The 72,089-nt window shown below is 37.5% G+C and overlaps 1 pseudogene; it reads left to right on the plus strand.

Moving 5' to 3' along the window:
* Positions 1-23,379: 23,379 nt before the first annotated feature.
* On the plus strand, positions 23,380-38,994 carry LOC149187993 (N(6)-adenosine-methyltransferase MT-A70-like; annotated as a pseudogene).
* Positions 38,995-72,089: the final 33,095 nt, after the last annotated feature.

Genomic DNA, 72,089 nt, shown 5'->3' on the forward strand with positions numbered 1-72,089 from the left:
CCTATTATTGTTGATCTGGTTACTACAGTTGATTGGGTGATTCTCTTATACTTGATGATCATTTGATGCTTATGGATCCAATTTGAAAATTTATGAAAAGTGGTCCTTGTAAGAAAAGAAGTAGGGGGTTGTAGCTCCCTTCCAGGAGAGACTGGAAAACGAGAGAGAGAGTTGTAGCTCTCTGCAGGTTGTAGCCTGCGTACTAGTAAAGGACTGCACCAGTACAAAACCATTGTAAAAGGAGTTTCTAATTTGAAAGAAGATGGAGACATATTGCAGTAGGTGGTTTTCACCCACATTGGGTTTCCACCTTACATCTTGTGTTCTTTGGTGTGACTATCTATTTTCTTTTGTTCATGCTCATTATTTTATGGTACTGACATGCAAAAATAATTCAAAGAAAAAATAAAGAAGATTTATTAAAAGAATTAGATAATACTGATTCACCCCCCGTCTCAGTATTATTTCCAACAATTGGTATCAGAGCCAGGTCCTTCAGAGAAGCTTGATCGCTTGAAGGTAGATCGTTCATCATGAGCAACTACGAGAGAGAAGCATCAATCAGGCCACCGGTTTTTGATGGGACAAACTTCAATTATTGGAAGGTAAGAGTTACTGCCTATCTTCAATCTCTTGGTACAGAAGTTTGGGACGTTGTAGAGACAGGCTACGCTTTTCCTTCAGCTACTCCTACAGATGCAGCCGAGAAAAAGAAGTATGAAACAAATGCGAAAGCAGTCAGTACTCTATTAGGATGTATATCTCAATCAGAATTCATGAAGGTAATGCACTATAAATCCGCAAAAGAGATATGGGACAAAATTGTCACGAGCTATGAAGGAGATGAACAGGTAAAGCGTGCTAAACTTCAAACTCTCAGAATTCAGTATGAGACTCTCAAAATGTATAATGATGAAAGTGTGGCTAACTATTTTCTTCGGGTAGATGAGGTTGTTAACTGTATGAAAAATTTGGGTGAAGAAATAAAAGAGGCTATTGTAGTTGAAAAGGTTCTAAGATCATTGTCCCCCAAGTTTGAATCTAAAGTATCTGCAATAGAAGAAAAGGAAAATCTACGAATTCTTACTATGTCTCAGCTACATGGAATTCTAACTGCTTATGAAATGAGAAAGGGAGGTCCATCAGACAGAAGAGAAGCTTCTTTCAAGGCATCAAGCAAAGGAGATTATTATGAAGCAAGCCACGTCCCAGAAGAAGAGGAAGAAGAATCAAATTTTGTCAGAAATCTTCAAAGGGGTTCTGGAAGGTTCAGAGGTAAGTTACCTTTTAAATGCTTTGCTTGTGGAAGAGTAGGTCATTATGCTGCAAAATGTCCTTATAAGGATAAAGGAAAGGAACCTGCTAGATGGAACAAGAAACAGAATGCAAATAAGAAAAGCTACTACACTCATGAAGATAGTGATGGTCTATCAAACAGTGATGAAGATGAACAAGGTAATGAATATAAGTTGTTAATGGCATTTGAAGATGATGATTATATGGATGCTATAAATTTGGATAACCTTTATGATGAAATTACTAGACTCAAGAGATGTGTAGAAGAAAAGAACATGATCATTGATACTCTACAATTTCAAATTGATGAAAAGGAAAAACATCTTGAAAAATTAGAAGGTGAAATTGTTGGTCTTAGAAAAGAGATTGATAAAGCAAAAGCTATTAATCTCAAGTTTGTCAAAGGATCTGAAACTTTGGATGAGATTATCAATGTGCAGCGGTCTCCACTAAACAAGACAGATCTGGGCTATAATGGAGAAACTTCTCAAGCATCCACCTCAAAAAGTTATCTTGATGCAGCAAGAAGAAATGAGCAAAAGCACAATGAAGATCACCAGGTAAAGCAGGGACGAATTACAAACAGAAACTATCAGGGGCAATCCATCTTAAGGGTAAACAAAAGCTACAACCAGCCACAGGTAAAATCTTCCCAATTTGGTTCAAGAATAGATGACAATAGAAATTACAATCAATTGGCTGGTAGATTCGATAACCGCAAACGTTTCTTCAATGGACAATGCTTTTCTTGCCATAACTTTGGTCACAAAGCAGCTCAATGTGTTGCATATAAAACGATCATGACTAGGGAAGCTCAAAAACAAAGAAGTATGACAGGGATTACAAAAAGGACCTATAACAACTTTTCGGTTCTTGAAAATGAAGTTGAATGTTCTATTTGCAATAACTTTGGTCATGAAGACTCTGAATGCAGGAGCAGGTTTCAGCAGAAAAAGGAATAAGCCTCAAGCACCAAAACATGGAGAATAAAGGAACCTCAAACAGAAAGATGTGGGATAGCATTTTATGCAGAAGGACAGGAAAATCTATGGTACATTGATAGTGGATGTTCGAAGCATATGACAGGTGATAAAGAAAAACTTGAGTCTTATTCTACTCTAGAAAAGGGAAAGAAAGTCTCTTTTGGAAATGATACTCCTGCAACTATAAAAGGAAAAGGCATTGCTCAGTTAAAAGAAAAGGTCAAGGCTGGAAATGTTTTGTATGTTGATGGATTGAAGCATAATCTTTTAAGTGTCAGCCAGAGTTGTGATCAAAGAACCGAGGTTATATTCAGATCAAATGGATGTCTTGTTCGTGATCTTGATACAGGTAAAACAGTGATCAAAGGCAAAAGAACTCCAAATAATCTGTACATATTTGAAGAAGGACAACAACAATGCTATCTGAGCAAGGATGATGAGCATTGGTTATGGCATCGGAGGTTGGGACATCTAAGCTTTTCACAAATAAGGAAAGCATGCAAATATCAGGCAGTTCGCGATCTTCCAGATATCAAAATTCCTGACAACACCATATGCAAATCATGTCAGTTTGGAAAACAAACCGGAACTAATTTTCCAGAGAAAGACGGTTCAGCTAGCATGCCTCTTGAGCTAGTACATACAGATACATGCGGTCCTTTCAGGAAAAGAACACCTCGAGGAGAAGAATACTTGATATTATTCATTGACGATTTCTCCAGGTTTGTCTGGTTAGGACTTATGAAGCATAAAGATGAAGCATTCGAAAAATTAAAATCCTTCAAAGCCTTGGTTGAAAATGAATCAGGTCACAAAATTAAGTGCCTCAGATCCGACAGAGGTGGGGAATTTACTTCAAATGAATTTTTCGATTTCTGTGAAGAACATGGGATAAGAAGAGAATTCTCTACAGCAAGAACCCCTCAGCAAAATGGAGTTGTGGAAAGAATGAACAGAACAGTCCAACAAATGGCTCGTGCTATGCTTGATGAGTCAGGAACTCTCGCAACTTTCTGGGGTGAAGCTGCACATGCTGCGGTTGTTATTCTCAACAAAACAAATGTCCGGGTGAACAGCACTCAAACTCCTCATGAGCTCTGGAGTGGTAGGACTCCTTCGGTAAAGCACTTCAAAATCTTTGGGAGCAAATGCTATATCAAGAATACTGATGAGCAGCTTGGAAAACTTGAACCTAGAGGAGATGAAGGCATTCTTCTTGGTTACTCTCCACATAGAAAAGCATACAAATGCTACAATAAAAGACTTGGCAGAATTGTTGACAACATTGATGTAGTGGTTGATGAGAAGGGATACATTCCTAGGCAAGTACATCATGAAGACATTGAAGAAGATGAAGGCTACCCCCAACGACAGAATGATGAAGAAGAAGAACCTCAAGAAGAACCAGAAGAGCAAACAAGAATAGAAGAAAAGACTCCATCCAGACATGTTCAGAAGAATCATCCAGAATCTCAGATTATGGGGCAGAAAGAAGCAGGTGTACAAACAAGAAGAACAGTTGCAGAAGCTTCAAGCTATTTGGCATTACTCTCCTCTACTGAACCACAAAATGTGAAAGAGGCATGCAAAGATGAATGTTGGGTGAAAGCAATGGATGAAGAAATTGAGCAGATCGAAAAGAACACCACTTGGGAGCTGGTTCCTAGACCAAAAGATAAGAATGTTATCGGGACAAAATGGGTTTTCAAAAACAAATTGAATGAAAGTGGAGAAGTAATTAGAAACAAAGCCAGACTTGTTTGTAAAGGGTATGCGCAGCAAGAAGGAATAGACTTTGAAGAAACCTTTGCTCCTGTTCCAAGACTTGAGGCCATCCGAATGTTCCTTTCTCTCTCAAGTTTTCAAAACTTCAAAGTATTTCAAATGGACGTGAAATCAGCCTTTCTGAATGGAGACTTGGAAAGAGAAGTGTACATTGAACAGCCAGATGGGTTCATTCTTGGAAATGATCCAAATCTTGTATGCAGATTGAAAAAGGCTCTCTATGGTCTCAAACAAGCTCCAAGGGCTTGGTACTACCGTTTGGACAAATATCTTCATCAACAAGGCTTTTCAAAAGGATCGACAGATAACAATCTTTATATAAAAGTTGAAAATGACAAATTGCTAATACTTTTTGTGTATGTAGATGACATTATTTTTGGGAGCAATGAAGAAGCTATGAGTCAAAACTTTGCCTTGGTCATGCAGAAAGAATTTGAAATGTCCTTGCTAGGAGAACTGATATATTTCCTTGGTTTACAAATCCAACAAAAAGAAGGAGGAATCTTTTTATCTCAAACCAAGTATCTCAAACAGATTTTGAAGAAATATGGTATGGAAGATGCAAAACCAGTATGTACACCCATGGTCACAGGATGTAGCCTCAGTGCAAATGATGAATCTGCAGCAGTACATAAACCAACCTACAGATCTATGATTGGAAGTTTACTTTATTTGACAGGTACCCAACCAGACATCATGCATGCAGTTGGAATAGTTGGAAGATTTCAGGCAAATCCGAAGGAGACTCATCTTCAGGCAGTGAAGAGAATTTTCAAATATCTTCAAGGGACACAAAATTATGGCTTATGGTATCCTAGAGATACAGATCTTACACTTCATGCTTATACAGATGCAGATTGGGCCGGAAGCGTGGATGACAGGAAAAGCACAAGTGGTGGTGCGTTCTTTATGGGTTCCAGACTGGTATCTTGGTTCAGTAAGAAACAGAGTTCGATTGCCTTGTCTACAGTTGAAGCGGAATATGTTGCTGCTGCATCTTGTTGCACCCAAATCCTTTGGATGATGCAGAATTTGCAGGATTTTCAAATCACGTGTATACCACCAATCCCCATCTTATGTGATAACACAAGCGCAATCAGCATCTTAAAGAATCCTGTTATGCATTCAAAAACCAAGCGCATACCAATCAAGTATCATTTTCTCCGGGAACAAGTGCTTGAACAGAAGGTCAAGTTGGAGTATGTTCCTTCTAAGGAACAAGTTGCTGATATTCTCACCAAACCATTGCCCAGGGACACTTTTGAATACCTCAGGAAAAAGCTGGGGGTTGTTGATGCATCATCTTATTGCTGAACCTCTTCTGATTGATGGTACAGGTTCAGGGGGAGCATATAATGCATTGTTAGCATTATGGAGGATGTGCAGAAGGAGATCTTGGAAGTAGCTGTAATATGTCTCTATCTCTTTCATGGTGGATTATTCAGGGGGAGCATGTTCCTAGGGGGAGCATAACCCTTTACCCTTGATGTCAAAGGGGGAGAATGAAGCTGAAGATTTGAGGTTGCCATCAAGTCCAAAGGGGGAGATTGTTGGCATTATGGCTAAAGTGTTGTCCTTGATGGCAACCCATTCAGGTGATAGATCACAGTCCTTCAAGTCAGCAGCAGAGATTGATGATCAGCTATCAAATATTGAAGAAAATAAGGGGTACGCAGGTACACCTTGCATAAGGTGCGTACACGCAGGTCAGTGTTACATAAAGTGCGTACATACCCGCAGTTATCCCGTTCAGGAGGTGCGTACCCCTAGTGCACACATTTCAAGGCAAAGAAATTCACATGTGGGGTTTTCTTATGTTTTACTCTTGGTATTTAGCCGACGGTATTGTGTTATTATGGTGTCGGCTCGTGGTATTGATCCATGATTTAAGGAAGAGCTTTCCTATATAAAGCAAAGGAGATCATTTGGCTTAAGCATGGTTTTTGGTTGAATATCTTATGAGGGCTAGATCTGGTCTAGATCTAAATAAGGTGAACCTATTGATGGACTGAGATCTCTTCGGTGCATGTTCAGATCTATAGATCTGACTGTCTGGGTTATTTCTGAAGTCTTGAAATCATCTATGCCTAAAGGTACGTAGGTACAGTGAAAGAAAAGTGCGTATGTACGCAGGAACGAAGCGTTTCAGGTGCACCGGTACGTAGGCACAGAAGGGTTGCAGGTGCGGAGGTACGCATGCACAGAAGGGTTGAAGGTGCAGAGGTACGCAAGCACAGAAGGGCTGCAGGTGCGTACATACGCAGGCACATAAGGGTTGCAGGTGTGTACATACGCAGGCACAAAAGGGTTGCAGGTGCGGAGGTCTGCAGGCAGTTCAATGGACTCAGAGCGAGGTACGCAGGCTAGCAGTTGAGCAGGGTGTGTACATAAGCAGGCTAGCAGTTGAGCAGGGTGCGTACTGTAAGCAGGCAAGCAGTTGAGCAGGGTGAGTACAGTAAGCAGGCCAGCAGTTGAGCAGGGTGCTTACGTAAGCAGGCGAACAGTTGAGCAGGGTGCTTACTTCTCTTAAGATCTTTGTTTATCATTGTTGTGTTCTGGGTTTGGTCCTATTATTGTTGATCTGGTTACTACAGTTGATTGGGTGATTCTCTTATACTTGATGATCATTTGATGCTTATGGATCCAGTTTGAAAATTTATGAAAAGTGGTCCTTGTAAGAAAAGAAGTAGGGGGTTGTAGCTCCCTTCCAGGAGAGATTGGAAAAAGAGAGAGAGAGTTGTAGCTCTCTGCAGGTTGCAGCCTGCGTACTGGTAAAGGACTGCACCAGTACAAAACCATTGTAAAAGGAGTTTCTAATTTGAAAGAAGATAGAGACATATTGCAGCAGGTGGTTTTCACCCACATTGGGTTTCCACCTTACATCTTGTGTTCTTTGGTGTGACTATCTGTTTTATTTTGTTCATGCTCATTATTTTATGGTACTGACATGAAAAAATAATTCAAAGAACAAATAAAGAAGATTTATTAAAAGAATTAGATAATACTGATTCACCCCCCCTCTCAGTATTATTTCCAACAGAGTACCACCGACGGATCTTCGTTAAAGGGAGCTGATGAAGAGAATTGTGCTTTGGCTGCCAAAGCAAAGAAAGGGAAAAGCAAGAAAGCTTCTCAGTCTGGTGCAAAAGGTAAGAAGCAGGATATGTCCAAGGTGAAGTGTTTTCACTGTCACCAACACGGAGACTATTCCAATAATTGTCCGCAGAAGAAGAAGAACAAGCAGGGTGATGGATCTTCAGCAGGAGAGGCTCTAGCCTCACAGTTTGAGCTTGATTTTTCATTGATCGCATGCTTGGTTTCAAGTGTGATGGGATCGGTGTGGTTCTTGGATAGTGGTGCGTCTTTTCACATGACGGGAGATAGAGATTTGTTCTCTGATCTGGAGGACAAAGATCTTGGAGTGCACATCGAGATGGGCGATGATGGTAGATATAGTGCGACTAGTACCGGTACCATTTCCTTTGAGAGGGAGTCTAGTAAACCCTTCGTATTGAAGGAAGTCATGCATGTTCTAGGATTGAAGAAGAATCTCATCTCAGTGGCGATGTTAGAAGACAAGGGGTATGATGTTGTTTTCAGCAAGGGAAAGGATTTCCTGCGTAGCAAGACAACTGGTGAGACCCGGAAGATAGGGGCTCGAGTGAGGAACCTTTATCAGTTGCATGTAGATGGATGCACAACAATGGTAGGCAAGGTAGAAGGATTGGTGAGCTGGGATGATGGCGAGTTGTGGCACATGAGATTGGGTCACCTTCACCATGGGGCCTTCAAGATACTGTAGCAGATCACTACAGGGCTTCCTAAAGGCACACTTGCACAGTCAGATCAGTGCAAGGGGTATACTTTGGGGAAGTTTATGAAAGCCACCTTTCACGAGAAGGATAGTCACGCCACGAAGATCCTTGAGAGAATTCACACAGACGTGTGTGGACCTTACTCAGTTGCTTCGATAACAAAACACAGGTATTATGTGATTTTTGTTGATGATTTCTCTTGTAAGTGTTGGATCTTCTTCATGCAGAAGAAGAGCTAGACATATTCAAAGTTATATGAATTCAAAGCATTGGTCAAGAAGGAGTTGGGGAAGAAGGTGAAGGCTCTTAGGAGCGATAAGGGTGGTGAATACATCTCGGACGAGTTCAAGGATTTCTACAAGGCAGAAGGGATTCGAAGAGAGCTCATAGCTCCCCATAACCCACAGTAGAACGGGGTAGCTGAGCGGAAGAACAGAACGATTGTGGGTGCTGCATGGGCAATGTTGCATGATCAGGGCCCACCCCTTCACTTCTGGGCGGAAGCATGCAATACAACAATTTATGTGCAAAATCGTTGTCCTCATAGGATACTTGGCATGAGTACACCCCAGGAGACTTATTCTGGTAAGAAGCCTGATCTTTCTCATCTAAGGATTTTTGGTGCTAACGTTTACATGCATCTGACGAAGGATGCTAGGAAAAAGTTGGAGCTGACCGCAGAGGTTGGGATATTTTTGGGGTAGACTGATACGCCCCACAACTATCGTGTGTATTTTCCAGACAGTGGTAAAACTGTGGTGCGACGGGATATAAAATTTCAGGAGGAGAAAGCCATGAAGTGTTTGCTTGAGAGGGAGCTACACTTGCATGCAGATGAGGAGCTATTAGTTCCTAAGGATGAGCTTCCAGATGTGGATCAGCCACAAGATGAGGTTCATGGAGTGGAAGAGACCACTCATGCAGCGCCAACCATTAGAGGGCGAAAGCGCTTGACAGAAGCTGAGCGACTAGCTGAAGATGCAGAGAAAGTTGTAGGACCACCTACAGCCCAACGCAGGCAGAGACAGTCACCTGATCGGTACACTGGATACATGGCTCTAATGAGCAAGTGTGTTGTGATTGAGCCATCCTCTTTCGAGGAAGCTGTGGAGGATCCCGCATGGGTAGACGCCATGGTGGAAGAGTATGATTCTATTGTCAGAAACAATGCATGGGAGATTGTTCCTACACTGGAAGGGAAATTAGTGGTGGGTTCGAGATGGATCTACAAGGTCAAGCAGGCAGCTGACGGGAGTGTGGAGAAGTACAAGGCAAGATTTGTTGCCCGAGGCTTTTCACAGATAAAGGGGATCGATTATGAGGAGACCTTTGCACCTGTCGCAAGGTATTGTTCCATACAGACGATTCTTGGTCTCTCAGCGCATATGGGATGGCACATTCATCAGATGGATGTGAAGACTGCGTTCCTGAACGAAGTCATTGAGGAAGAGGTGTACATTGAGCAGCCCGAAGGCTTTGAGGTCTTCAGTAGTGAGTCTCATGTGTGCAGGCTCAAGAGAGCGCTGTATGGGTTGAAGCACGCACCACGTGCTTGGTACACACGGATAGAAAACTCTTTCACAGGACTTGGATTCTCCAGGAGTGAGGCGGATACTAACCTATACCAGATTGTGGTGGAGGGTAAGTTGCTTATCATTGTATTGTATGTTGACGATTTGATTCTAACCGGTGATGAGCTGTTGATATTGTCATGAAAGAAGGATCTTGCTACAGAGTTTGAGATGAAGGACTTGGGCCTCCTTCACTATTTCCTAGGATTGGAAATATGGCAACGCAGTGGTGGACTATTTGTTTCTCAGGGTAAATATTCTCGGGAGATACTGGAGAAGTTCAACATGCATGGCTGCAAGCCTGTTGATACTCCTCTTCCTGGAGGTTGGAGGAAGGAGGATGCCACTTTGGGAGAAGAAATGGATGGCACTGTTTATCGACAGTTGGTGGGGTCGCTGATGTATTTGGTCAATACACGACCCGATATATGCTATGCAGTTAACCAGCTTTCACAAGCTATGGTTAAGCCTACCAAGCTATTCTGGATGGCGGGAAAGCATGTATTGCGCTACTTGAGAGGCACATTGGGATATGGTTTATGGTACAGACAGGAGGATGAGGTGAAGCTATGTGGCTTCACGGATGCAGATTGGGCAGGGAGCCCAATGGACAGAAAGAGCACATCAGGAGGGGTCATAAGTATTGGATTGAAAACAATTTCTTGGTACAGCAGGAAGCAGAGATCTGTGGCACTCAGTTCAGCGGAGGCCGAGTATATGGAAGCAAGTCTGGTTGCATGCGAGGCTATATGGATGAGGAATATCCTGGTTGGTTTGTTTAGTTCTCATTTGGATCCTAATGTGATTTACTGTGATAATCAGAGTTGCATTAAACTCTCGGCTAATCCTGTATTTCATGATATATCTAAGCATATTGACATCAGGTACCATCATATCAGAGATTGTGTGCAGCGGAGGATCATGTTACTTTCATACATTCCAATAGAGGATCAGGATGCTGATATTCTGACGAAGGCTCTCACCAGGAGAAAATTCGAGTACCACCGAGGCAAGATAGGGGTTGCTGATAATCCATATCTCGTCGAGAGGGAGTGTTGAGATTGCAACAAGATGATGGAACTTAGTGAAAAGAGTCGCCTTCACTAAGTGGGCCCGCAGGCAAATTATGGCGCAAGTTCTATTTTTGATCCCAGCAGGGATGATCACAGTATGGGTGATCACAATATGGGTGACCACAGAGTGGGTGACCACAGTGTGGGTGATCACAGTGTGAGTGATCAAAGTCTATTTTTAAACTGGCTGTCAAAAATAGAAAAGTCAAATATTATTGTCTCATAATAATATTTGGACTATAAACTTGATCTTATTCTCTTGGAGCACTTCAGTTTGAGCTACAAATGTGGCTCATGCAGCTATCAGAAGGAAGTATGCTTTTCTTATGAGTTAGTTGAGTTGTTGCATGCATGACTTCAGTTAGAAATCAATCAGTTGAGTTTGGTGGAGTTGATTGTGGAGTTGTGTTCAGTTTGACTTGGTTAAACTAGTTGTAGTTAGTCTAACTGCAAATAAACTAATGATGAGTTGTTAAACTAATTATTAACTCATAATACAACTATAGAATACATCAGTTAACTCAGTTGCATGTCAGTGCATGTTCAGTTTAGTAGGGACATGTGTTAGAGAATCAGATTGCTATCAGTTGTGACTATAGTTGTGCATCAGATCTTGCACAATCAAGGGATTGAATATGCCAATGATTTTGCTCATGTATTTGCCCAGTATTATAACCTCTTCTCACATGTTACACAGTGTGAGTGATTCTTTGGAGGTGAAATACGAGTTTGGTAATCCATTCTCATTCATTCTTGAGCAGGTATTGAGCAGTGGAGGCAGGCAAGCAGTGGAATAGATTTGGAGATCAGGTCTTAGCTGTATTGTGTGTAACAGGTGGAGCTAGTACTGGATTGCTTGTGATAAGCATTGTACTTTGTAATGTTACATGGTCTCAATCATTAATATACAGATAGTGTGGGGTTTTTAGCGAGATGCTTTCCCCGGGTTACATACTGTGTTAATGTGTGAATGCTCTTGATGTTTTATTGTTATTGATGCTGCTATATTGATGATCAATGTAGAGGAGCTTATGTATTGTGTATGTATTCCGCAATAGTACATGATCAGGATAATCTCTGTTGAATATGTGTTAAATTATTCAAAATTTCTACATGGGTCACTTAGACTCAAAGGAGGTAAAGCTAGATATTTTATTTCTGTTTCCACCTCAAAAGGGACAAGAAAGAAAATTTAACTCCCATATATCTCCAATCCTTTAATTTCTACAATGGCACACACTGTACAAGATCTGTATAGAGCCGAATCTAGACTATCAGAATTAAAGGATCTAAAATGTACGCTGAGAATAGAAGAACAACTTAGGCTACCTCAGATCCAGAACAAAATTGGAGATTTAAAGAAAATAATAGATGAAGAATGATGCTTTGAAGAACCTAATTCCTTTTGGCACAGGAAGCAACACACAGTGGAGCTCCCTTACAAGGAAGGATACACTGGAAAGCCTTGTAAAAGCAAAGCCATCCTAATGAACACAAAGTACCGAGATCTTTTCCAGAAAGAGATTCAGCAGCTCCTCAGTAGAAGACTGATCAGAGAATCCAACAGTCCTTGGAACTGTTACGGGTTCTATGTCAACAAAAGAGCTGAATAGATTAGAGGCATTCCCAGATTAGTCATAAACTATAAGCCTCTAAATTCAGTCCTGGCTGATGACACCTATCCAATCCCACACAAAGGAGACTTGATCAGAAGGATAGCAGGTGCCAAGATATTTTCTAAGTTCGACCTGAAAGCAGGATTTTGGCAAGTGGCCATTGCTGAGAAATATAAGTTTAAAACTACCTTCAGCATACCATTAGGACATTATGAATGGAATGTCATGCCTTTTGGACTCAATAATGCTCCATCAAAGTTTCAAAAGGTAATGGATGACATTTTCAAGCCATATTTTGATTGGCTGATTGTATATATTGATGATGTATTAATATTTTCTAAGACAATTCAGGAACATTTTAAACATGTAAATATTTTTAAGAATTTGGTTAAGCACAATGGTTTAGTGCTTAGCAAGAAGAAGATAGAGGTATTTCAAACCACTGTCAAATTTTTGGGCCATACAATATTCAATGGGCAGATTTCTCTGCAAAAGCATGCTTTGGAGTTTGCAGACAAGTTTCCAGATGTTATCACAGATAAGAAACAACTGCAAAGGTTCTTAGGTTGCCTTAATTATGTCAGCAATTTTTATCAAGATTGCGCCAGTGACAGAAAAATCTTAAATAAGAGGCTGACGAAGAATCCTCCTGAATGGACAGAAGTCCATACAAAAGTGGTCAAAGACATCAAGGCCAAGGTAAAATCCTTGCCCATTCTGTATGTTGCTGATGATATTGCATACAAAATAGTTGAATCCGATTCAAGTAATATTGGATGGGGTGGTATTCTAAAGTAAAAGGTTGGAAAAGAAGAGAAAGTTGTTCAATTTGCCTCAGGAGTATGGAATCCAGCCAAACAGAACTACTCGACGATAGAGAAAGAATTCAAGGCAGCATGGAACTGCATCAGTAAGTTTGAAGTTTATCTTATTAATAAACCTTTTCTTCTAAGAATTGATGCATATGCTCTACAAAAGGTGTTAACAAAAGACATCAAGAAGGCCAGAGAAGCCAAGTTTGCCAGATGGCAGGCTTTATTTGCAAACTTTGACTTTCAGGTAGAGCACATCAAAGGCAAAGAGAATAATTTGCCTAATTTTCTTAGCAGAGAATACATTGAAACAAAAGATCATGTCATGATGATCATCACAGAATGGGACCAGAATCAGAAACAAGAAGTCTTGAGAACCGTGCCTGATGACCAATACTGGGAAACCTACAAAAGAAACTAGAAACCCACGTGGCATCTCCCAAATACGAAGGTGCTAGATGCCAATTTGCAGCCGCACACTGACCTCCAACACTTTGTTCCAGAAAGAAAAGTATACCCTAAAGGAGGAAAGTGGATTCATGATATGATATATGATAAAGTAAGATGGGATGGTGACCTTGCAAGACAGGCTTTGGAACAAAATTTTCACGACATTGCCACTATTTGGTGCCCTGGTGGATGCGGCACAGGAATGTATGAAAGGTATGTCTGCATATACAGGACAAGAGATCTCTGTAATGAACCAAGCCATGTTAGAACCCAGCCAGCTTCCAGATGGCCAAGAAATGATCCCAATATCATATTTCTGGATACAGTGTATAACTTTGCAGATTACAAACAACTCTAGTGGGAATTTCTCAACCTCGACGACAAGATCGAAACCTACTACACCAGACTCATGTTCAGTGCAATTGGTCATTTTCAAGGATATCAGCAATGTAAGTGTTTTAGAGACTGGTGGACTGATTATGGAATAAACAGAACTGTCATGGACCCTATAGAACATGAAAAATATTGCAAAAATATTTACAAACCATGTATTGAGCAATGTAGTACATACTGTAATCACCCTGTTTATAACACTGTTAAACAAATGACTAAAGGTGAATGGTCAACTTACAAGTCATCCCCTTATAATAATTCCCTTGAAGAATATATGAGAGAAAACATGAAATGGCTTGTATTAACCAAAGTCCAGTACCAGATTGTGCTTGGGAAGCCCATGATTGTCCGCAGGATTTACACAAAAGCCTGGGACACAATGCAGTATAAAAGGGATAGATTCCCCGATCTTAATATTTTTTGATGTAAATAATACGGACCAGTCACAAGGGCTTAATTGTGACCATATTTCCTGTGGGATTTGCTGTACCAAAGTATCCACAATGTAAATAAAATATAATTTTCTCGTGGGATTTTACGAAAGAGCATCCACTTTGTTTTGTTGGCATGAATAATTTTCTCATGGGCTTTGAAAGAAAGCATCCACTTTGTTATCTTCCATAAGATTTTCTTTTCTGGACATAATATACTATCAGATTTTCCTTGGCGTTACACGAAAGCAACTATTCCTTTCCTTAGATGGGAATCTTTGTGTGGACGTCGCCTTAGCACTATCTGAAAAGTAATGATTCTATCCACCGTTTACGGATGGCCTATAGTAATGTTTGTCCCCTCTCATTCCTATATAATGAGGTTAAGGCTCATTGATGAGGCATTCGAGTTTAGATTGAGTCTAGAGTTTTGTGTGTTTGAGTCAAGGGCCTCTCCTGCTCTGCATCTGTGGACATTATGTCTGATCTGCTTGCATCACGAGAAAAACTTAAGTCCATAGGTGATTTGGGAGCCTGCACATCAGTGTTCTCGGAACTGGTGAGAACCTAAAGTGGCCAAATCATATAGAGAGTCGACCAGTTTGTATATGTGTCAAAGTCCGATTCTGAGGTAGAGTCTATCCTTCGCCAGGTAGCCTCCGGTATTGCTTGATCCATGCGAACATCATAAAGCCCGGTAAATGCGAAGATAGTCAATTTCTATAAGGAAATCTCTCTGTAAGAATTCTTTTGTAAACAAATTCATATCCATTCTGAAATAAAATGAGTACACCATTCTATATCTGAATACATCGTTTGCGCATTAATATTGTCTGTTGTGGTAGTAGTTGTCTTTGTGCCTTCATCCGAAGTTCGCAAGAAGTTCGCCATAGGAATGAAGGGACGCCAAGGCCGTTGTTATGCTAGGAAGCCGTTGTTGAGGCCATAAGAGCGTGAAAGTTCTGAGTAGGTTCTAGAATTTAGTACGAACCTGTGTTAAACACTTGACTGGATATATAGTAAGTATTATATAAATGAGTTTTTAGATTATTTTTCAGCTTTGTATGTCGAAAAGGATTATTTTCCAGTTTTTTAATGCCTCCGGCCACAATAAATTCCTGAAATATTCCTTGTCATACCCGAAAACTGCTAATGTTGTTTCTTTTGGGTTTTATTTAATCTATATACTGAATTCAAGTGGTAGATTTTCTTTTGCTATATGTTGCAGTTTCATAATATGTCTATCCCATGTTTAATATTCTTACTAATGCCTTGTCCTTCCCATATTTGGAAACTTGTTTTTTGCCATTTTTTGTTTCTCATTTCCCATACTCGGGAATACATAGGATTTGTCTTTTTAAAATAGATATTTCTAACAGACTCATACCTTAATACTAATTGATGGGAAATAATTGACATAATAATTTTGGAAGATTAGTTTGAAATTATTTTGGTGCCATGGCAATATTGTATGCATATACCTATACATAGAGGCACAAAGGTGGCATAGTTGGACAACCAATTTTTTTATAAATTAACATTCAGTATTTATATAATTGAATTAGGATTGTATTGAGTGTTAACATTCATTATTTATTTGTATAATAGAAATAGGATTGTATTGAGTGGAAAGCGATCCTGATATAAGGTTTGCCGTCTATTTCTGATGCAACATTAATGTTGTAGCTCACATCCTTCATGCTATCAAACTCCAATAACCTATATTATTTAACCTATATCATTTAACGCAGGGAAAGAAGAACTTATATGTGGAATTAACAATGACAAATGCTGAATGGGATCACCCATACACTTATGGACACATCTGATTCTCTACAAAAAGTACATATTACATAATTATGAAGCAATAATATTTCCCAATCATCTCTATTGAATTATGAAAGCTTTGTTCCACTTATGGACACATCTAATTTTCTAGCAAAAGTACATATTACATAATTATGAAGTAATAATATTTCCCAATCATCTCTATTGAATTATGAAAGCTTTGTTCAATCTTCCTCAAATTGTGTTCTTTGCCCCACCTACAAAATCTCACTCCGTTGCATTGTATGTTTGTCTACACACTCTTGAACATGTCTTTGAAAACTTTTGTGTTGGTATCTTTTCACTATCTTCCAACTCTACCTTTTATTTTGTAATTTTTTTGTGAAATACACAGCCTGGAAAAATTCATTGAGCACTTCTCCTCATTTTGATACCCAAGGTAAATTGGATTCCATAGAAGCTCAAGGCTTTGTCAACATATGGCTCAGGCCTCTTACAATGATATACTCATTAAGAGCTTGACATATCACTTCTAGGAAATTAGCCTACAGTGAATGATAATGCTTCTCACAACTATCTTTGAAAAAACACTTCTCACAATTGCCTAGGATAGACCCAATTGACCTAAAAGTTTTGGAATATTTATCCCAGAAAAACCCCTAGGTACTTCGTCTCATTCCAGGGATTGTATTCAGGATAAACTAGATTTTCCAAGGGTGAAGGTTGTATCAACATATCACTGGCAAGAATAAAACCTAAGTGGAAAAGATAACAATCCATCCTCCAAATAATGAGAGCTAGATCCAATTGACAAACTTCCAACTCTAACTATTGTGTTGTACTTCTTGCAAGATTTTCTCTAGCTTCCATTTGATCCACACATTCATTTCTATGCAATATTTATTTTGTCATGTTCTACGAATGTTGTTTTAATCATCCACTTTCCTTTGTTACATATCTGTACATTTTGGTCTATAGCTTCTTTGTTAGTCCTTGAAGAAGGGAAATCCCACCTTAAGAGATTATTACTTGAACAACTTTCAAACTTTATTTAAAATAGCTATGACCATAACTCATAATTATTTTGGAAAAATATATCTTATATTGTAGAAGATAATTTACAAGATAGCTAAGAAAGAAGGAAAACAAAAAGAAAAGGTTAGATATAGTGATATCTCATATCATCTTCTTGACAACTACTAGAACAACAATAAACTTTGAAAATGCCAAAGCACTCAACTCTTTCATATCCCTAATCAAGAGGGAGCCTTTGGAAGGCAGTTGCATACAAACCTCTTCTTGCCAAAATTGACAAAAAAATTATTGATTGAACTGACCTCATCATAGAAGACATATTTGCATCTTAGTTTCCAAATTCTAATAACGATTATGATTCAAAGTGATTCCCAAATACCTAAAAAGTATGTATACCAATGATCTCGAGTCACCAAGAAGAGTTGCATGCCGATGAAGTTGTCACTAAAGTCTCACTAAATGATGATCTTGTACAAGTTGTCACTAAGATCTATCAAATTTACACCCCCATAAAAATTTCTTTAAGGTTTTTGATGTTAGGAGAGATGGATTTTGTAGACCATGACATAATGACATCATTATTATTTATTTTCCAATTCTTGGGTCCATCCCCTCTATACATATCTATCCTAGTTGAGGGGTTTTCAGGGTTTAGCAAAGATTCATACTTCACTTTTTTATATTGTAGCCATTTTTGTGCCCTTACTTTATAATGATATCATGGTACTCAATAGTCCCCATTGACCTACTTTTGTGGTAATTTGTTGGCAAGACGCGCTTTGGTTGGTAGCCCCTAGTAAACAACAAACCATGCAAAGGCTCGGAGCTTGTAGCTTAGTCACAAATATCCAACACGATGTAACCGATACGTCCATCTAGCCTTAGTGTTAGAAGATGTCAATTGAGCATTTAATATTGGAAATAGATGTGTTTGATGCAAATAATTTTTCTTGGAGTCTTATGCTACTTACCTTAAAAAGTTGCGTCCATAACAATTTCCATGTTTCTTGTCTAAAATGGTGTAGGGATCAAATAGCACAAACAACAATCCATACATTGGATTACGAGGAAGAAGTTGTATTATAACCAAAATATATCATTCCCACCAGAGAAAATCAATTACATTCCCGAGTAATTAAATAGTACCTCATAAGTGGAAAAGCCTATCGAAAGAAGATGTTTCTTGGGAGATAGAATATTTTCATCAGCAACATCCCTCGTTATTGATGCTTTGGGTACAAATAATTTATTTTGAGGGGAAGACAATGTTCTGTATAAAAAATAAAATAACTATAATTAAATATTAATTATGTAGATGAGCATGATCAAAGATCACGACACCTCGTGAAAATGCACCCAAAACTATATTTAAGGCAAGGCCTTCATTGTAAAAAGGTCAACATTCATTCTATCAACTATTTACATATCAATACATTTATACAAATACAAATATATTGCCTACACACATTGCTTGTAATATGTGACTACTCATACAGAGTAGAAAAAAGTGGAAGATAAGGACACACAAGTGGATAACTTTGATGAGTGGGTAAAGGAAAAATAAGATATATGAAACCAATTGTTGGCCTCACATCAGCAGGGAATGATGCCCAATAAGGAGCATCACACAATTATCAAAGAAATGGGAGAAAGTGGGCCAAATTTTGTGAAACCTACACAAATATATGGGATGAAGAAAGAGAATAAAAGAAGTTGTTTTAGAAAAGAGACAAAAACAACAAATTTGAAATAGATCAAATAGTAAAATCATCTCTTAATTGCAAAGCCCATTCTCCACATTACAACATGTTTTTGTAAGAAATATCATAATGTTTCAAAGAAAAACCATAATGACTAGCGTTAGAGCCTAGATTTGCCTCAGGCTGAAAAGACAAGGTTTTAGGTCCACATCAAACCACGCTGTCGCTCAGCCTCGTAGCTAGCCCTACGAGGACAGGAGAGGGCTCTCTCCAGGTCAATCTCAGCAAAAGATAATTGATGGGGCTTGAGATGACTGATTTAAAAACTGATCTTAGGCTAGGTATGAAAGTGCAAAGTTTTGATTTGAGTTTTTGGGGGTTTTGTTGGAAAAAAGGGACAGGCAAATTTTGGGTCCGGGGATGAGGCAAATTTTTTGCAAAGTTCAGGTATGGGCAAGATAGGCAGTATTTTTGATGCTTTGGATTGAATGAATGGGTGGATCAAGCTAGTGAGGAGCCAAGGAGGGCAAGAAGGTCTCAAGAGTCCTCCTCAAATAGATGAAAACATGAAGAATTAAACAAAATATCAAGGTAGAGCATAGCAGTCCAATGTATTCTACCTTAATCACTCATTTGTTTAATTGCAGAAGAAAAGAGAAGGGAAAATCATACACATAAACATCAATGAACTTACAAATACGTAGAGAAACACACCATCAAAACATAGAGCCAGATGGATCCCAACAAGTGCTGCAAAACCCTGGTCCTTCCTTTGCCAAAATTGCAGAAATGAAATGCATAATAGAGTGCCAACCAATCCCAAGTATCCAACCTTATACCAAAATCCAACCCCTACACTATGAAATTCATAAAATATATACATTTTTTCATCCTTGTACTAAGGGATTGAGCTCAACCATTTTCTTCAAAATAGAATTAGTTACATTAAACTTGGGCCAAATTTCTGAAAATAGGTGTTAAATATGACCTCGTATCTCCTAAAACATAGCACCAGTTACAAAACTGAAAGAGGATTTTGTAGATAAGGTCATGATGGAGAAATACCTCTCTCAAATTTGGGAAATTCGTTTCCAGTAGCTCACAATATGTTCCACAAAATCATCTCTAAAGCAGAAAATCATTAAAAATTTAAATATGTGAAAATGAGTTGTAAAGATCTAGTCACATATCCCAATCCATGACACCTGTGAATAAAATGAAAGAGTTTTGTTTTATGTGGCTCGTTCTTAGCAAAAACCTCCTTGCGTTTTTCAAAATTACTTTCCATCTGTTGTAAAATGGCCCCGCACTAAGATGACTAAAAGAGTAAAAAAAATGAAAAATTTGCTTTGTTTTAATGTAGGCTCCAAATATCACTGTATATCTCTCACATAGTAGTACCCGTGCATAAAATAAAGGAGGTTTTTGTTATTTGGTATGTTATGAACAAAAACCTCTTTCACTTTTGAAAAATTCCTTACCATTATTTCAAAAACTAATTTTGTACTAAACTTGTCATTGTGTGCAGCAACTGACCTCAAAACATGCATAACCAAGAATCACTCATTCATTTCTTCTAATCCAGGAACCGGTTATGGGAGTGTGATATACCATTGGAAATATCTTTCTGAGCTTCTTCTAATGGACACACTTATGACATGTTTTGTGCTGAACATCATGTGCAAAACATCTAATAAAACCAGACATAGTAAGAGCTCATGTTGATCCCTAATGACAGACTGTGAAGACTGGAACTAACATCGGCTCCAATGGGGATGGTAGCTCCTTGGAGGTGCCAAGAACTACAGATATCTGGAAAGTAGACAGTGCCTCTTCCATTGGGCATGGATGGTCAAACAACTGCAAACCCAAAACAACTCATACCAATCTGAAAACATATACGTACTGTAACTTGTACATAAACAAATACCGAAAACTGCAATGTTGCCTTTGGCAGCTTATTTATGTACAAATCTAACCCACTTTGCTGCAAAATTGATGGATCAAGTAGTGTTGTAATGCCATATCAACCAATCAAGTAACTGTGACAAGGATGCTGCTTGAAAGTGCTTCAACCATGACACAAATGTAAATGATGACAGCCATACATGCACATAACGAGTCTGGTTATGTAAAAGACAATCTGACTTATCATTCAAACTGAAAAAATACTCCATATATACGACAATAGGATCAAATAAACCAGACTCTGTTTTCTTCCCTAACGCCTCAACACAGACTGCCAACTGCAAACTGTCAATGCAAACATCCACGGGCAGCTCTATTGTTTCTTGTTTTGAAGGAGGGAGAGTTTCCAAGAACTTTTTGGGATCTCAGAATTCATATGATTGGATCTAATCATTTAAATACTGAATCTCCTTCTCAAATTTTTCAAAAACTAACTCAAAGAAACCAGTTTTAGTTTTAGGAGGAAACTTCGGAGATCTCAAACATTGAAGCACGACAATGAAAAATACTTCATCAATTTCAAAATCCACTAACTGATCTCTAACTTCTTTTAAAGCTTCACAAAACACAGGGTCTGCCACATACCCTACCATTTTATTTTAGTGCATGAACGGATCAGTGAGCGTTGGAATCTCTGGATTGAGTTGGAGTCACCAGGTGAATGTTTCAGCCTTCATATGTATCTGACTATTGTCCAACATCAACAATCAGATCTAACTTGATACATGTACTGGGGCAATTTGCAGGTTAGATATTCCATTTATAAGACTAGACCAGAGATTGACTAAAGTAGCTTTTATCTACTTGCGCTAATGCAAAGAAAAAGTGTTTCTAAGGCTACCTCGCTAATCTTCAGACTTCGTCTATAGTTTATAAAACGAAGAATACCAACAAACAAAGGATTTATTTCCCCAGTATGGTCACCACTATGTTAGAGCATAGATTTGCCTTAGGCTGAAAAGACAAAGTTCTAGGTCCACATCAAACCGCGCTCAGCCTCGTAGCTAGCCCTACGAGGACAGGAGAGGGCTCTCTTTGGGTCAATCTCAGCGAAATATAATTGATGGGGCTTGAGATGACTGATTTAACAAGTGATATTAGGCTAGGTATGAAAGTGCAAAGTTTTAATTTGAGTTTTTGGGGGTTTTGTTGGAAAAAAGGGACAGGCAAATTTTGGGTCCGAGGATGAGGCTAGATTTTTACAGAGTTCAGGTAGGGGCAAGATAGGCAGTATTTTTGATGCTTTGGATTGAATGAATGGGTGCATCATACTGGTGAGGAGCCAAGGAGGGCAAGAAGGTCTCAAGAGTCCTCAAACAGATGAAAACATGAAGAATTAAACAAAATATCAAGGCAGAGCATAGCAGTCCAATGTATTCTACCTTAATCACTCATTTGTTTAATTTCAGAAGACAAGAGAAGGGAAAATGATACACATAAACATCAGTGGACTTACAAATACATAGAGAAACACACCATCAAAACATAGAGCCACATGGATCCCAACAAGTGCTGCAAAACCCTAGTCCTTCCTTTGCCAAAATTGCAGAAATGAAATGTACAATAAAGTTCCAACCAATCCAAAGTATCCAACCTTCTACCAAACTCCAACCCCTACACTATGAAATTCATAAAATATATACATTTTTTCATCCTTGTACTAAGAAATTGAGCTCAACCATTTTCTTCAAAATAGAATTAGTTACATTAAACTTAGGTCGAATTTCTGAAAATAGGTGTTGAAGATGACCTCGTATCTCGTAAACCATAGCACCTATTCCAAAACTAAAAGCGATTTTTGTATATAAGGTCATTATGGAGAAAAACCTCTCTCAAATTTGGGAAATTCGTTTCCAGTAGCTCACAATCTATTCCACAAAATCATCTCTAAAACAGAAAATCATTAAAAATTTAAATCTGTGAAAATGAGCTGTAAAGATTTAGTCACATATCCAGATCCATGACACCTGTGAATAAAATGAAAGTGGTTTCTTTTATATGTCTTGTTCTTAACAAAAAACTCCTTGGGTTTTGCAAAATTACTTTCCATCTGTTGTAAAATGGTCCCTCACTAAAATGACTAAAACAGTAAAAAATATGAAAATTTTGCTTTGTTTTAATGTAGGCCCAAAATATCACTGTATATATCCCACATAGTAGCACCTGTGCATAAACCGAAGGAGGTTTTTGTTATTTGGTATGTTATGAACAAAAACCTCTTTCACTTTTGAAAAATTCCTTACCATTATTTCAGAAACTAATTTTGTACTAAACTTGTCATTGTGTGCAACAACTGACCTCAAAACATGCATAACCAAGAATCACTCATTCATTTCTTCTAATCCAGGAACCAATTACGGGAGTGTGATATACCATTGGAAAGATTTTTCCAAGCTTCTTCTAATGGACACACTTCTGACATGTTTTGTGCTGAACATCATGTGCAAAACATCTAACAAAACCAGACATAGTAAGAGCTCGTGTTGATCCCTGGTGACAGGCTACGAAGACTGGAACTAACAACTAGTAAGCCATTTAAAATATTTCTATGTTGTACCTAATTGAATGAAAATTGATTTGGTACCTTTCTTTCCCATCGCTAATTCAAAGGAAAATTGGTTTGGTACATTTCTGTCTTGTCGCTAATTCAAAGGAATGTAGATATGCACATTGAGGGAGATGACAGATTGATCTACTTCAAGGAGGAAAGGTAGAAGTTTTTGGATCGCATTAAGGCTACGCGTATTGTCCAGGATGAGCTTACATCCACGCTTGATAAGGTTGTACCTAACCTTGGGAGCTCTCTGGACCTTTCTATGAGCGTAATTTCGACATTCAATGGAGCAGATCCGAATAAAACGATAAGGCCACATAAGCTCCATCTTGGTGGTGGTTAAGGCAGTGGTGTGGGTGCAACAGGTGGCGTCTTGAATTCCGAAGACAGAAATGGTGTTTCAAGAATGGACTGTGTAATTGGTAGTGAAGAAGCAGATATTAGGTCTCGTCTGCTTCGGTTGGATGACAAACACGAGTATGATGCCACTGGATCTCATCTTAAGGCTCTTAGTAGTGTCAAAGTGATGGTTGCTCATGTTTTGCTCGATCGTTGTTTGAATCACACACGTTTTCCACACATTGATTCTACTGCGATTCTTAGGAAATTGGAAAATGGTCACTGCACACCTGCAAATAAGAACACTCTCGTTGACCTTGGGGAAGAAGTTGGGGCTACTACAGCTGTAGAAATGGCGTTGAAAGCATTTGCAGATGAAAATGCAGGTGTAGATTTGGAAGAATATGCAGTGAGTGGTAAAAATAGGTTAATGGTACTAAATATTGACCGAACCTGATTGGCAAAGGTGCTTCCTGAAACAACACAACAACTAAATACTAAAAATACATATAATTTAAATGGAATGGGTGTTGTTCCAGTAATGGGAACTGATGGTGGAATGGATTTAAGTAGAGCCCTAGCTAGTATGAACTCCTGCATTCCGAGGCCAGATATGTGGGCTGGATCTAGTGGACCTCATTTGTAAGGTGTTCAATGCATGCCATTAGCAAGACCTCCAATGTTTCCAGGAAGAAAACCTCCACAAATGACGGGCCCGAGAGCTGTCCATACACCCATGGGTTTTATGGGAATGCCTGGACCTGGTGGTGTTCCTGGACAGGGGATGGGATTTAATGGTCATCCTGCGATGCAAAGGCCACCAATAGGACCATCTCCTGGTCTAGTTCCACCTCCTCTATCTTCCAAACCAAGGACAGAGGAAGATGACATCAAAGATATTGAAGAATTGCTTAAGAAAAAATCATTTAGCGAGTTGCAGAAATCCAAGACAAGTGAAGAACTTTATGATCTAATTCATCGTCCTACTGCAAGAGAAACTGCTCTTGCTGCAAAGTTTAAAACAAAAGGAGGTACCCAGTTGAAAGAGTATTGTAAAGCTTTAACAAAAGAATATTTCCGACGTCAAAGATGCTCCTATATTGCATGTGAGAAGGTTCACTTCAGGCTAATAATTGTAGCAGTAGGGGCTTTTGTCACAAGCTTGCTCTGACTCTTAGCCTTACTGTGTCTCTTTGTTTGTCTTCACGAACCAACTCCTGGTGAACCAGTGGTGAACTCAGTGTGAACCTACTCAAATCTTTCACGCTCTGCGACCTCAAAAAATGGCTTCCTTGCCTAACAACGGTCTCGCGTCCCTTTGATTCTTTGGCGAACTCCTGATGGACTTCCTGTGAACTTCGAATGAAGACTCAAAAGACAACTACTGCCACAACAGACAATATAAATGCACAGAGGTATTCATATGTGGAATGGTGTACTCATATTATTTCAGAAACAAAGATGGATTACAAACTGAAGATTTTGAGAGATTACAGACTGCAAACTGTAGAGATAAATTCCTTATCAGAGATTGACTATCGTTGTGTTTATCGGACTTTATGCTCTTCACAAGGAAGGAGCAATACGAAAGGCTACCTAGCAACTGATAGGCTCTGCCTTAGAATATACATACTGGACTCCTATAAACTTGACTGACTACTAATAGATTTGGCCACTTTAGGTTCTTACCAGTGCCGAGCACACTGATATGCAAGCTTCTCAGATCTCTAAGACTCTCTAAGACTCTAGATACTCCAAACTCCTGATGCCTCATTAATGAGGCTTACCTCATTATATAAGAAATGAGAGGGGACAAGCATTCCTATAGCACATTGGACAGGTGGATGGAATCATTGCTTTCAGGTAACACTGAGGTGACATGCGCACAAAGATTCCAGTCTGAAAAATTAAATCCTACGGGTAAATATTCTGATTATACATAGTGGATGTTTTTTGCACAAAGCCCATGAGAAACACTATTTACAGAGGATACTTTTTATCCAGCAAATCCCATGAGAAAAGCTGGCCACAATTTAGTCCTTGTGACTGGACAACATAATTACACTATGGATGCTTTTACGGATGAGCCCATGAGAACCGTCAAAATTACTTTGATATCGGGGAATCTATCTCTTTTATACATCAATTCATCCTAGGCTTCAGTAAAGATTCACTTGACAATCATAGGTTTCCCCAGAACTATTTGATGTTTGATCTTGGTTAGGACTAACCATTCATAATGACCTTTCATGTATTCTTTTAAAGAATTATTTATCTCACATAATGGTGTCCATTCATCATACATTTCCTTAACGACTTTATATGGCCTATGAAAACATTCTCCAATATTATTCTCAAAGCATATGTCACAATGTTGCCTGTAGAAATTTTCATGATAGATCGGATCCATGGCAGTTCTATTGACCCCATAATCAATCCACCACTACTTAAACCAATCTGCTTGCTGGTTTCTCTGGATTGATGCAATTGTACTAAACTTGAGTTTAGTATAATGCATTTCTTCTTTGTCGTCTACATTGAGAAAGTCCCACCACAGCTTTTTATATCTTGCAAAATTATAAACAGTGTCAGGAAAAATAATATTTGAGTCTCCTTTAGGCCATGTGGCTGCACTATGAGTTCACCAGGTCCATGATAGATTTCTGGTACGATGTATGCAAAAATATTTTTCATATATTCCACTCTGGGATCCTCCATGGTACCAAATGCCGGATATATAATGGAAATCTTGCTGTAAAGCTACTTCTGCATATTTGGCTTCTCTTTTTGCATGTTCATATATCTTATCATGTATCCATCTGCTGCCTTTTGGATACACTTTTCTTTCTGGTACGAGATGTTGTATATCTATATGTGGTTGTAGATTAGCATCAAGTACTTTTGTATTCCTTAGTTGCCAAGTGGGTTTCCAATTTCTCTTGTATTCTTCCCAATCTTGGTTGTCAGGAATAGTTCGCAAAACTTCTTGCTTTTCGGCCTGGTCCCATTCAGTGACTATAACCATGATGTGGTCCTGATGGCCCTGGTGCTGAATGTACTCATGGCTGAGAAACTCTGGAAGACTGTTCTGTTCTACCTTTATGTGTTCAACCTGGAAGTCAAAATTGGCAAAGAGTGCTTGCCATCTGGCAAACTTTGCTTCTCTAGGCTTTTTGATGTCTTTTGTCAAAACTTTATGAAGTGTTGATGCATCAGTTCTTAACAAGAACTGTTTGTTTATCAGATAGACATCAAATTTACTAATACAATTCCAAGCAACTTTAACTTCTTTTTCTATTGTGGAGTAATTATGCTCAGTTGGGTTCCAAGTCCCAGATGCATACTGAACGACTTGTTCAGTGTCACCAATCCTCTATTTTAATATTCCTCCCCATCCATTATTACTTGCATCTGTCTCAACAATTTTAAATGCATTATCATCAGCAACATATAATATGGGAAGATTTTTCACCTTTGCTTTAATATTTTGGACAGCTTTGGTATGAACTTCTGTCCATTCTGGAGGATTCTTCTTGAGCCATTTATTCAATATACTTCTGTCACTGGCATAATCTTGATAAAAGTTGCTAACATAATTCAAACAACCCAAGAATATTTGCAGTTTATTCTTGTCTATAATAGTATCAGGGAACCTGTCAGCAAATTCCAGTGCATGTTTTTGTAGAGCTATTTGGCCATTTGAAATGGTATGGCCAAGAAACTTGATAGTAGTCTGAAAGACTTCTATCTTCTTTTTGCTCAAAACAAGACCATTATGTTTTACCAATTGTTTGAATATCTGAACATGTCTAAAATGATCTTGAATATTCTTTGAAAAGATCAAAACATCATCAATATAAACTATGAGCCAATCAAAATATGGCTTGAATATCTTATCCATTACCTTTTGGAACTTTGATGGTGCATTCTTCAAGCCAAAAGGCATGACATTCCACTCGTAATGTCCTGCTAGAATACTGAAAGCAGTTTTGAATTTATCTTTCTTTGCAATGGCAACTTGCCAAAAACCTGCTTTCAAATCAAACTTGGAAAAAATCTTAGCTCCAACAATTCTACTGATCAAATCTCCTTTGTGTGGAATGGGATATGTATCATCAACAAGAACAAAATTCAAAGGTTTGAAGTTTATTACCAATCTAGGTATTCATCTGATTTGCTCAATGCTCTTATTGACATAGAACCCGTAATAGTTCCAGGGACTGTTGGATTCTCTAATAAGCTTTCTTTGTAGAAGCTGCTTGATTTCTTGTTCACAGAGCTTTCTGTATTCTTGATTCATGGGGATGGCTCTGCTTTTGCAAGGCTTTCCTGTGTAGCCTTCTTTGTAAGGAAGCTCCACTATATGCTGCTTTCTATGCCAAAATGCATTTGGCTCTTCAGAACAACATTCATCTTCTATTTGCTTCTTCAAATCCTCAATTTTTCTTTTGACCTGAGGATTCTTCAACTAGTCTTCTACCTTGAGTGTGCTTTTCAGATCTTTAAGATCTGTCAATCTAGCTTCAGCTTTGTCCAAGTCTTGGACTGTCTGCACCATAGTAGAAACCCGAGGGTTCGAGATATATGGAAACTCGACCCTTTTTGTCTTTCCTGCAGAGGTAGGAACATATATAAAATATCCAGCTTTATTACCTTTCAATCTTGTTGACCCATGGGGTTCAACAGCTGCTAGGAATACATTTCCTAGGATGCAGTCTACTGGAATTTCTGCAACTGCAAACTTCAGATTAATGCAATGGTGCTCAAAACAAATAGATGCTTTTGGAACTTCAAAATCGAGCGTCTTCTTGCCCAATCCTACTACTTTTCTTTCTGCATAAATCCAGTATTTTGCTGGAATGACTTTTTTATTCAGAATATTCACATCAGCTCCTGAATCAAGGAGTGTTGTGAGTTCTAACATCTCTCCTTTAATACAAATGTTTATTTTGACATGATCCTACTGATAAGAGATAGCAAGCAGCCTCATTTCTTGGAATCCATATACTGGATCCTTCTTCCCTTCAATGATCTCAACTTTTGAGTTTTTGGAATGTTATGTACTATCCCAATGGGATTCTTCTTCTTTTGTAACTCCCTTTCCCTTTTTAATTTCAGAAAGTTGAATCTTTAGAGCAGTCTCTACTCACTTCCTCTAAGGTGAGGGAACACACCTTATCAGGTTTCTCTTGATGCCTTTGAAAAGATCTAGTATTTCTTTCGAATGAAGCATCAATAAACAATGGCTTCTTACCTGAGTTTTTGGAAGAGCTGGACCGGAGTTGATCCATGAATGCTTCAGTCGATCTGGTCTTCATATCACCATCTTCCATCACTCTGATTTGACATAATATTTTGATCTCATATTCTTCAGTTGCAGCTATTAGAATTTTTTCTTTCTGAGGTTTGGAGAAGATTTCATCAGAACTTGAATCATTGTATGAATCTGAATCAGAATCATAGTGCATTTGACAGGCGCATTCTTCAGATTCACCACAGGATCAAGATGTACTTTCTGAATCTGAATTCCTTGTATATGTGCCTGTAATTCATCCTGAGATGATGAATCAAAAGAATCAAAAGATGATTCTTCAAATTGGTGTTGTTGCAGTTGTTCTCTAATAACCACATTTTGGCATCTTTTTGTTGTATGAGAACGCGAACCACATTTCATACATCTAATCTGTCCTTCTTGTTTGACTTGTTTTCCTCTTTGAACAGCAGCTTGGGATTTCTTTCCTCTGTTCTGTTTGGATTCTTCCCCTTCTGGACACCTTGATGATGTATGTCCAGTCTTTCCACACAGCCAACAGGTGAGTTTATTCCATTTCTCCTGCTTTGAAGTGTGGAGATGAATGTCAGAAGGTTTATAATAATGTGTTCTAGGCACATACCTGTAATAACCTTTTCTGACTTTGGAGGATCGACCTTTAGATCACTGAGGATACTTCTTGCGATCTTTATAGCTTCTGAATTTCTACTTGTATTCTTTCTTGGCCCTTTTCTTTGCTTTCCTCCTCTTGACCAGGGGATCATCACTTGTAAGTCTGTATTTGTTGCATATGGACTTCTGATCTAGGAATTTTGAAAGTTTTTCCAAAGATTTGTTAACTTTGGAACTTGTACAGAGACTTACCAGGGTCTTGGTAATATGTGCATAAATCTCACCCCATGTGTAAGATTCAAATGGTAACTGAAAAATTTCTTGCAGTTTGATGTAGTCCACGAACCTGGATGGCAAGGTTGCAAGATAGAATTGTTTCCATAGTAGATTCTTTGAATCTTTTACTTCATATATTCGCTGCATCCAATCTCTATGGAAATTTTGATACTGAAACATTTTGTGGCATTTTAAATTCATAAGAATAACTTCATTCTTATCAGCAGTTTCAGTCTCGCTGCCACACCAATGTTCTAAAATCATAGATGTCAAATCACCTATCATATTACTGATTATTGAACCATCAGGATTGTGTATTACATGTCCATTTTAATCTTTGAGCACTTCTACTTCCATTGTTGTTATCAGCTTTGGAGATGATTCTATCTCCCACCACCTGAGTAAAGTTCCTATAAAACATTGGATTATAGTTTTGCAGGATTCAAGTTCACTTTTTTCCCTTAAACACACGAGCTTGTATTCTGTATACATTATGTCAATCATCTGTCGAATCTGGCCAACGCTCAGATTGTCCATATTCCATTCTCTATGTGAGTCTGGGAAGAAAGTATGTGTCTCTGGGAGTTTTCCTTTTCCTACAATATCAGGTGTAGGATATGTAGTAAACCTACTCTCAAGAGGTTCATATATGGGAAAAGCTTGAGAATCAAACTCTTTTTCTTTTTCTTCTCCTTCCTTGAATAAGGAAGCAATAGCAATCTTTTCTGTAGCCTCTGATTTTGATGATGTGGCTACTTCTTTAGGAAATAATGCTGGGAACCTGTTTACTGGTCTGAGAGGATCAAGAATCTTTATATTTCTTTTATATAGAAAAGAAGTAGGAACTGGTTTCTCTATTTTTGATAGACTGATTCTTTCAACTTTGTCAGTTAAACCAGATATGAGAGTTTTAGTAGTATCAAGATGATCTACTAATTTTTCTTCTACTCCTTCTATCTTAGATAAAGATTCTCTAGCATATGTACGAACAACTGAAGAGGCATACTGTACATCATTGAGGTTGTTATTAACCTCATTTATTGACACTTGAACAATATCAAACTATTCTTTGATTTCTGTTGTCTTTGCAACATTAATTTCTAGACCCTTAATAGCTGTATTGGTCCAATTAATTTGTTCGCTTGCCTTCTGGATTCTCCCATCAATGCCTAAAGCATTATAGTCTTTTTGCAGTAAAGGAATGGCTTTAGCTGCATTTTGATTTTCCCCAATGATAATGGCTTTGTATGGAGGGAATGTTGATGGCGTTTCTATTCAGTTGCCATCTAGTGCAGTCCATGCATGTTTGACAGATGAAGAAGAGGACGAACCGGTTAGTACATGCACAAGGGAAACATTATTCTTCCAATCATAAAATGAAATCCATGAGTTATTAATCTCCATGTAATGTTTCCAATCTTCAACCAACTCTTTCTTTTGTTCAGGAGTATGAGTTTTATCAAACTCTTTTGCTTTTGGATTTGTAAACAAATCCCAGTTTATCATGGCTTTCATCCATTTGGCAGACACTTCTAGTTTTAGACATCCAGACATGAAAGTGAAGAATTTATGCATTTCCATGACTAAAGGTTTCTTGCAGTCAAGTGGAACGGGACCAAATATACAAGTTGGAAGGACACCTTTTGCTTGCTCTAGATATCCTAAACCATACCTTGGTTTAGCAGCTCTCATTAGACTCATCATTTCTGTCAGTCTAGGGTATTCTCCTTCAAGAGTGACGATATCATGCATCATAAGGACATGGTCAACATTTGACTCATGTGGAAAGGGAATATCAGCACATTTAGGTTTGGGGCATGGATTAACAGAGGTAGAAGGAGGTGCTTCACCAGTTCTGGGATGGTGGTTAATATGAATGACTGACTCAGCAAGCATACTCAAATTTACAGTAGTTTGACACTCTGGACATGTAACTTCTAATGAATGGAAATTAACTATTTTGGCAAATTCAAATAATGAAATATCTTTACAGGAAGTGGAAGTGGAACATGTGGTATCAACAATGGAAGGATCTCTATAATACTTTGAGCTTTTACAAGCCTTTTCTATACCTCTGTAATCAATGATTGATCTTTTGGGAAATGACAACATTGTAGAAGACTGGTTTTCTTTTATATCGACAGAGGTTATTATTTTTGGAATATGAGGCTTAGGATTAGCTACTACCCAATGCTTAGGGAAGTTGAGATCTTCCCACATGATAGTCTAGTGTTCTATTTTTTTATTCTTCAGATTTGTAAGGATGACAGCACTAGACTTTGATTTTTGGCTGGGAGTATGTTTTATGGTTGGCCATAAAGTATTGGTATGTCTAAAACATCCTTTGAACTGTATCACAATATTATGTCTTTTATCTCTTATATCAAACCCTGAGGTTTGAATTTGCAGTTGTAAGATATCCTTGATAGTCTCATCATAGACATAAACAGAAAAATTTGGATAACAATCAAACTGGACAGGGCCATGTGACAGGGGACCCACAATGCCTCTGATTAAGGAATCCGTATCCTTATTGTGGGTAAGGTCTCGAACAGTAGCCAACACAAAAGTATTCAACCCTTGGTGAATTAAAGGGTGGATTCCAATTCTAATACATCCCAGATGAAGATATTGGGTATTTAGTCTTTTAGCCTTGGCTTGCAGAGCTTTGGGATCCAATAGAGGAATGGTCTGAATATTATCAACATTTTCTTGGATCTGGCTAGTAGACTCTTTAATACTTATCCTAGTGACAACTTTCAGGTGAAACATAGACAAATCACTATATACTTCTGATGCAGAAATTGCAGGTAACTGCCAGCGAGCAGAGGGCTGGGGTTCTTCATACTCAAGTTCAACTTGGTTAAGGACTCTACTGGAACTTGATGCAAACATATCTCTAAGAGGATTTTCTTCTGCAAATGACTCTCTATCTTCTAATTCTCTGAAGGAAACATATTTCCTGAATGAATCCATCTTTATATGAGTATTTGATTTAGAATACCGACCTTATGAACCAGACGTTACTGGCTCTGATACCAATTTTAGCAGCAGGGGATTCTGTCACAAGCTTCCTCTGACTCTTGGCCTTACAGTGTCTCTTTGTTTGTCTTCACAAACCAACTCCTGGTGAACCAGTGGTGAACTCAGTGTGAACCTACTCAAATATTTCACACTCTGCGACCTCAACAAATGGATTCCTCCCCTAACAATGGTCTGGTGATTCAGGCTAATAATTGCTTTACATACTGATATTAGCCTGGGTGATTGTTCTTTTCTGGCACTTGTTGGGTTGTGTTATATTCTTTCCACAACTAATCCACGTAGTTAAACGGGGGGTTAGAGGGGGGCGGTAGCCCCCCTTCATTGCGCCGATTGCGCAACAGGGGGGTTTGAGGGGGGCGGGTAGCCCCCCTCTACGGGGTCCGGGGCAGCGCCCCTGGAAAATTTTTTGTGGACCCTATATTAGGTTGGGCGAACCTACCTATGGTTTTGTGCATGTTTTTCGCACATGGTATTGGACGCGATGGTTTTTCGGTCCATGGTATTGGATGCTTCGGCATGTATAAATATGTATTGTAACATTGAAAGGAACATAATGAAAAATCAAGCTGGTAGTCCCGGTTTTGGGATCCAGGGAAAAATCTCAATGCATATGTGTTTTATGGGTTATGCTCTCGCATTGTTTATTTTCTTTGTTTAAGAATTCTTATGCAGGTAATTTCTGTACAGGGTTAAAACCTACATTTGGTATCAAAGCTGTTTTGGCTTCAAGGGGACGCCTTTGTTGCTGAGGGGTTTCGCTCGGGCCTGTGGTAGACCCTGTTCAGTGGGAGATCTGCGAGATCGATTCTGGTGGTGAAAGAAGATGGCAAGCAGTGGAAAGATCAAGATTGAGAAGTTCAATGGTCAGAGTTTTGAGTTGTGGAAACTCAAGATGGAGGATCTGTTGGTCGATAAAGATCAGTGGATCGCGGTAGATCCGGGTACTAAACCATCGGGAGTGATCGATGAAGAATGGAAGAATTTGGATCGGAAGGCAAAGAGCACAATACGATTGTGTGTCTCATATTCAGTATTGTTGAATGTATCAGGGGAAGCTACGACGAAGGCTTTGTGGGTCAAGTTAGGGACTTTGTACCAATCTAAGTCTCTGGTGAATAAATTGTTCCTGCGGAAAAAGCTATATAACCTGAGGATGAAAGATGGAGACTCAGTGACAGAGCATCTGAATGCGTTTAATACTGTGGTAAGTCAGTTATTAACTGTTGATATTAAAATTTCAGATGAAGATAAGTGCATCAGTCTATTGTGTTCTCTACCAGATTCGTGGGATAGTCTGGTTATTGCAATAGGTAGCAATGCAACTGCTTTGCAGTTTGATGAAATAGTCTCAGCCTTGCTGACGGAGGAGATGAGACGGAAGAATATGGACAACCAGAATGGTGATGCCTTGTCTGTACGAGGACGATCCCAGAACAGAAACAAAAATAAGTCATCGAGTGGGAGATCTAAATCTAGAGGGAGATCTAAATCTCCAGGAAAACCTACAAAGGTGGTGTGCTGGAAATGCGGAAAGGAAGGACACTTCAGAAGGGATTGTAAATCTAAAGCTCCTGATAAAGGAAAGGGATCTGATGATGCTCCTTCTGCAGAGGCGAAAACCACCTCAGATGAAGGTGGGGATGTGTACTTGGCTTCTTCAAGTACACATGTAGATCATGAGGCATGGTTGATTGACTCAGGTGCATCCTTTCACTTCACTCCCCATAGAGAGTGGTTCTGCGAGTATGAGAAATATGATGGTGGTGATGTCTTCTTAGGAGATGATAGGAAGGCTAGAATCATTGGTCGGGGAAAAGTAAAGTTGAAGTTGCAAGGTGGAAGGCTTAGAACACTTCCGGGTGTTCTACATATTCCTGCATTGGCTAGAAATCTGATTTCTGTAAGCAAGTTGGATGATGCAGGTGTAAAGACGATGTTCGAGAAAGATACCTGCAAGATGGTTCAAGGAGCACTGATATTGATGTGGGGAGTTCGGATTGGAACTCTGTACAAGCTGCAAGGTAGCATTGTTGTTGATGGGTGCAATAGTTCTATGGTTCCTGAAAATGGAGTAGAAAATCTAGTGGTCTCTGGAGAGAAGACCATGTTGTGGCATCAAAGGCTTGGAAATATTGGAGAGAAGGGCCTTTGAATACTTCATGGTAAAGGTATGGTAGAAGGTATGAATGATAGCTCTCTGGATTTTGATTCTGTTAAAATTGTGTGTATGGGAAGCAGAATCGAGTGAGTTTCCCCTCTGGTGGTAAGAGGAAGAAACAGATATTAGAGCTTGTGCACAGTGATGTGTTTGGACCTGTGAAGGTTCCATCACTGGGTAAGTCTGTGTACTATGTATCATTCATAGATGACTTCTCAAGGAATACATGGATATATTTCCTTAAGAAGAAATCTGAAGTCTTTGACAGGTTTAAAGAATTTAAGGCTCTGGTGGAAAATCAGACAGAGAAGAAGATAAAGGTGCTGAGGATAGATAATGGTGGAGAATTTTGCAGCAAGGAATTTGAAGAATTTTGTAAAAAGTGTGGTATAGCACGGCAGAAGACTACTCCATATACACCTCAGAAAAATGGAGTCGCAGAAAGAATGAACAAGACGTTGATGGAAAGGGCAAGAAGCATGCTCAGTGGTGCCGGGTTAGGACAAGAATTCTGGGCAGAGGCGGTGGATACTGCACGTTACCTGATCAACAGATCACCCTCATCAGCGTTGGAGGATAAGAATCCACAAGAAGTATGGACTGGTAAGAAACCCTCTCTTTCACATCTGAGGGTATTTGGATGTGATGCATATGTACATGTTCCAAAGGAGAAACGAACCAAGTTGGATAGTAAATCTGAAAAGTGCATCTTTATTGGGTATAAGGATGGTTTAAAGGGTTATAAGCTTTGGAACCCAGTCACACGGAAGGTTGTGTACAACCGAGATGTGGTGTTCAGAGAGGTAAAAGATGTTATTCAATCTAAAGTCCAACCAAAGGAACCTAAGAAGATAGAGTTTGAGCCAAAGGAGGAAGAATTAGACTCTGCAGCAGAGGAGGAATCAAAAGATGAAGATCCACAAACTCCGGCTGTGAGAAGATCAGGTCGAGAAAGAAGGAAGCCAGAAAGGTATAGTCCATCAGCTTTCAGTTCAAATTTTGCCTTGTCTGTTACTGATGATGATCCCAGAACTGTGAAGGAAGCAGTGGATTCAGAGGATGGAAAACTCTGGAAAGAGGCCATGGTTGATGAAATGGCATCTTTGCACAAAAATGAGGCTTGGGATCTGGTAGAGTTGCCGGCTGGAAGGAAACCCATTGGCAGCAAATGGGTGTTCAAGAAGAAGACTAATGCAGAAGGAAAGGTGGAGAAATACAAAGCTCGGTTGGTAGCAAAAGGTTATTCCCAGGTGCCGGGAATTGATTTTGGTGATATTTTTTCTCCTGTTGCCAAGGTAGCTTCTATTAGATTACTTTTATCTGTTGTTGCTGCTTTTGATTTTGAGGTAGAACAGATGGATGTGAAGACAACATTTCTTCACGGGGATTTGGAAGAGGAAATCTACATGAGGCAACCTGAAGGCTTTGCGTTGAAGGGTAAGAAAGAACTGGTATGCAAGTTAAAGAAGTCTCTGTATGGGTTAAAACAGTCACCAAGGATGTGGTATTAGAATTTGATACATTTATATGGGGACTTGGCTTCACCAAAAGCAAAGCAGATCATTGTGTGCATTTTAAATTAATTGGTGACCGTGTTATTTATCTGGTCTTGTATGTGGATGATATGTTGCTGGTTGGAAATGACAAAGAAATTATCCAGGATTTGAAGACCCAATTGTCCTCCAAATTTGACATGAAAGATCTTGGTGCTGCAAACTATATTTTGGGCATGGAAATTAAAAGAGATCGGGCAAAGAGGAAGCTCTGGTTAAACCATAGGAAGTATGTCGAGACAATACTGCAGAGGTTTAATATGCAGGATAGTAAACCGGTGAAGGTTCCTATTCCTATAGGTCTGAGATTATCTGCTGAACAGTGTCCCAAGACACAAGAAGAGAAAGAGGACATGTCCCGTGTTCCATATGCAAGTGCAGTCGGTAGCCTGATGTATGCAATGGTCTGTACTAGACCAGACATTGCACATGCAGTGGGAGTATTGAGCAGGTTTATGTCAAAACCTGGGAAGGAGCACTGGACAACAGTGAAGCGGGTTTTCAGGTATTTGCGTGGCACTAGTGATTATGGTTTGTGCTACCAAGGAAGACCAGGATTGGATAGAGTGTTGGATATTCATGGTTTTGCTGATGCAGACTGGGCTGGAGATCTGGATCAGAGAAGATCTACACGTGGGTATGTGTTTAACCTATTTGGAGGTGCAGTCAGTTGGATGAGTAAGAAACAATCTGTAGTGGCACTATCAACTACAGAGGCAGAATACATGGCAGCCACTCATGCAAGCAAGGAAGCAGTTTGGTTGCAGAGATTGTGTTCAAGTATGGGGTTAGTACAGGGAGCTATAAGAATAGACTGTGACAGCCAAAGTGCAATTTTCTTGGCAAAGAACCCTGCTTATCATTCAAAGACAAAGCACATTGATGTTCAGTATCACTTTGTGAGGGATATGATAGAAGACAAAAAGGTGTTGCTGGTAAAGGTGGACACTTTGAAGAATACTGCAGATGCATTGACAAAATCTGTGAGCTCTGAGAAGTTCTCTTGGTGTAGAGAAGAAATGGGTGTAGAGAAGCAATGGGTGTTTTAGGGCTGGAAAAATGACTAAGCTCTCCTGTGGCCCCCTGTGGAAAGAAAACAACAAGTGGGAGATTGTTGGGTTGTGTTATATTCTTTCCACGACTAATTGACGTAGTTTAACGGGGGGTTAGAGGGGAGCGGTAGCCCCCCTTCGTTGCGCCGATTGTGCAGCAGGGGGGCGGGTAGCCCCCCTCTACGGGGTCCGGGGCAGCGCACTGGGAAATTTTTTTTTGGACCCTATATTAGGTTGGGCGAACCTACCTATGGTTTTGTGCATGTTTTTCGCACATGGTATTGGACGCGATGGTTTTTCGGTCCATGGTATTGGATGCTTCGGCATGTATAAATATGTATTGTAACATTGAAAGGAACATAATGAAAAATCAAGCTGGTAGTCCCGGTTTTGGGATCCAGGGAAAAATCTCTGTGCATATGTGTTTTATGGGTTATGCTCTCGCATTGTTTATTTTCTTTGTTTAATAATTCGTATGCAGGTAATTTCTGTACAGGGTTAAAACCTACAGCACTTGCCAGCATATGAAGATATCCAAGACTTGGATCCAACTCCTGATCTACTTATGGTAGGGATGGTTGGCCTTCCACCACCAAAACCTTTACGTGCAGAATATTGCTTAGAAATTGAGCTTGGGGAGCCACAATGGATCAATTGTGATATATGCAATTTCAGAATGGATATTTTGGGTCAGTTTGGTGTTATTATGGCAGACCCACCTTGGGATATTCACATGGAATTTCCATATGGAACAATGGCTGATGATAAGATAAAGAATTTGAATGTGCCAACTCTGCAGACTGATGGTCTCATTTTCCTTTGGGTTACTAGACATGCACTCGAACTTGGATGAGAATGTCTGGAACTATGGGGTTATCGTCACATTGAAGAGCTTATCTGGGTGAAGACTAATCAGATTTAGCGAATTATTAGAACAGGGAGAATAGACCACTGGTTGAATCACAGTAAAGAACATTGTCTTGTTGGTATTAAGGGTGATCCAGAAGTGAAACGTAACATTGGCACAGATGTCCTTGTTTCAGAAGTTCGAGCGACAAGTCGAAAACCCGATGAAATGTATACGATGCTAGAAAGGATATATCCTTTTACCCGAAAACTTGAACTGTTTGCACGAATGCATAACACTCATGCAGGGTGGATGTCACTTGGTAAACAATTAAATGGGGTGATATTAGTTGATGAAGGATTGAGAGCAAGGTTCAAAGCTGCCTATCTAGATGTGGAGGTGCAACCTCCTTCTCCTACGAGACCTGCTCCTGTGTCTGATGGAGAGGCCACTACACAAGCAAACAACTGTTTTAGCAGAATGGAACCCAAGGTTACACCTGAACACATGCCTATGATAGGATCAAAAAATTATGCATCAGAGGAGAAGTTTGTGGCTAAGAAACCATAACTTGAAAACCTTACTTTTTGTGTTGAACTGACCAAGAAATTTTCAAAAGGTCTCTGGGCAATTATATATGAATAGAATCTACAGAAGTAGCTGAACATGTTCAAAAATGGTGTACATGTTGTCATTGAAATCTGTAGGTCCAAAATGCAAAAGGTTATGATAAAATGTATTTTAAGATTTTTATGTAGTAATTACTTTCTGGAATTTAGTACGAACCTGTGTTAAACACTTGACTCGATATATAGTACGTATTATATAAATGATTTTTTAGATTATTTTTTAGCTTTGTATTTCCAAAATGATTAGGGGAGAGATGTCTAATGTTGTGCACAAACTAGTGATTGAAATAGTAATGGTCCCACCAAACCACCAAAAATTGAGACTTTTGCAACCAATATTTAAACAAAGATAAATAACATTAAGTGTAAATAAGTATTAATTTATGTCCAAAATTTCCCAAAACATTGACTTCGCCCACAACTATCCGTAAATATTATCTTAATATCTAAGAGTGCAAACCATATTGACCCAACTAGAAAATAGATAAAACCATAAATGTTTCCAAAATGGTCTATTCCAGAAGTCACTTCAAACCCCACTCATCAGAACTGAATTGAAGCTTTGTATCCCAAATAAATATCCATATCTGCACATAATAAAAGTGAATGTATGTCAACCGCTGTGTGGTTCAACATTTAAACCCCCTAAGTTCAATAAATGACACCCAACCCAATAACATTTAAACCCACTTTGTTCAATAAATGACACCCAACCCAATAACTTCAATAAATGACACCCAAATCATTCTATTTCTCATTAAAACAAATCAAAGCACATGGATCAACAAATAAGAAATTCCCAACCATTAGATCACATCAAATTAAATCCAGACTACACATTCAAAATGAATCCATTGTAATCCATGTCCATCCTTACCACCAATTAAATTCAAGTGCCGAAAACTATAAAAGAAGTTCAACCATTGTTGAAGTTGCATGTTATGCTTTCAAACTATTCACCAACCTTGGAGACAAAACATCACAGAATAGTTTCCAGTATATCCAGGTTAGTTATATCAATTAAAATACATTTTTCTTCAAGTTCTATTTTCATTTCTTACAGTTTCAGTTTCATGAAAATCAACAAACAGCCTAGGGTATTCTCTCTTAGGTCCATAATGCTTATTTTAAGATATGGATAAATACTAATAGTATAGAAAGCTAATGGGACGATATTAATAGTATCAAGTTGGTAAATTAAAAAAAAACTACTAGATGAGACAAATTAATGAAGAAAACAACTCTGGTCAGCACATCAAGAATATCATGTTTAAATACAGAAGCAACATGCAACAATAAAAGGTTGAGTGAAAAGAGAGGAACATGTTGAAAGGGGCTTTGGACAAAGAAAGCCTAAAGAACCACTTAGGTAACACAACACATTGAAGGGATTAAGACAAGATGGGAGTCTAACAAGGAATGATGTAGGGATTCAAACAAAATGCAGCAAAATGTAAGAAGTATGCCTGCAAAATATTCAACCACATTGACGTGAAGATGGAACTGCAATTCATGTACATGGATTTCAAGTAAGCCCACCTTTGAAGTAAAGATATTCCACAAGATATATGGTTGAAGATACATCCATATAGAGCTTGTTTTTCATGTTTTAAAGTTTTCCTGTTTTAAATCTTTAATGTCGTTGAGACGTTTGGATGCATTACCTAGATAAAGGCTTCTCAAAATTTTCCTATTTTAAACCTTTAATTTTATTGAGACGTTTGGACCCATTACCCAAGTAAAGGCTTCTCGTTCATATCTGAACAATTTAGATATCGTATCCACAATGAACAAACAAACCTAGATACAAAGTTTCAAATATATTTCTATCTCTACTACATGTAAAAAATGTGTTTATAGGATACCACTCCAACTATCAGAGTACATAACATAAATGAGGTTAGAAATGCCATGCATCTCTGTGAAATTAACATTCTAAATTTATCATTTTTTATATGATTTATGAATTAACACACCAGATTAGATTATTCTGTCTCTCTTAGGTCCATAATGCTTATGTTAAAGGATAGATAAATCTTAAAGGCTAACACTATAGAAAGCTAATGGGACTATATTAATAGTTTAAAGTTGGTAGATAAGAACAAATAACTGGTAGATGAGACCCATTAATAAAGGGAACAACTCTAGTCAGTAGATGAAGAGAAACAGGGTGACACTTGATGCCTTGAGCACATCAAGAATCTTATGTTTAAATTACAAAAGCAACATGCAACAATAAAAAGTTGAGTGAAAAAAGAGGAACATGTTAAATGGGGATTTGTACAAAGAAGCCCTAAAGAATCACATAGGTAACATAACATATTGAAGGGATTACGAAAAAATGAGAGTCTAACAAAGAATGATCATATCGATTCAAACAAAACGCAGCAAAATCTAAGTATGCCGGCAAAATATTCACCGACATCAACGTGAAGATTGGACTAAGAGCTATCATCCTTCTTGGAGTCAATGTAAGCACACAAATGTACATGCAAGATCCATTAAGAAAAGATGAGCATGTGGTTCACCTCATTTACATATAGAGAGGAAGTTGAAAATCACCATAACTTGACAAGCCCCCAAATTTTAATGGTAGCACCTTAGGTATTGCAGTAGAAGTTTGGTTGCTTGGACATTTCTCTAGTGACATGAAGGCTAAAATAACTATTTATCATAAGACGTAATGCAAAAGTATGTAGGAACATGATGATCAACTCAATTGAAATTTGTTTAACCATAATTTCACAAGGCAATATCTTTCTAAGAATCATTTTTAATAAAATCTTAATGGAATTTTATAATAAGAAACAAAAGCTATGGCCCAATTGGAAGATAAAAATAGATTTATTGTCCTTGTGTTGGTTGTAAAATAGATCAGAAGCTTCAGATGAGTTGCTTGATTAGTGGTCAATTATTGCAATACAACTTTGGGTGTTGGAACTAAAACCTTGTATGAGGCCACCAATAAACATAATCAAGACTAATGGTAGCATAAACAAGACCTGCAAAATAAAGTGAAGAAAAATTTGAAAGGAAAAAAGGAAAAGGGGTTTAGATCATTCTTGAAATATGATCAGAAAGTAAACAAAACAATGTTAAAGGAAGAAAATAACATAAACAAATGAACAAGAAGCAATGGAAGGGCCCTATTGGAAGGCTATTGTACACAAGGGGAAACCTATCAGAATGAAGGACCACAAAGAAGGCACAACTAGCCTCAAACTATTGCAAATGTGGCAAACTGCACCCTCATTACACCTATTCACTTTATCTAATTTGATATATGAGGTCAATAATTACTTAAAACTTTACAAATTGATAACATGCTTTCCTGATTTAAGTAAAAGGCATGGCCTCTCTTATATATGTAGACAAGATACAAAAAAGAGTTGTAGTTGAAATGAATGTTTAAATGACTAGAAACTTCAACTGTAAGTGACATGAGGAAAAAAATTGTTATGGTGGCAAGTTGTGATCAAGAGTGCTTTAGGGGGTCTCAAGTTGGAGCCTTGGTCAAATTAAATACCATGCTTGGTTTGGCCAATGATAACTCCTTGATAGTCAGAGATCCATCTCTGGAGAAGTGCATCCTTACAAAAAAAAAAAAAACTAGATAATGAATGTTAAGAGGGATAGGTTGTAGTGGGAGGAACTAGAATTGAATTGAACTTAGAACTTAACTAGATGTTTAACTAAATGGGAGGTTGATCTGAAGACCTAGAAAAGCAACACTCTAGTTCACTAAAGGTGACACATGCATGCACCCTCTACCAAAAATAGTAGCCTATATTTCTATCCAATTGCACCCTCATTACTCCTATTCACTTTATGTAATTTGATATATGAGGTCAATAATTACTCAAAACTTTAAAAATTGATAATATGCTTTCTTGATTTAAGGAAAAGGCATGGCATCTCTTATATATGTAGACAAGATACAAGTAAGAGTTGTAGTTGAAATTAATGTTTACATGACTAGAAACTTCAACTGTAAGTGACATGAGGAAAAAATTTGTTATGGTGGCAAGTTGTGATCAAGAGTGCTTCAAGGGGTCTCAAGTTGGAGCCTTGGTCAAATTAAATACCATGCTTGGTTTGGCCAATGATAACTCCTTGATAGCTAGAGATCCATTTCTGGAGAAGTGCATTCTTAAAAAAAAAAAAAAAAAACTAGATAATGAACGTTAAGAGGGATATGTTGTAGTGGGAGGAACTAGAACTGAATTGAACTTAGAACTTAACTAGATGTTTAACTAAATGGGAGGCTGATCTGAAGACCTACAAAAGCAACACTCTAGTTCACTGAAGGTGACACATGCACGCACCCTCTACCAAACAACAACCTATATTTCTATCCAATTGCACCCTCATTACTCCTATTTACTTTATCTAATTTGATATATGAGGTCAATAATTACTCAAAACTTTACAAATTGATAATATGCTTTCCTGATTTAAGAGAAAGGCATGGCCTCTCTTATATATGTAGACAAGATACAAGTAAGAGTTGTAGTTGAAATTAAAGTTTACATGACTAGAAATGTCAACTGTAAGTGCCATGAGGAAAAAATTTGTTATGGTGGCAAGTTGTGATCAAGAGTGCTTCAAGGGGTCTCAAGTTGGAGCCTTGGTCAAATTAAATACCATGCTTTGTTTAGACGATGATAACTCCTTGATAGCCAGAGATCCATTTCTGGAGAAGTGCATCCTTACAAAAAAAAAAGACTAGATAATGAATGTTAAGAGGGATAGGTTGTAGTGGGAGGAACTAGAACTGAATTGAACTTAGAACTTAACTATATGTTTAATTGAATGGGAGGCTAATATGAAGACCTACAAAAGAAACACTCTAGTTCATTGAAGGTGACACATGCATGCACCCTCTACCAAACAATAACCTATCTTTCTATCCATCTACGCCCTCATTACTCCTATCCACTTTATCTAATTTGATATATGAGGTCAATAATTACTCAAAAATTTACAAATTGATAATATGCTTTCCTAATTTAAGAAAAAGGCATGGCCTCTCTTATATATGTAGACAAGATACAAGTAAGAGTTGTAGTTGAAATTAATGTTTACATGACTAGAAACTTCAACTATAAGTGACATGAGGAACATATTTGTTATGGTGGAAAGTTGTGATCAAGAGTGCTTCAGGGAGTCTCAAGTTGGAGCCTTGGTCAAATTAAATACCATGCTTGATTTGGCCAATAAGAACTCCTTGATAGCCAGAGATCCATTTCTAGAGAAGTTCATCCTTACAGAAAACAAATGAGATAATGAATGTTAAGAGGGATAGGTTGTTGTGGGAGGAACTAGAACTGAATTGAAGTTAGAACTTAACTAGATGTTTAACTAAATGGGAGGCTGATCTGAAGACCTAGAAAAGCAACACTCTAGTTCACTGGAGGGGACACATGCATGCACCCTTTACCAAACAACATCCTATATTTCTATCTAACTTCACACTCATTACCGATGAACAGACCTAGAAGGCATTATGCAAGTCCACTTGGTGACACAACAGGGGCCGTGAATGAATTCAATTGCAATAACAAACATGAGTCTAAACAAATTAATTCAAACAACAATAACTACCAGATCTTCTCATGGTATCTTAATTGTAGAGACAAGTTATCAAAACAACAAAACAATATTTTAAGTAGTCAAATCAAACAAGAGCTTTGTTGGGAAATGCATAACAAAACCAATCAATACAGTCATGGTATTTTAAGTGTAAATACAAGTTATCAAAACAACAATCACTGATAATTTTGAAGACATACAACAAAATGATTCTGCGTATTTGATTTTTCAAGGATACTAACGTACATGTTGATAATTTCCTATAATAAAGCAGAAGTATTTTTGCCTTGTATGAAAGTCTAATTTACAAATATTCTTATCTAAATGCATGCAATAATTTTATAGGTTGTTGCATCTATGGCAATAGGTATATATGTTGATCGTACAAGGAGAAGTGGTAGGAGAGTGACAATGGGTGCGCAACTGCGATGCACATCATCTGATGAGGATAGGATAAGTGATGTCAATGTCAACAATGCCCCAAGGAACATTGTTGAGGATGACCATGCGACTGAAGCTGATGTTATCATAGCATCAGCCACAGAACCACCGTCAACAACAGTCCAAGGGGCAAGTTCAACTAAAAATATCAGTGCTATAAGAGGATGGAAAAAAGAAGAAATGTTAGTTGCAATTGACGACATAGAGTTTAATGGATACTCAGTTCAGGAATCTGCAAAAAAACATGGTATTCCTCCCTCATCAATACATTATTTGATAAATGGACTGACTCATACAAAACATAGAGGGCCTCTTACAGTTATCACTGAGGAGGAGGAGGCCGAGGTGGTTGAGTGGTGTAAAGGGATGGCCCAATTGGTACATGGGCTAGAGTTGATACAACTCAAATCCACAGTTGCTCAAATCTATCAAGGGAGGCCAAACCCATTCAAAGATGGGTTTCCTGGTAAACCATGGTGGTTTGGGTTTTAAAAAAAGTCATCCAAAACTTGTATTGCGTAATGCTAAGGGCCTTGACAGAGATAGAACATTAAATTTGCACCTTGCAGTTGTGCAGAAGTTTTATGACACACTTGCTAGTGTTTACAGTAAACATTCTTATGGAGCATACCATATATGAAACTATGATGAAACAGGTTTACAGGTAGTGAGGAATTGTTGCATGCGGGTAATTGCCAAGAGAGGGAGCCGAAATGTGCCAAATATTTTTCCTACGAGTAGGGAGTGGATAACTATTTTATGTTGTGTCAATGCAATTGGTACTTCAATTGTAGGATTTCATCTATTCAAAGGTAAAAATCAATTGAAAAAATATATACAGAACTATGAACCAGGTGCATTCATGGTTGCACATCCCCATGCATGGATGACTAAAGAAATTTTTTTAAGTTGGCTTTTTCACTTTGCTGCATCGATACCAGGTGGCGTCTCGCCTAATAAAAAACACCTATTGATATTAGATGGCCATGGGAGCCACATGGCTATACAAACAATTGAGGAAGCAAACAATTTAGGCATCGACCTGTTGACATTGCCCACTCATACCACTCACAGACTACAACCCATTGATATTAGTGTGTTTGGCCCTTTCAAGAACTATTTCAGGTCGGAGCGTGCTGCATGGATGGCAAAGAATCCAGGGGTTGAGGTGAAAAGGTTTGATCTAGCAAAACTTGCAAGTAAAGATTTTAAAAGGGATTTGATACCATCAAATATCAAGGCTGGATTTACGAGGACAGGAATCTGGCCACTGAACTATGATGCTCTTATGCATGATACTGGTTGTAGCCAGAAGTTTCATGTGGATTGTCAGGAAGAAGGGAATGCCCAAACAGGTGTTGAAGTGCAAGAAGTAGATGACCAAGATAATGTGGTTGTAGCTGGTAATATGATTTCCCTCTCTCAAGGACACTTATATGATGAAGATGATGAAACTATATGTGAAACACAGTATAACCATGAACAAATTCACAGTAACATGGAGATCGTTCCACCAACTCAAGAACATGAAACTCCTCTTGTTGATATTGTTAATGACATTGTTGAACATGCAGTTGACAATGACAAATTGACATTGCCAAGCTAAGTAACCCCACCTTCATGGCTAGCAGAAGCAATGATTAATATGAATGCACATAGTGTCTCAACAACCAATGATCAAAGCATGAACATGCCCTCACAACCAACAGAATTGAACAGTGAAATTGTTTATTTTTTTGTGGACAATAGATCAATGGAAGAAGATGAAGCACATAATGAGTCATCAAATGAAGATAATGATATAGTTCAATCAGTTCCATCAGATACTGAAAGGGAAGTACCAAGCAATGACATGCAGGTGGGAGGGGTGGAGAAGATACTTGGCCGGTTTCTAAAGCTACCAGTAGAGAGAGTACCAATGAAAAAAAAGCAAGGTACACCGGGTAGTCTTCGTTTGGGCCGAAGCTCAAAGTTACTCACCTCAGAGGACTATATAAACTTGTTAGTTGAGTCTGAAAAAAAAGAAATTTGAAATGCAAGAATTAAAATAGAAAAAGAAGGATCTAGACAAGGAGAAGAAGGCAACAAGGATTGTTGCAGCGCAATGTCAAGCATATGAAAGGATTGAAAGAGATAAATCAAGGCAAGTTAAGGATCAACAAAAACAAATGGCAAGACAGGAAAATGAATCAAGAAAGACACAACAAATGCTTGAAAAGGAACAAGGGATGATCAATATGGTTGATAATGATACAAGCATAGCTGATGAAACCGGGATTATTTCAAACTCATTGGACTCCATTGCAGATAATACACCATTCCAAGATCTCATAAAAATTTAAGTGCCTCACTATCAAACTGAGGGTTTACCCACTTGCCTTATTACTACCAGAGGAGGTGTCAATTCTATGTATGCTCATTACACACCTCCACTTAAAGCAGGGGTTAGTAATGGAAATGTGAGGTATGGATACTCAATACCTCCATGGTTGGAAGCTGCAAATTGGAATCAATCATATGGTAGCAATCAACCATTTCCTAATCAACCCTTTTTAGGTAGGCCAACCTACCTGGCTCAAGAAGGTAACTCGGGGAGTTTTGGCATTCAAGATTCTCAGGGCCATAAATAATAGGGGTGCCATATGTTTTTGGTTGTAACCAAATTATGATGTGGATTTTGGATGGATTGTATCTTTTTCTTGTCACAGAAACATTTTGGCTTACAACCTAGGTTGTTTTATTTCATACTATGTGCGACATTGTAGCCAAAATCCATTTTAGAAGGAACATCTATAGTCTATTAAAATGTAGAAATCTTATCTGAGAATGCAAATGGGATTTTATTTTATGCATATACACACCAAATGGTTTACACAAGTGAAACAATGACAAAATTTTTAGTTTACATTTCATGAGATTGTAGCAATACTTCATGATGAAACAACAGATAATGCACATAATACCTATAATTAAAGCATAAAACATTTCAGGGATTTCCTTGCATGGGAAGGAAGATAATTGACTACTCGCATCCCTTTCATTTTCTACTATACATTTTGAACTCTCCATATGTTGTTTGGTTGCACACAGCATTATTAAACGAGTCTATTCACTCCTTGTCTCTTTTGGTTGAACATTGTATAAAAATCCTCTCTTGAAGCTATGCAAAAAGATCACTGAACTGATAATCATAAACATCAAGAAAACACAACAGAAATGTGTCTACATAAAGTAACTTTGAACCATTACAAATGAATGAAAATAACAGTTTTTTCCTCTGGAAAAATCTTGCATCTTTCCAAATAGTACACAAAAAAAACCCTGATTTTCGTTGAGCAGAAATCTGAAACAAGTCATTCAACTTCATTATTTACAATATAGTAAAATCACTGAAAAATTTAACCAATACTAGAAGTACCAGTAAAAGAATTAAAAATATTTGAATGCAAAATTACCACAGAAAATATACATAGCATCTGAAAACCCAAATCTACTAGAAAAAATTAAAACTAATAGACATAAAAAAACACAACAAGTGTAAAAGCCTGAATATACTACCTCCTTGATGAAAATTCAACTCAAATTTTCAATTAAATTGTTCATTTGTTACTAAGAGAATAGACCAAAAATGTAAAAGAACAAAGATTCAGAGCCACCGAAATAGCAATATGCAGGAAATGGTCAACATTCATCCCCTGCAGACAAAGACGCAGGGCCACAGGAAATGTATCCAATAGTGAACATGAGAAAATGAGCAAGTGCTCATTATAATATTGTCCGTTAGAGGGGCCGAAATGGCCCTCTATACATCCATGCATACACTGTCATTGGAAATAATTGGCACCATAAACCCTACATACCCCAACATTTCTAACCATAAAAAGAAAGAAAATCCACACCAATCTATTTAATGGCATCTAAGATGGCCAGGGATCACCAGAATCAACTCCCCAAGGTTAGGATGGACAAAGTGTTCTATGGCTAAAGGTAGTTTGTTGCAAGTGCGTTCTCTACCACATCATGTAACAACAATCTAATTGAGATTCATAAACACAATTGTGTAATCATAATCAATCTGATGAGTGTGTTGCTTGCAATTTCAAATCCATTAAAAAGTTCACAATGCTTTATTTGTGAGAACTGTTGGTTTTGCCTTGGCTTGGACGATAGATTCTACTTCACCATAGCTACTCGTGCTACACCTTTTGGCACCACTAAAGAAATCATTTACATGTTTAGTTATGGTGGCTCTGAAATATTTTGTGGGGCTATGGCTCAACTTCAGTCTATGTGACAGCTAGTGCTTAGTTCCAATGTACTTAGCCACCTTTTTGTTGTCAATCATATTGATCCCTTCGATGGTACCCTATATTTTGTGGAAGGAAAAAGGTTGGCTAGCTTGTTAGTTTACTTTCAAGACCATGCCTCAAACACTTGGTTTCGTCTGTTATAAGTTTATTGGCAGTTTATTTTGCTAAATGTCAATCTCTATACTTGACACATCCAACTGTCCAATTTCAAGTTTTGGAATTGAATTCATTGCTACTCTTTAACATGCTCAAATATCCACATTTAAATGCCTTAAGGAAATGTTTTTACTTGTTACAATTGTTGCCAATAACTTTTTGGTTCACTAAAATATACCAAATACAAATTAAATTATAACTGACTCAAGCAACACATGATGGCCTAAAGAAAACTATAAACGATTTAACCATACTAGAACTCAATTAACAATCTTCCACCAACACAACTTATAAATAAATCTATCTAGGAACACACTACAGTTAAATCCAATGTATAGCATAAACATCAAAATTCATACATTCACACTAGGCATAAGCAAAACCCTAAACCTCAAATTCATACATTCACATTAGGCATAAGAAAAACCCTAAACTTGCAAAACCCTTTGAAATGCAACCTGAAACTCCAAGAGAAAAAATAACAAAAATTCCAATAGGAAGGTGAGGTGTTGAAAAACACAGTGGCAATGGCTAATGGGATTTTTCCTACCGGATAGACGTAGAAGCCATGTCCAAGCGTCTTCCATGTCCATACCTTCTCTAGAGCTCACCAGACCTGCAACCAACTTGGAAAACATGAAAAAATTAGGTAATTAGCCCCAATGGCATAAATATTCAAAGACAATTCGAAACAAAAACCATACAAACCTGTAAATTTACCTTCGACCTCGAACTGGCTAGAAATTGGTACTGGCTCCTCCCCAAACAATAGGCAGCGTGAATGAAACAACCACCAAGATATTTGTAAACCCCCAGCGATCCAAAACAAACAACAATTGCAGGCGGAATGAAACAAGAACAACAAAAACCATGTTCCGTTAACGAGCGCATGCAAGAAAACTAGCCCAGTTAGTAGGTCAACAATGGCAGGCAGGGCACAATGGAGCTGTCCCGCGCCATCGTCAGTGGAGGGCTTCGCCCAAACACCAGACCCAAACAGAAATACACACAGCAGAACAAACATCGCAAGAAACAGGTGGAAGCAACCGAAGGAAAGAGTAAAATTAGGTTTTTGAAGGCTGACACCCACCACAACACATGGCAGGATACGTCGAGCAGGTGTCATACAAGCGGGAGTGGAATCCACATGCCCGTATCTGAGGTGGAGGGGAGGGCGCATAGGTAATGGCGTCCCTCTCCTGTGGTGTTTTTAGATTATTTTTCAGCTTTGGATGTCCAAAAGGATTATTTTCCAGTTTCTAAAATGCCTTCGGGCATAGTAAATCCTTGAAATATTCCTTGTGATACCTCAAAACTGCTAATGTTGTTTCTTTTGGGTAGTTTTTGGAGGCTCCGAGAAACTATCAACAATCTCCATCTATTTTTGCACCTACTGTAAGATTTCTTCATCGAGAATAAATAAATAAAATGCCCTAAAAACTTGTATTAAAAAGTCAAACACTAAGGGAAAGGACACATTTCATTCAAGGTAAACGCAAAACCAGGGGTCCAGTAGTGAAAAGTTTTTATTTAATCTTTATACTGAATTCAAGTGATAGATTTTATTTTGCTGTATGTTGCAGTTTCATAATACGTCTATCCAACATTTAATATTCTTACTAATGCCTTGTCCTTCCCATATTTGGAAACTTGTTTCTTTCCATTTCTTATTTCCCATTTCCCATACCGGGGAATACATAGGATTTTTCTTTTTTCTAAAATAGATATTTCTAACATACTTATACATTAATACTAATTGATGGGAAATAATTGACATAATAATTTTGGAAGATTAGTTTGAAATTAGTTTCGTGCCATGGGAATATTGTATGCATATACCCATACACAGAGGCATAAAGGTCAGTGGCGTAGTTGGACAACCAATTTTTTCATAAATTAACATTCATTATTTATATAATTGAAAGAGGATTGGATTGAGTGTTAACATTCATTAGTTATTTGTATAATAGAAATAGGATTGTACTGAGTGGAAAGCGATCGTGATACAAGGTTTGCCTTCTATTTCTGAAGTGATACTAATGTTGTAGCTCACGTCCTTCATGCTATCAAACTCCAATAACCTATATTATTTAACCTATATCATTTAATGTAGGGAAAGAAGAACTTAACTATAGAATTAACAATGACAAAGGCTGAATAGGATCACCCATACACTTATAGACACATCTTATTTTCTACAAAAAGTACATATTACATAATTAGGAAGCAATGATATTTCCCAATCATCTCTACTGAATTATGAATTCTTTGTTCAATCTTCCCAAAATTGTGTTCTTTGCCCCACCTACACAATCTCATTCCATTGCATTGTATTTTCATCTACACACTCTTGAACATGTCTTTGAAAACTTTTGTGTTTGCATCATTTCACTATCTTCCAACCGTACCTTTTATTTTGTAATTTTGTTATGAAATACACATCCTGGAAAAACTCATTGAGTGCTTCTCCTCATTTTGATACCCAGGGTAAACTAGATTCCATAGAAGCTCAAGGATTTGTCAACATAGGGCTTAGGCATGTTACAATGATATACTTATTAAGAGCTTGACATATCACTTGTAGGAATTTAACCTACGGTGAATGATAATACTTCTCAAAACTATCTTGGAAAAATCCACTTCTCACAACTGCCCAAGCTAGACCGAATTGACCTAAAATTTTTAGAATATTTATCCCAGAAAATCCCTAGGCACTTCCTCTTATTCCAGGGATTGTATTCAAGATAAACAAAATTTTCCAAGGTTGAAGGTTGTATTAACATATCACTGGGGAGAATAAAACCTAAGTGGAAAAGCTAGATCCAATTGACAAACTTCCAACTCTAACCGTCGTGTTGTACTTCTTGCAAACTTTTCTCTAGCTTCCATTTGATCCACAAATTCATTTCTATGCAATATTTATTTTGTCATGTTCTACGAACGTTGTTTTCATCATCCACTTTCCTTTGTTACATATTTGCACATTTTGGTCTATAGCTTCTTTTTCAGTCCTTGAACAAGGGAACTCCCACCTTAAGAGCTTATTACTTGAACAACTTCCAAACTTTATTTAAAATAGCTATGACCATAACTCATAATTATTTTTTGGAAAATTATAACTTATATTGTAGGAGATAATTTACATAATAGCTAAGAAAAAAGGAAAACAAAAAGAAAAGGTTAGATACAGTGATATCTCATATCCTCTTCTTGACAGCTACTAGAACAACAATAAACTTTGAAAAAGACAAAGCACTCAACTCTTTCATATCCCTAATCAAGAGGGAGCCTTTTGCAGGAAGTTGCATACAAAACTCTTCTTGCCAAAACTAACAAAATTTTTTTTGATTGAACTGACCTCATCAAAGAAGACATATTTGCATCTTAGTTTCCAGATTCTAATCACGATTGTGATTTGAAGTGAGTCTCAAATGCCTAAAAAGTATGTATACCAATGATCCCAAGTCACCAAGTAGAGTTGCATGCCGGTGAACTTGTCACTAAAGTTTCACTAAATGATGATCTTGTACAAGTTGACACTAAGATCTATCAAATTTACACACCCATAAAAAATTCTTTAAGGTTTTTGATGTTAGGAGAGATGGATTTTGCAGACCATGACATACCGACATCATAATTATTTATTTTCCAGTTCCTGGGTCCATCCCCTCTATACATATCTATCCTAGTTGAGGGGTTTTCAGGGTTTAGTAAAGATTCATGCTTCAATTTTGTATCTTGTAGCCATTTTTGTGCCCTCACTTTGTAATGACATCATGGTACTCAATAGTCCCCATTGACCTGCTTTTGTGGTAATTTGTTGGCAAGACATGCTTTGGTGGGTAGCCCCTAGTAAACAACAAACCATGCAAAGACTCAGAGCTTGTAGCTTAGTCACAAATATCAAACATGATGTAACTGATCAGTCCATCTAGCCTTAGTGTTAGAAGATGTCCATTGAGCATTTAGTATTGGAGATAGATGTGTTTGATGCAAATAAATTTTCTTGGAGTCTTATGCTACGTACCTGAAAAAGATGTGTCCATAACAATGTTGGGTCCCTATAATACTAGTGATTACCCCATTACTATTGTAGTTATACCCCTTATTTATATTTTTGTGCCCCATAGAATCCCTCTATTGTTATTTTTGTGGCTTTATATTATTATTGTTAGGTCAGCTGGATTATATTGTGACTCCTTAGACTCCTATATACAGAAAGGAGGTTTTTTCATTTGAATCATCCAAGAATTGTTCATTTATGTAATGTAAAGGAGGTTTCCCCCTCGAAGAGGCTGAATTCTAAGGCGTTGATCTATCTTTTCTATCTTTTCTTGAGCTGGTTTCATAACATTTGGTATCAGAGCTTTGGATTCTAGGGTTTCGCTGCTCCAAACAGGTCATCGTGGCATTTTCGCTATAACTTTTTTCTGTGACATTTCAGAGGTTGCAAAAAAAACCCATTTGAGAAGAAATCGCGTTGAACCTTGGGTCCGAATTTCAGAGCTTTTCGCGCAATATTGGCGGAGATACAATCTGAGGAATTTGGTCTTTTTGCAGACTCCTGAATTACATTCAAAACAGGTGACCTGGGGAAAATTGTCATAACTTTCTCTCTAGGGATCGGATTGAAATTTAGTAAGAATTTACAGAAAGAGGACGGACTATAGTTTCTTGTGTGCATGTTTCAGACTCAAAGGTTGAAACAGTGACTCGTGGCACATCGTACAAGTTCGCTCTACTGAACTAGTCTAGAAGCAAGTCACTGTGGGAGATTTCACATAACTCTTCCTTGGAGAATCCAATTTGGGTCAGACTTGTGGAATTGGAAAGAGTACACAAAAGGCTACTACAGATCACAATTTTAGAACTGGATGATCCGAAATTACAGAGATACATCAGATTCAATATCAGGCTTCTATACAGTGAAAAAAGGTGTGTAGGTTTTTTAAAATTTTTGCGTAAGCTTGGTTTAACAGAATTCAAAGGGCATATTAAAGCATTATTATCGGTAACTGATGCCCCGAGGAAAGAAAATGAAAACACCTAGTAAGGAACCTAATAGCTCTAGCATGACTCATGAAGAAGAGGAAGAAATGCTACATGATATATCAAAATTACAAGAACAAGTGCAACAAATGTCACGCTCACAAAAGCTAACAGAAGCTAAGATAAATGATGTGGAATCTAAGATAAATGACGTGGAATCTAAGATAAAGGGCATGGAAGCTAAGATGGATGATTCGAAGATAGATTTGAAGAGAGACATGGCAGATTTGAAGACAGATTTGAAGACAGACATGGCAGATTTAAAGACAGATTTGACAAATTTTCTACAAGAAATAGTTACTAATGGTGAAAAGGTTGTAAAGGAAACTCATGATGTGAAAAAAATTAATGTTAATCATGATTCCATAGAATCTAATTTTGGATCGAAGGCCCACCATATTCCAAAAATCGATATGAGGAAGTTTGATGGCAAGGATCCCGCCACATGGATATTACAGATGGAGCGGTTCTTCGATCTCAATAATGTGTAAACACACAAAAGGTATGTATGGCAACTGTATATTTGGAACCAAATCAGTTTGTATGGTATCAATGGCTTTGATCTCGTAAAAATTTTATCACTTGGGCAATTTTTACGGAAGAATTGATAGCACATTATGAAGATATAAAAAGCAACACTTTTTTTAGCCAATTGATAAGTCTCAAACAAAAGGGTTCAGTAATGGAGCACATTGAGGAGTTCCAAAAATTGAACATAAGGGTAAAAGATATTCCAGAGGAGCATAGGATTGATGTGTTCATAGGGTCTTTAAAGGATAATATCCAACATGATGTTCGCCTTTGGGAACCTGATTCATTAGAGAAGGCATTCAGGTTAGCAAGAAAAATGGAAAGCAAAATTATGGCAACTAGGAAGCATACCACTCACAACTATAAATACGGAAGTGTTGTTGCCCCTAGTCTTCCACAACATATAAGGTTTACACCACAACAATTGGAAGAAAAAAGAGCGAAAGGGCTTTGTTACAGTTGTGATAACAAATGCACTAAAGGTCATAAGTGTGCTGAGAATAAATTATTCTACATAGATTATGAAGAGGAAGAAGAAAAGGAGCAAGAAAGGTCAAAAGAAGAAGATATACTCCAGGAACAAAGCCTAGATGAAGAACAAATAAATCCGACCATATCTTGTAATGCATTGGCGGGAATTAACACTCCTCAAACCATCAAGATAGAAGGACAAATCAAGAAGAAAAAAGTAATAGTGTTGATTGATTCAGGAAGCACCCACAATTTTATTCATTGTAGGGTAGCAAAAGAATTGAATTGCTTCCTATATCCAGCACCAGAGTTTCAAGTGATGATTGCAAATGGAGGGACATAAATTTCTCTGGAAGGTGCCATAATATCAAGCTATCCATGGGAGAATATGTATTGACTAGCCCAATGCTTTCCATTCCAATGGGAGGTGCTGATGTTGTACTAGGAGTCCAATGGCTACAATCCTTGGGTACAATAACTTTTAATTTTCAAGAACTTTTCATCAAATTTTCTACGGAAGGAAAGGAAGTTGAATTAAGGGGTATTGCAGGGAAACCAGGAAAGATAATCAGCTCTAATGGTATGGCAAAGCTTCTAAAAAAGGAGCAAATAGGTGTAATTGCACAATTATGTTCGCTAGATGTTTCAACATTGGAATCATCTATTTCTCTAGATCTCCAAAAAGTCCTAGACAATCATTCCAAGGTATTTGAGACTCCCAAAGGTCTCCCACCTATGCGTGATCATGATCATGCTATTCATCTGATTCCAAGAAGTGTTCCTCCAAACATCAGGCCGTATAGATATCCCTATGTCCAAAAAAGTGAAATTGAACGTATGGCTGCAGAAATGTTAGAGGCTAGTATAATTCAACCAAGTCAAAGTTCTTTCTCTTCTCCAATAGTATTGGTGCACAAGAAAGATGGATCATGGCGCATGTGTTCGGATTATAGGGAGATCAACAAGCTCACTATTAAAGATAAGTTCCCCATTCCTGTCATTGATGAATTACTGGATGAATTGCATGGATCAATTTACTTCACCAAGTTGGATCTTCGTTCAGGATATCATCAAATCAGAATGAAGTTTGAAGACATTCCGAAAACGGAATTTAGAACTCATGAGGGTCATTATGAATTTTTGGTCATGCCTTTTGGCCTTACCAATGCACCTTCAACATTTCAAGGTTTGATGAATTCAATTTTCAAACCATTCCTTAGAAAATTTGTGTTAGCATTTTTTGATGATATACTAATCTACAACAAGTCTTGGAAGGATTATGTTGAACATGTTGACAAGGTGCTACAACTATTGGAGGAGAAACAATTATATGCAAAAAGATCCAAATGTTTCTTTGGAGTCCAAGAGGTGGAATATTTGGGTCATATTGTATCTCATGAAGGAGTTAAGGTAGACCCTAGCAAAATTAAAGCCATTAAGGAATGGAAAATCCCCACATCCATAAAGCATCTGCGAGGATTTCTTGGGTTGACAGGGTATTATTACAAATTTGTTAAGAATTATGGGAGAATAACAACACCTCTAACAACATTATTGAAGAAAGATGATTTTTCATGGACTCCGGAAGCAATAAAGGCCTTTGAACATCTTAAAGAGGCAATGTGCCAAGCAATGGTCTTAGCTACACCGAACTTCACAAAAACCTTTATTGTGGAATGTGATGCTTCAGGAAATGGAATTGGTGCTATTCTAATGCAAGATGAAAGACCCATTGCTTTTGAAAGTCGTCCAATCAAGGGAAAGTTTTTAAGAAAAGCTATTTATGAGAAGGAAATGTTGGCAATACTCCATGCACTTAAGAAATGGCGACCCTACCTAATGGGAAGACACTTCAAGGTAAAAACGGATCATGATAGCCTTAAATAATTTTTAGAACAAAGATTATCCTCTGAAGAGCAACAAAAGTGGGTCACAAAGATGTTGGGTTATGAATTTGAAATCATCTACAAATAAGGGAAGAAAAATGTGGTGGCAGATGCACTCTCAAGAAAGGATGAAGATGTGGAAGCATTGTTGTGCGTCATTTCTATTATCTAACCAGATTGGATAAATGAAGCAAGGGAGGAATGGAAGAATGATGAAGAAGTGTGGGTACTTATTTGAAAGCTACAACAAGATTCCAGTACGTCTGATACATTTAGCTGGCAAAGTGATTCGTTATGGTACAAAGATCGCTTATACCTCTGTAAGAATTCCCAGCTAAAACAAAAGATTCTTATGGAATTACACACTTCTTCCTTAGGAGGGCACTCAGGATTTTTAAAAACTTACCATAGGGTTAAGAAGGAATTTTTTTGGGATGGGCTTAAATCAAATATTCAAAATTTTGTGGCGGAATGTTTGGTTTGCCAACAAAATAAAGTTGAAACAATTAAGACACCGGGTCTATTACAACCTTTATCCATTCCAAGCCAACATTGGGAGGAGGTTTCAATGGATTTTATCACAGGTTTACCCAAGTCTGAGGGAAAGAGTGTAATCATGGTGGTAGTTGATAGACTTACCAAGTATGGACACTTTTGTGCATTATCACATCCATTTAAAGCCAGTACAATTTCTACTGCATTTATTGAAACAATTCAAAAGCTACATGGAAACCCAAAGATTATTGTAACTGACAGAGATCCCATTTTCACTGGAAATTTTTGGACAAAATTATTTTCTTGTCTTGGTACTCAGTTAGCTCATAGCTCATCTTATCATCCTCAATCTGATGGGAAAACTGAGATAGTAAACAAATGTTTGGAAGGATATCTTCGTTGCTTTGTTTCTGATAAACAAACACAATGGGTCAAATGGTTGCCTCTGGCTGAATGGTGGTATAACAATTCCTTCCATATAGCAACAAAAATGACCCAATTTATGGCACTTTATGGGTATCAACCACCATCCATCACATCATATTTAAGAGAAAATTCTAAGGTTCAAGCAGTGGAACATCACATCGAACATCAACAACAAGTCCTCCAACTCTTAAAGGATAACCTCGTGTTGGCACAAAATAGAATGAAACAACAGGCAGATCAACATCGCAGTGAAAGAAGTTTTGATGTAGGTGATTGGGTATTCCTACGGCTACAACCATATAAGCAAATGTCCCTAAAGCAAGCTAAGAAGGATAATAAATTATCACCAAACTGTTATGGTCCGTACAAGGTGTTGCAAAAGATTGGTACTATGGCATACAAATTGGAGCTTCCTGCAGCTTCTCGATTGCACCCAGTTTTCCATGTTTCATGTTTAAAGAAGGTTATAGGCGACAAGCTCCTCGTTCAAACAATATTGCCAGAACTTGACCAGGAAGGAAAAATTATGTTGGAACCGGAAGCAGTCACAGAAACAAGAACTCGACAGCTACGAAATCGATCAATTTCAGAGTATCTTATCAAGTGGAAGAACTTATCCGTTGAAGATTCCACATGGGAGGATGATAATTTTATGCAGAAGTATCCAAAACTACTCAAGCGTTGAGGACAACACTTTTTTGAAGGAGAGGGGCATGTTGGGTCCCTATAATACTAGTCATTACCCCATTACTATTGTAGTTATACCCCTTATTTATATTGTTGTGCCCCTATTACCCCCATGTTGTTATTTCTGTGCCCCATAGAATCCCTCTATTGTTATTTTTGTGGCTTTATATTATTATTGTTAGGTCAGCTGGATTATATTGTGACTCCTTAGACTCTTATATATAGAAAGGAGGTTTTGTCATTTGAATCATCCAAGAATTTTTCATTTATGTAATGTAAAGGAGGGCCCCCTCGAAGAGGTTGAATTCTAAGGCGTTGATCTATATTTTCTATCTTTTCTTGAGTCGGTTTCATAAACAATTTCGATGTTTCTTGTCTAAAAATGGTGTAGGGGAAACATCAAATAGCACAAACAACCATTCAAACATTGGATTACGAGGGAGAAGTTGTATTATAACCAAAAGATATCATTTCCGCCAGAGAAAATCAATTACATTCCCGAGTAATTAAAGAGTACCTCATAAATGGAAGAGCCTATCGAAAGAAGATGTTTCTTGGGAGATAGAATATTTTCGTCAAAAACATCCCTCGTTACCTATGCTTTGGGTACAAAGAATTATTTTGAGGGGAAGACAATGTTATGTTTAAAAAAATAAAATAACTATAATTAAATATTAATTATGTAGATGGGAAAGATCAAAGATCACGACACCTCGTGAAAATTCACCCAAAACTATATTTAAGCCAAGGCCTTCATTGTAAAAAAGTCAACATTCATTCTATCAACTATTTACATATCAGTACATTTATACAAATACAAATATATTGTCTACACACATTGCTTGTAATATGTGACCACTCATATTGAGTGGAAAAAAGTGGAAGATAAAGACACATAAGTGGATAACTTTGATGAGTGGGTAAAGGAAAAATAAGATATATGAAACCAATTGTTGGTCTCACATCAGCAGGGAATGATGCCCAATAAGGAGCGTCACCAAATTAACAAAGAAATGAGAGAAAGTGGACCAAATTTTGTGAAACCTACACAAATATATGGGATGAAGAAAGAGAATAAAAGAAGAAGTTGTTTTAGAAAAGCGACAAAGCAACAAATTTGAAATAGAGCAAATAGTAATATAACATCGACTTGTTAGTAGAATCATATTTTAGTTGCAAAGCCCATTCTCCACATTACAACATGTTTTTGTAAGAAATATCATAATGTTTCAAAGAAAAACCATAATGACTAGTAACCCATTTAAAATAACGATCCCAACCACTTTTTTGGAGGTATGTTATGTGTCAGTCCTCCATTTTGATATAAATTTGTTATGGTTTTATGTATTGTTTGGCCTTAGGAACGCCTCTCTAAGTCATTTATGAGGACATTTTCTCATATTTTTCCCACATAATCAATTTCCAAAAGTATTTTAATGGTATTTTTAATTTTTGAATTTTTATGTAAATAATTACATTACAACATATTTTTTCATATCTTCGTAGAATTCATAAATCATCCTTTGTTATGGTACTCACAATAGGTTTGGGTGAATTCTAAAACATGGGTTTTTTTAATTGGTTTCCTAAGATGGTGATATTCTCATTCAATTGACTTGAAATATCCCCAAAGTATCCAGTCAATGTGGACAATCCAACAGGAAAAATGTAACACAAGTTGGCAAATCATAACAAATCTAATTTTTTGAGATCTAATCCATGATTTGAGCACTCAAGAATGTCAAATTGATCATATTTTATCTTCAAAATAGGTTGTAATTAATAGAAAGGAAGATTTTTGGGCATTTGGTTATCTTTTTGCCTATAAAGGAAAGCAAACCTTGCTTGCCAAAACATGTTTATATTGTTGATACTGTGAATTTTGACTTGAGAGCTTAAAATTTGTTTTCAGACATGTTTTTAGTCTATTTTAGTAAATTCTTGGAGTGTCTTTGAGTTTCAATCACTGGTAGAAGTTAAGTGTGCTTTTTGAGCTGTAGAGGGGCCACCATCACTCAAGCTAGTGCTTTATATTTCATTACTATGGATAATTTAGGTATATATATATATATATATATTTTAATTTAGTTTATTGTCATATTTCTCTTGTTCATATCCTCAGCTTATATTTTTCAAACTCATGTGCAAAGTTATCTATAAACTAGCTTCCTAGTTTGTTGTATATTCATGTTTATAAACTAGTTCTTAATTCATTGTTTTTAATAATTATTTTTTGGTTATATCATTTACCTTTTAGTAATTTTAATGTTGTTTTAATTGGTTTATTTATATCATTTTTTCTAAGTGTGAGCTCATTGGATATCATAGCTACATTTCACTAGATATCATAGTTATATGTCACGAGCATATCATAGCAACCACATTCACTAATATATTACTATTCCATTCAAACACTGCATCATTAGAATATATTGTTGGTTATGTTTTATAGACTTATGTGTGCTTATGAGTCTTATTTATCATAAGATAATTGGTTTTTTTAAGAGCAATCTATTTGGAAAAGTTGAGCAAGGTACTGGAAGTGCCATTCACCACTATTCTTGGTGGAGAAGGCTACAACCATCTTGAAAACATTTTTAATTAGCTCTGGGCTAACAAGCAACATAGTTCCTTGTATTCATTCCTTTCTTTCCTTAGATTAAATCAATGGTTTGGGAACATACTAATTAAGAGGATGAGTAGAATATTATGACTGACCACCCATTTTCACTCTCACATATGGAAAAGGTCATAGCATATTCTTAGCTTTTCAATTAGTACTATATCAAATCTATGAGATTGAATAAAAGACTACCAGAGAGTCCACTTTCCTTCAGTAGCAAGGAAGGCCCTAATGAATTAATCAATCCCTTGAATTAAAACCCTCTTAATCAATGTCATTTCCAAGCGAGTGTGTACTCGATATTTTTGAACATGATTGTGTAGAGGACTTTGGCTTGTGTGATAAGTCTTAGTAAATGGCTGGTCCAAAGTGTTCATAATTCAAGTATGTGTGCTTGACATTTCAAGCCAATGTGATTAAATATATTTTTGTTTCATGTTTTCTTAACTTAATCTTTAGTTTTGAATTTGAATTTTAATCCAATCTGTAACTGATAACTTCTAATCAACTCATTACATATTGTAGTGCCTAACACTGTTCATGTACAAAGAGGAGAATAACCTCCTATGTGAACTTTATACACCAATAACATAATCAAAGGAATCTATCTCAATATCATATGGTTGTTGTAGGAGGACTAGTGTAGAGCAAAGGCAGTGTTTCAAATCATTGAATGCATTTTATTGTGACTCAAACCAAAAGAAAAATTGTTTTTGCTACTCCCTTGGTCACTCAACATAAGGACCAGGGAATATAAGAGAACCCCAACACGAATCTTTAGTAGAAGTTAGCAAAGCCCAAGAAGCTATGAATCTCTATTTGAGTTTGGCTTCCAATAACTTCATTTAATGATTAGGGTAAAGTGTTATCTTTGATCCGAACATATCCTTTAAATAAGGGTTTACTAAATACTATGGTTGTTGAACTTGTCAGGAAAGCATAAAATTATTGTACGGATATGGCTATGACAGGAGTGCAAAAAATAATTGTACGATGTCCAGCAAGGATAATATTTTGAAATTTGAAGTTTCAATTACCAAAAATAATGGCAATTGGCATGTCCAACGTGGATGGAATTTTCCAAGCAGTTTTGAGGAACCCAAAATATGACATCATTTTGAAGAAGTCACGTGCACGGACATTAAATAATCCCTTAGGATTTTGGAACATGAGAGTATAGCCAACAACAATAAGTACATCATAGTGTCACTAAGCATACACCATAGAACACATATTTCATTAAATTTGGAAGTTTTTTATTACAAGGCCTTCTACAACATTCATTCTTTTGTAAATTGCCATATTAACTTGATTCAACATTAAAATAATTTTAGTAATCTCAAACCAATTCGAAATCGTGAATGGGTCAAACATGGGGTTGTTATGTGCAATAGTATCAATACACAATAGGAGTGTGAAATCAAAAATAAATTACATTTATAGACTTATATGAATACAAATAACTAAATGAAATTCAATAAATAACTTCCCATTCATGTCCAGTATCAGCAGTGATTTTGTCTTCAAGTCATATTGGATTCTAATAATGAAATTATTTAAACCAAAAATAAATTATTTAAGAATTGAAAATGACAAAACGCTAATATGGATTGGAAAATCAATGTCCTACGGTGCAAAAAGTTTAAATACAACCATTTTTTACCCATCTCTTTAACGAGTATAGATGGTCCACTTAACACATAATTTGTTAATTAATTATTCCGTGTTTTATTAAGAAGAGAATTTTGTTTTGCATAGAGTTTTGTTTCAAAATAATACAATATGAGATTAATACAGTCTTAATTATTACGTGATAGACAAATAAAAGTCAATAAATGGATTCCTTATTAAATTAAATGAGATGAGATGATTGCATATACAAATAGTTGATTTAAGAATATATGAAAAAAAAATTATGCGTTAAAAATTGAATACCCTACAACTTAACGAGTAGTATTCACTTATGAGCCATCACCCATTAGCCTAAATAGTCAACTTAATACTTATTATCAAGAAATTAAAAGACTTATTTTTCGAAATAAATGCATCATAATATATGGATATTATAAATCACATTTATATACTCATATTAATGGACATAACTAAGTACAAGTCAATAATATAATTCTATCTCAAGTGATGATTTCAGTTTATTTAAAATACGAATTTACAAAAAAATGACTTTAAATAACGAAATTAGATGCCTTACAATTCAAAAAGTTCAATGACATAATTCATCCATGATTGTGTCTAATCAAACCTTGATAATCCACTTATCAGTTATTATCATCATATATATGTTTTTTTAAGAAATGCAAAATTATTTAGAATACATTTTTATCTCAAAAATTACATATCACATTTATGCACTCATATTAGTGCATTTTATATGTAAACAATGAATAACTCACTTTGTACATTGTTGATTTTCAATATGATATGATTGCAGTTACAACCGTTAATTGATTCAAGCATATAAATTTATGAAAACTATCGATTGAGAAATCACATATCTTATGCTTCAAAAATATCAAATCATTTACCTATGACACATTTCTCATTAGCCTTACTAGTGAGTTATGCATTGTGAATAGTGAATATTGCACATAACATTTATCAAGTAAATTATTATAATTTCTTTAGTAAGAATAACACCTTTGTTTGCAAGTATTTTATTACAAGGCCTTCAACAACATTCATTCTTTTGTAAATCATCATATTAACTTGATTCAATATTAAAATAATTTTAGTAATTTCAAACCAACTAGAGATCATGAATAGGTCAAACATGTGGTTGTTATGTACAATAGTATCAATACACAAAAGGAGTGTGAAATCAAATTGTTAGAAGAAATTGATTTAAGCTAGATCATATTAATATGGCAACTCTAACCCCCTTTCCCCCAACCTACGGGGAATTTGTTGATTGAATGATGGTGATGTGAAGATCTTATTATAAATGACAATGATAAGTTTCCCTTGCATTTCTTTGAAACTAGTCTACTAAAACCTTAGTAAAATGTTCTTGTGCTCAATTTCCTACGGTACTTATGTGCCTTTATGAACCACTAATGAGGGGGTCATCATTCATCTTCATAGCATGCAGACATCCACTATAAAAGTTATACATTGTTGATCTAGGTATTTCAAGAAAGTTAGGCACCATTGATCTATCTCCACTCAAATCCAAGTACATCAAATGAGAGTTCTTAAATGGGTATTAAATTCATTCCATTATGATGGACAATGTCACAAATTGAAGTAAACAAGAAACTTTAGTGGTGACTTCTTATAAGTAGTGGAGGCAAGGGTTTTCAAATATTAGCACAGTGTTGGAAATAATACTGAGAGGGGGGGTGAATCAGTATTATCAGATCAATCAAAATTTTCAATTTCATACTCAGAAACATATACGCTACTTCAATTAAGTGAACCCGCGTGTACACGCTACTGTGTCTAATGAAACTCGCGTATATCCAGAGATCTTATAATTCAGTTAGCTTAATCTTCAGTAAATGCATCAGATCATTATTAAGCATATTGACAGTAAACAGGTGCAGAATAACAGAACAGAACATCACACAAGAGCCACACACATGAACACAAAGATATAAGGTGGAAACCCAATGTGGGTGAAAACCACCTGCTGCAAGTCATCTCAATCTTCTTCTTAATAAGAAAATCCTTTTACAATATTTGTACTGGTGCAGTCTTGTACCAGTACGGGAGCTACAACCCCCTTTGCTCTTGTACTAGCCGATCCATTTACTAGTACGCAGGCTGCTACCTGCTACAATGCTCCAAAGATCTCCTTTAGCTTTTGTACTAGCTTAGATACTAGTACGTAGGTGCTTGCCTACAATCTTCTCATCTCCAGGTACCACGTTTCATTAATTTTCAGACTGGATACACTGAAGCACAACACATAATCTGAAAGGCCACATTTCATCCAATTTTCATACTGGACCCATAACTATCATTGAAGCTCAAAACAATCATCAAACTCTGAATCACTGAAGCCCTGTTAACAACAGTCACCAGAACACAGAGCAGACACAGAACTCTGTAATAACCATCAGATCCATCTGCAACTTCAAATATTAAGATTTACAATGTATACGCTACTTCGATGAATCAAACCCGCGTGTATACGCGCTTTTATCAAATCCAACCCGCGTACAGATCTAAAAATAATTTCTATCAACTTGCAGTTGTACCAGACATCAGTCATACTCATAACACTTATAGAACTATACATGCGTCAGTATGTAGATCTAGAATAAGCATCATAAAGATAGTTCATTTCAAACCATTTGATCCCGATCTCTCCTTAGATCTAGTTCTCCATCAACCGATGAGATCTCTCCTTAGCTCAGATCAAGCAATGCATCATCAACCCATAACCTGCATACTGGATCTAATGCTTCATCAGATATTCAAGACATTTCAGATACACTTGCCTAATGATTTCCTTCTCCTTATATAGCCTTAGGCCTTGTTCAATACCAAGAGCCAAAACCATAGTAACACAATACCATCAACTTCAAACCTAGGGATCGACACGCCCGTCGAGACACAATGGTCCGAAACCATAGGCACAACTTCCAAGGACTAACCGCCATGGACCAAAGGTACTTTTTCACATACACGCGCTTTTGCTGAAGCCAACCTGCGTGTACACGCGACTTGGGCTTAACGAACCTGCGTGTATGAACTTTCTCTTCTTCTTATAGTCTGATCATCAATTCCTTGCTGCTGACCTTCTGCACTATGATTTGTCATCAGTGTGGTTTGCCATCAAGGACAACACTTATCTCATAATGCCAACAATCTCCCCCTTTGGACTTGATGGCAACAACACCAAATCACTCTCCCCCTTTGACATCAAGGGCAAAGGGTGGACCAAGATATTCTCTTCCTTTGCTGAAACATTCCACTGTCCATACTCCCCCTAAGTACCTACTGAAATCTCTGAATAGTCTCCCCCTTTGTATATGCCAAGGTGTACCAATCTGTCCATGCTCCCCCTGAGTACATGCTGAATCTCTGTACCGCTGAAGTGTGTTGTACATGCTCTTCCTGACTGTAGGCAAGATCTGCAAAAGATGTTCTTCAAGAAGAACATGACTCTATACATCATAAAGGACCTTCCTATCACTTAGGACTCATACATACATCCATCTCTCAACTAAGTGAGGATATACAAAAATTGACTCATCCACCCAACCAAGTGGGAATACATCAAAATTTTACATATGACAACCAATCACATTGCATCAATCATCCCAGGCATAGTGGGGAAACCAAAATAGGCCGTTACATGACCTTGACACCATGAAAGAGATACCACAAAAAAGATATATGACATAGAGACGAAATAACTAGACCAAGACTTATGAAAGTCACCAACAGCATATGATAATCACCATTCAGATCAGCAACCAAGAGATCCTTCTGTTCTCCTTTCGCCTTTGTTCCTCCTGAAATCAACACCAAATGTGAACTAGAACCAAAAGCTTTAAGATAATGCCAACAATGCATCATTGGAAGATTATCTGCTCCCCCTGAACCTGTGCCAGATGATCTCTTGTCAGACCTATATCAGACTTTCTGCAACCAACATCTGTCCCTGCTGATTTCCTTCAAATCTCCATATACGCGTCTGTATACACATAAACAGGCGTATATACGCAGATATCCCTTACGCAACACGCGTACACCATATACGCGACTATCCCCTTGTAAAACGGCGTATGCACGCGGATATCCTTTAAACAACACGCGTACACAAATTTCCATATCAGCAACCTGTAAATGTCCTGTAGAGAATAAGTCATCAACCTATAACAAGGTATGTCTGCATCAATTCATCCCTTTGAACAGAATTCAGATTCATTCACATGTGTGAAACCACCATAGCCATTTCATCAAGCTCTACATGATCCAAGTATCATTACTTGGGAACATCTGCATCAATCAACACATGCAAGTATCAACCTATCATTATATAGATAAGAACTCATCACCACGTCTTCAACAAAGCAACCTTGAGTAGTCATCCATGTATCAGCACTATGTATCTTGAGCTTAAGCTCATTTGACAAAACTTCTTGATATCATCAACAGCAACAATCCTTATTCACAAGAGTGCCTGCATCATAACTGTATGATCTTTATGCATATGACAGCAGCAGTATATGAGTGACTCATCATCAAGTGAGGAAGATGTGTATTCAAGCTTTGTACTTCTCCTTGTCCTTATGAAGATCACCATGTAAGCATCATATATGCATCATCAAAGAATCAACCATAAATCTGATCTGAACATCTTCTATGTAACTTCAAGAATCATATGAGAGTTTATCATAGACAACTCACAACCACATCATAGCAAGATATATCATTTAGCCATATAAGAATCATCACCAAGGATTATTAACCATAATGCCAACAATGAATTACTAAAGGCATATGCTCCCCCTCAACTAGTGCCATCTGTTAGATCTGATCATGCATATATCAGCAATAAGCATCAAAACATCATCATCCTCAAGTTAGGATCAAAACACTTCTAGACATCATACAAGTAACAAAACATTTCCACACATCCTCAGCAGACTGTAGCTATTAACCAATAGAGCAAATAATGGACTGAATCATATCAGATCCCTTTTCTGAGCCTGTCCCCACTGCTTTTCCTCAGACTGACATATACGCGACTTTGCAGTGTCTAACTCGCGTATATACGCAACTTCCATTTATGAAACTTGCGTATGAGTTTCAGGACACTGAAGTTTTACACCTTCAGCTTCCTCTGAGTTTATTATGTCTGTGTTGTGCTGAACCTGAGTATTTTGTGCTGTGCCACATCTTTCTGTCTGTACTTCCTTCTTCTTCCATATCTTCAAGTGTGATGTTGTTTTCTCCTTTTGGTGTGATGTCCGTCCTTTGTTCCCGCATTGCTTTGCTATATGTCCAAGTTTGTTACATGCATAACATCTTACATGTTTCATATACCTCCTGTAGCAATCAGCAGCTTTGTGACCAAACATATTGCAAGCAAAGCAATATCCATTAAAGTACCTTGAATGTGATGATCTTTCTGCATGATGGTCTTGAACTCTTTTTCTTCCACATCTGGCTGCAACATGTCCAAGATTATGACATACATAACATTCAACATTATTCATAGGAGGAGTAAAAGATTTTCTTTGAAGAATCTCTTTCCTTGGTTGATGATGAGATGGATCTTTCATTTCTTCACTGATCACTTTAGATTTCTCTTTAGAGTTCCTTGCCTCACCTTGTGAACTAGATTCACCTTCAACAGATTCATGAAAACCAAGATCGGTCTTTATAGCAGGAGACCTTTGACTACTAAGAATATCATCCAAGACTTTAGAACTATCTTGAAATCGTAAAAGCTTATCCTTTTCTTCTAGTTTACCTTTCAAGATATTTACCTCAACCTGAAGCTGTTCTTCCTTTTCAAGAGATTGCTTTTTCAAATCTTCTTCACTTTTCCTTCCTTCTTCCATTTGTTCCCTTAGTTTGAGAATCTCCTTTTCTTGTTCTTCATTCACATCCTGCTGCATTTGACGAACTCGGAAGGCACATTCTAGTTGAGATTTTAAGCTGGTGGCTTCGATTTCTTGTTTTGCAATAGCTTGGAGTAGATCTGTATTCTGCTTCTTTGATTCTTCAAGATCTCCTTTTAGTGAGAGGATTGTAGCTTCAAGATTTTCATAGTAGCTGGATCTATCTTTGAGTTTCTTGATGGTTGTGCTTCTTTCGTTGACTTGTTTTCTTAATGATGTCACTTCATGCTGCAATTTTTGACATTGGTCTTCCTTGTCCTTGAGTAGCTTTCTTACCTTGTTTCCTTCTTCTAGTTGGGCCTTTAGTTTGGTAACTTCTTCTTTGAAAGCACATTCCCTTTTGTTCAATAGATCTTGTTGATCTTTAACTTTGTCTGTAAGCCTTCTAAATACTGCCTCTATTTGATACTTTTCTTGCTCACCCATAAAAGCATGTTCAGTAGTTTCACTATCACTTCCATCACTTTCACAAGGAAATATAGCAGGAACATCAGAGGATAACACATTCATACCTGATAATGATTCTGAATCTGATTCTGAATCTGAAGAACTTCTTATACCTAATCCCCAATCGACTCTCCCACTGTCATAGTCCTTCTGAGATGTCTTCTTCTTCTTATGAGCCTTCTTCTTAAGCTTCTTTCCCATTGTTCCACGGATCTCCTTCAAGCGATCAAGCTTCTACCAAAGGACCTGCTCTGATACCAATTGTTGGAAATAATACTGAGAGGGGGGGTGAATCAGTATTATCAGATCAATCAAACTTTTCAATTTCATACTCAGAAACATATACGCTACTTCAATTAAGTGAACCCGCGTGTACACGCTACTGTGTCTAATGAAACTCGCGTATATCCAGAGATCTTATAATTCAGTTAGCTTAATCTTCAGTAAATGCATCAGATCATTATTAAGCATATTAACAGTAAACAGGTGCAGAATAACAGAACAGAACATCACACAAGAGCCACACACATGAACACAAAGATATAAGGTGGAAACCCAATGTGGGTGAAAACCACCTGCTGCAAGTCATCTCAATCTTCTTCTTAATAAGAAAATCCTTTTACAATATTTGTACTGGTGCAGTCTTGTACCAGTATGGGAGCTACAACCCCCTTTGCTCTTGTACTAGCCGATCCATTTACTAGTACGCAGGCTGCTACCTGCTACAATGCTCCAAAGATCTCCTTTAGCTTTTGTACTAGCTTAGATACTAGTATGTAGGTGCTTGCCTACAATCTTCTCATCTCCAGGTACCACGTTTCATTGATTTTCAGACTGGATACACTGAAGCACAACACATAATCTGAAAGGCCACATTTCATCCAATTTTCATACTGGACCCATAACTATCATTGAAGCTCAAAACAATCATCAAACTCTGAATCACTGAAGCCCTGTTAACAACAGTCACCAGAACACAGAGCAGACACAGAACTCTGTAATAACCATCAGATCCATCTGCAACTTCAAATATTAAGATTTACAATGTATACGCTACTTCGATGAATCAAACCCGCGTGTATACGCGCTTTTATCAAAGCCAACCCGCGTACAGATCTAAAAATAATTTCTATCAACTTGCAGCTGTACCAGACATCAGTCATACTCATAACACTTATAGAACTATACATGCGTCAGTATGTAGATCTAGAATAAGCATCATAAAGATAGTTCATTTCAAACCATTTGATCCCGATCTCTCCTTAGATCTAGTTCTCCATCAACCGATGAGATCTCTCCTTAGCTCAGATCAAGCAATGCATCATCAACCCATAACCTGCATACTGGATCTAATGCTTCATCAGATATTCAAGACATTTCAGATACACTTGCCTAATGATTTCCTTCTCCTTATATAGCCTTAGGCCTTGTTCAATACCAAGAGCCAAAACCATAGTAACACAATACCATCAACTTCAAACCTAGGGATCGACACGCCCGTCGAGACACAATGGTCCGAAACCATAGGCACAACTTCCAAGGACTAACCGCCATGGACCAAAGGTACTTTTTCACATACACGCGCTTTTGCTGAAGCCAACCTGCGTGTACACGCGACTTGGGCTTAACGAACCTGCGTGTATGAACTTTCTCTTCTTCTTATAGTCTGATCATCAATTCCTTGCTGCTGACCTTCTGCACTATGATTTGTCATCAGTGTGGTTTGCCATCAAGGACAACACTTATCTCATAATGCCAACAATCTCCCCCTTTGGACTTGATGGCAACAACACCAAATCACTCTCCCCCTTTGACATCAAGGGCAAAGGGTGGACCAAGATATTCTCTTCCTTTGCTGAAACATTCCACTGTCCATACTCCCCCTGAGTACCTGCTGAAATCTCTGAATAGTCTCCCCCTTTGTATATGCCAAGGTGTACCAATCTGTCCATGCTCCCCCTGAGTACATGCTGAATCTCTGTACCGCTGAAGTGTGTTGTACATGCTCTTCCTGACTGTAGGCAAGATCTGCAAAAGATGTTCTTCAAGAAGAACATGACTCTATACATCATAAAGGACCTTCCTATCACTTAGGACTCATACATACATCCATCTCTCAACTAAGTGAGGATATACAAAAATTGACTCATCCACCCAACCAAGTGGGAATACATCAAAATTTTACATATGACAACCAATCACATTGCATCAATCATCCCAGGCATAGTGGGGAAACCAAAATAGGCCGTTACATGACCTTGACACCATGAAAGAGATACCACAAAAAAGATATATGACATAGAGACGAAATAACTAGACCAAGA

This window comes from Pinus tabuliformis, chromosome 3_1 (genome assembly GCF_031772625.1).
Source record: "Pinus tabuliformis cultivar Carrire ecotype Pingquan chromosome 3_1, CPIR1, whole genome shotgun sequence".
Taxonomy (NCBI): Eukaryota; Viridiplantae; Streptophyta; class Pinopsida; order Pinales; family Pinaceae; genus Pinus; species Pinus tabuliformis.